The 72,089-nt window shown below is 36.2% G+C and overlaps 4 protein-coding genes across 4 annotated transcripts; 1 reads left to right on the top strand and 3 right to left on the bottom strand.

The window, feature by feature from the left end:
• Nucleotides 1-520: 520 nt before the first annotated feature.
• On the top strand, nt 521-1,483 carry LOC123653141 (olfactory receptor 10C1). Its single transcript, XM_045587771.1, has one exon. It carries the CDS (start codon nt 521-523, stop codon nt 1,481-1,483), a length of 963 nt encoding a protein of 320 aa, XP_045443727.1.
• Nucleotides 1,484-33,826: 32,343 nt separating this feature from the next.
• Nucleotides 33,827-34,774, bottom strand: LOC118728366 (olfactory receptor 12-like). The gene has a single exon (XM_036454817.1). It carries the CDS (start codon nt 34,772-34,774, stop codon nt 33,827-33,829), a length of 948 nt encoding a protein of 315 aa, XP_036310710.1.
• Nucleotides 34,775-44,236: 9,462 nt separating this feature from the next.
• Nucleotides 44,237-45,706, bottom strand: LOC118730886 (olfactory receptor 9K2). Its single transcript, XM_036459313.2, has one exon. It carries the CDS (start codon nt 45,565-45,567, stop codon nt 44,626-44,628), a length of 942 nt encoding a protein of 313 aa, XP_036315206.1. The 5' UTR covers nt 45,568-45,706; the 3' UTR covers nt 44,237-44,625.
• Nucleotides 45,707-65,798: 20,092 nt separating this feature from the next.
• On the bottom strand, nt 65,799-66,740 carry LOC118728365 (olfactory receptor 9K2). The gene has a single exon (XM_036454815.1). It carries the CDS (start codon nt 66,738-66,740, stop codon nt 65,799-65,801), a length of 942 nt encoding a protein of 313 aa, XP_036310708.1.
• Between the last annotated feature and the right edge of the window lie 5,349 nt (nt 66,741-72,089).

The raw sequence follows: 72,089 nt of genomic DNA, 5'->3' as shown, positions 1-72,089 counted from the left end.
GTTGTAGAAAGGAGATTCTGTTAATTTGGGATTTCCTGGATTTTAGCTGCCTGTTGGCTTATTCTTTTCAAATCAAAATGCATAACAATATTATGAAAATGAATACATAAATGGCTGGAGATACACTTCCTTCCAAATGCGTAAGAAATGCTGTGAAATTTGAAAGACCAGAATATAGCACCTTTATATTTTATTATATATAGTTAGGTTTTATGTGACTTCTTTACAGTTAGAATGCTTTCATATGTTACTTATATAGCACAGTCTGTGTATATAAGAATATCAAAAAGATTTAAAAAAAAATTTTTGTAAGATTCAGAATTCAAAATCAGGAAGAAATACTGTACCCATTTTAATTGGGCTGCTATTTAGAATGCTTTAACAAAAGGAATCCAGTGTGTAGGCTCTCATGGCAGATCACGGGTCCTGGAAAAGCTCCTTTTCCTGAGGGGTGATCAAGACCTACAGTAGGTGACTGGATTGCCTTAGGTATTATCTGCCCTCTTTGTTATCTCCACAGATGTCTGGCTCTGAGTCTGTAATGAGTGGAAATGAATCCTTCTGCACCAGATTCACGTTTGTGGCTTTCTCCTCTCTAGCAGAGTTGCAACCTGTGCTCTTCGTTGTGTTCTCACTCATTTACTTGTTTACTGTGGGAGGAAACCTCACTATCATCTGTCTGATCTGGGTCACCCCTTCCCTGCACACTCCCATGTATTTCTTCCTGGTGAACCTCTCCTTCCTGGAGATGTGCTATACCACCAGTGTGGTGCCGCAGATGCTGGTGCACCTGCTTGTGGATACCAAGACCATAACTCTGAGAGGCTGTGCGGCTCAGATGTACATATTTGCCATCTTGGGACTGACAGAGTGTTGCCTGCTAGCAGCCATGGCTTATGACCGCTTTGTAGCTATCTGTTACCCACTGCATTACTCTCTCTGGATGGGCCCTCAAGTGTGTCTGAAATTGGCTGCAGCATCTTGGACCACCGGGGTGGTGGTGGAGTCAGTCCAGATCACCTGGGTCTTCACTCTACCCTTCTGTGGAACAGGAAAGATCCAGCACTTTTTTTGCGACATCATGCCTGTGGTGAAACTGGCCTGTGTTGATACCTCCCATAATGAGATTGTGATGTTCGCTGTCTCCGTGCTCTTCATCATGAGTCCCTGTTTCCTCATTCTGTGTTCCTATGTGAGCATTTTTGTGACCATCTTAAAAATCCCTTCAGCAGCTGGCAGACGCAAAGCGTTCTCCACTTGTTCTTCTCACATCCTGGTGGTTTCTCTCTTCTACGGCACTGCCTTGTTCACTTATCTCCAACCTAAGACTGCACACACCCCGGAAACGGACAAAGCAACTGCACTCATGTACACGGTGGTCACACCGGCTCTGAATCCTCTCATCTATACCTTGAGGAACAAGGAGGTGAAGGAAGCCTTTCAAAGGCTAACACAAAGGAACTCCTTTAGACAAATGGCCTAAACCAGCCATCATAGACAAAATTTATACTACTGTACAGAGAGGTCACCCAAGGTTTTATGATCCCTCTACATACAATATACACTGAGAGGTCAGATAATTATGATCTCTGAATGCATAATAATCTGGCGAGAGAGAGGGAGAGAGAGAGAGAGAGAGGGAGAGAGAGAGGGAGAGAGAGAGAGAGAGAGGCCCAGTGCATGAATTTGTGCACGGGTGGGATCTGGCCAGGGGGAGGGGACATGGGCAGTTGGCTGGCCTGCCTGCTGGTCAAACTCCTGGTCGAGGGGACAATTTGCATATTAGCCTTTTATTATATAGGATATACACTGAGTGGCCAGATTATTATGCGTTCAGAGATCATAATAATCTGGCCACTCAGTGTACATGGTCGTTAAAGTATTTACAGCATAGCAACCAAGAAGCAGTTGGACCTGTTCTATTGTACATTTCTTCACCTTGTTTAAGTGAAAGTGAACTATTCAATAGGACCATTAAATAATTTATCATTTATTCAATCAACAATATTTAATAAGCATAATTACTGAGCATTTCTTGTGTTCTGAATACCATTCAGTTTTTTGCTTCTACAGTGGTAATAGGATTAAGGTTAGTATGTTTCACACCATTTTACTAAGGAAAATGAAATACTCTTCTTATGGAAAAAAATAAAAAGTGGAGAGAAAGAATTAATACATTTGGTGTCAAATATAAACTGTTAGATTTAAATTTTTAAGAAGAGTAAATGTTTTTAATTACTCTGATCTCTATACAGCTTAATAATCATGCATCTGCAATAATAAATGCTAGTAAATACTGATGAGTGATATTCACTGTTACATGACAACACAACTCTATTTAATTTGTAAGTCCAGTGAGGGGCCCTGATTATTTATCTAATATGTAAATTAGGTGTATATATTGCTATGTCAATAATAAAAATATGGCAATTATATAAGATTTTTATCAAATTTTAAAATTTGTGATTATTTCCCCCCATTTTCCTGTCTTCTTCTATATTAAATATATATTAATAGTATATTGCTTTGTTCAGATTACCATTCTTCTTAAATCATTACTCATATCCTGTATTTTTCAGCTTAGCAGTGATCAGAATCTGGAATGTTTATCAATAGAATTACAGCTGAGAAGGACACACCAGGAGATTTTAAGCTCAGAAACTAAGCAGCACTGCAAATGGAAGCTGAACAAATGAATTCATTTCTTGTGACTGAACAATATGAATTTTATGAGGAGTGAGTGTCTATGTTTATACATAAGCTACTGTGGGAGTCTTAGATGAAACTTCACGAGAACAGAATAACTGAAGGTCCATAGGCTCCACCTGTGTAACAGCAGAGCCTCATCCATTCCAACATTACCTCTTAGTTGTCTCTGACACACATAACAAATACCCCACATGACACACACACACACACACACACACACACCAGCCCAACAACTGTCAGTCATCACAGGTTTTCTGATCTTTCCCATTGATTTGCTCCCATTTTAAATAGATTTTATTGATTTTTTTTACAGAGAGGAATAGAGAGGGACAGAGAGCTAGAAACATCGATGAGAGAGAATCATCGATCAGCTGCCTCTTGCACACTCCCTACTGGGGATGTGCCTGCAACCAAGGTACATGCCCTTGACCGGAATCGAACCCGGGACCTTTCAGTTCACAGGCTGATGCTCTATCCACTGAGCCAAACCGGTTTCGGCTGATTTGCTCCCATTTTAAAATATCAACTGCTCTGAAAAACCAGTTAGAGAAGCTTTGGCATTGTGATTTGTTACCAAACTGTTAAGAGATCTGTGCTTGCACTAGAAGTAGTGTTTCTGGATGTTGTCAACCTCCAGTTTTTTTAGGATTCCAGGGTGATGCTGAATTCCCAGAACAAAAAAAAAAAAAAAAAAAGAAAAGAAACAGCTAAAAGAAATCTCTTTACCAAACTTGTACCATTTTATTCCTTGAGCTTCAAAACAGTTATTTCCCAAATTAAAAGTTTAAACAATCTTTTCCACACATATCACAAGAGGCAAGTCAATACTGTTGGTTTAAAAGAATGAGGACAGATTCCAAAAAGCAACCTCAAAAACGCCCTATTGTAAAATTTATGAAAGAAAAAGAATGTATAGAGATCTGAGGTTAAAGAATAAATAATGATGAACAGCAACGAGAGGCTTTCCAGCACATGCCCACATCTCCAAAACTTGCCCAGCATTTAACACTACTTGATATCACTTCCACAACCCAAACTGATGTTAAGTACCAGAAATTTCCAGTAGTCAGTCCTTCAAAATGATAAAATCTGATATTACAATTATCATTCTATATTTTGAAAAATATTAAAGCATATTTAAAAATCATGTAATAATGTTGATCTTGCATGCTATTTCTTCTCTTTAAAATCTCCGTCTCCAACAATTATCCCCTTTCATCTAATTAATCCACATTTTCCCTTCAAATATCCACTCAATAATTGCTTATTTATAAAAGCTTTCTTTTGTTTCTATAACTACATCTTGTCCTCCTATTACATGTTTTGTGACATTGTCTAATTTTCTTTGGGTCCTAAGTCCCCTTTTGATATTCACTGGTATAGTGCTTGGATTGTTGGATTGTGTATTTGATTGATTTTATTAATATATGTATTTGCAATAAATTGTAGGCTCCTGAAGGTAAGACCGTGTCTATTTATTACTGTATCCTAAAACTTAAATTAGAGACTGATAAGGATAGATATTCAATTAATTGCAAAAATAGTTGTAAGTAAGTAAAAGAATAAGTGACAGTATGTTTAGGGTTTTACCTCATTTGAGATATTCAAGTATTTCTTCTCCAAACTGCGTGTTATTACACTAAAGATCTTGTACTTTTCAGATCTCTTTTGATATAATTAGATAATTAACCTTTGCGAGTATATATAGCTAGATCTTCACCTCAAGCTATCTGTCCTTACAGGAAAGTGGACAATATTAATTAAATCAAATATTTATTTAGCACCTACTATATGCTGGATATTATCCTGTGCTTTGAAAAGTTTATCTCCTTTATATTTCCCAACACGACTGCAATGAGAACATTATTATCTCCATTATAAAAATGAGAAAACTGAGGCCCAAAGAAAAAAATAGAAGGGGGTAAAGATACAACACATGTATGGAATAAATTTATTTAATAAATAAATAAATAAATAAATAAATAAATAAATAAATGATTCAGTCACTTGGTATTATTCTACCTAACCATACCCCAAACCCAAAACCAATTAATCAATTTTTATTTTAGTTTCAGAAATTCGATAGAAAATTAGAAATGTATAAAATACTCAAACTGTACACTTCTTGGCACTCTGCCAACCATGTGCTGGAGGAGAAAGATCTATTCTAAATACAGTTTACTATGTTTTTGCTTCTATATTCTATGAATCCTAATGTGTTACAGGTATTTTTGAATTTTTATTTCCTTCACACTATTATCCCTTTGCTTTGTTCCTCATTGGAAAATAAAACCTTCATTAACCTCAAACTATGTGTTAGAACATGGGTGAGCAGGTGACCAAGGCCTCACAGAAGATACTGACAAAGTTTGATCCATGGCTCAATAGGTCCAATCAAGCTAACTCTTGAGTTTTCACTAAGCAAACAAGAAAAAGGTGGTATTGGCAAAGGAAGGCGGGATGGGAGAGATTAACCAATGAACTTGTATGCATAACGCATGAACACAGACAATGGTGAGGGCCTGGGGTAGGGGGGAGGATGGGCGAGGACTGGAAGAGGTTAATGGGTTAAAAAGGAGGGCCGATGTAATACTTTCAACAATAAAGATTAAAAAATAAAAATAAATTAAATTGGTTGTATCAAATATAACCAGATCAATATTTGTTCAGAATGAAAAGAAAATAGGTAATGCTGTATTTTACTAAAGCTTAACATACATTTTAAGGTAACTGTATCTTATTATGTTTATATGAAGTTAACCTTGGTGTCAGTTTTTTAAAATAGTAAAACTCTTTTAGATGAAGGAATAAAAAAGAAAAAGAAATAAATAAATAAAAATAAATTAAAAAAATAAAATAAAAAGGTGATATCTTTTCCATTAGACTTGAACTTGGGAACATGTAGCTCTAGAACTCCTGAGGGCTATATCACAAGGAATGAGTAACTTAACTATAACGTCAGTGGGAGAAAAACACTACTCAGAGCTGCATACATCCAGAGTCATGATGACATATAGGCCTGTGAATCCAGTAATGCACTGCAATTTTCTATTGCATGAGACAATAATGCCTTCCTCCTCTTCTAACATTTTCTTACATCATTCTGAGATGAGGTATTCCTTACCAATAAGTGAAAAATACTCAATAATCAAAAAAATATTTTAACTGAATTTTTAGAGATTTAGACCAGCTATTTTTTTAACTGTATCTTTTTACTCTTCTAGAAAAGAGTAGTTATTCCACACATTTTTCTTCTAGATTGACACATCCTTATATGGTTTAAATGTCCTGTGGTTTTCTCTCTCTATTTCATGAATACAAATAGAGTTTAACAATCCCATATTAATAAAATAAATCTAAGACATATGTATCCTTTAAGAGTAATTCAAGAATAATGCAAATTACTTCAACAAATGTCATTCACACTAGAGGCCCAGAGCATGAAGCCCAGCCTGCACCCACTCCAATCACGGCCCCTTGGGGGGTGTCCAGCTGCCTGTGTAGGCCCGATCCATGAACAGGCAGTTGGACATCTCTCTCACAATCCTAGACCACTGGCTTCTAATCACTTACCTGTCTGCCTGCCTGGTCATCCCTAACTGACCCCTCTGCTGCCTGACCACCCCTAACTTCCCCACCCCACCAACCTGGTCACCCCAAACTGCCCCCCTGCTAGCCTGGTCGCACCATGCAGCCTGCTATTCAGTCATTTGGTCATCCCTCACTAACCCCTCGGCTGGCCTGGTCATAGGCAGCCATTTTGTGAGAGCATGATGGTCAATTTGCAAATTACCTCTTTATTATATAGGATTTTATAAAATAAATAATTCAGAGTCATCCATTTGTTTGACAGGATTCCCAAGGATTTTAATTTTTATGAGGTTTTTCTATTATCCTCAAAAGGAAGAGCTAGACAAATAATCTTTGTAGCCAGGTTACCTGACTCAAGAGAAGTTTCCCAAATACGGAACCCAAAGTATATGGTTAGTCTCTAGACTCCTCTCAAGAAAGACATGAATGTACTATAATTAAGTTTTAATTTTTGAATTAAAAAATAATGCTTAATTAAAACAAAAAATAATGTTTCTATATAAAGTAGATGCTGAATATTTATTAACAATTTTTGATAGATCTAGCAACATTATTAATCTGGCAACAAGGATAATAACCCTGAATAGAATTTTACATGCTTGTAAGTTCTCACCAAATTATACATGCTTTAAATATAAACAATACAACCAATTCAATTTGCTAACAGCTGATTAAAAGCCTTATAATAAAGGAAATAACATATTCTATATTCACATCCTACTAGTTAAAGAAATTTATTCAGAGGCTGTTTGCTTTACTCTGTAGGGTTAGAATTACTAGACTGCCTATTTGAAATTCTTCCTAGCAGTGCCATCTGGTGGAGAGAAGTTATAGTGATTGGTGTGAAGTCTTACCTAGATTTTTAAAAATATATATATACATCATTTAATTTAAAAAACTACTCATGACATTTTTATATTCTTATCTTGATAACAGTTTGATTACAAATTATATTTTCCAGTTTTAATGTAAATATTTTCACAATTTTATTTTTTTTTCTTTATTGATTATGGTATTACATATATGTCCTTATTCCCCCATTGCCCCCACCCCCATTCATGCCCTCAACTCCCTGGTGTCTGTGTCCATTGGTTAGGCTTCTATTCATGCATACAAGTCCTTTGGTTGATTTTTCTGCCTTACCCCCACCCTCCCCTACTTTCCCTCTGAGGTTTGACAGTCCAATCAATGTTTCTCTGTCTCTGGATCTATTTTTGTTCATCAGTTTATGTTGTTCATTATATTCCACAAATGAGTGAGATCACGTGATATTTATCTTTCTCTGACTGTTATTTCACTTAGCATAATGCTCTCCAGGTCTATCCATGCTGTTGCAAATGGTAGGAGTTCCTTCTTTTTTATAGCAGCATAGTACTTCATTGTGTAGCTGTACCACTGTTTTAATCCACTCATCTGCTGATGAGCACTTAAGCTGTTTCCAAATCTTAGCTATTGTAAATTGTGCTGCTAGGAACATAGGGGTGCATATATCCTTTCTGATTGATGTTTCTAGTTTCTTGGGATATATTCCTAGAAGTGGGATCACTGGGTCAGACACTTTAAAAATATATCTGAGTCCATGAGGTTTTTTCTTTGTTTTGTTTGCTTAATCCCTTCACCTTTTTCACACGCCCCGCACAGAGGAGAATGGGGTAGGAGGGGTGTAGAAGAGAGTATAGTTTAAATAAATGTTAATGGAAGAAAACCTGACTTGGGTGGTGAGCACACAATACAATATACAAATGATGCATTATGGAATTGCACATCTGAGGCCTATGTAATTTTATTATCCAACTAGAGGCCTGGTGCATGAAAACTCATACACTGGACGGGGGGGTCCCTCAGCCCGGCCTGCCCCCTCTCACAGTCCAGGAGGCTTAGGAGTGGGTGGCGACCTGGCAATCAGGGGAAGGTGACGCCCCATCACACCGGTAGTGTAAGCCTCAGCTGACCCTGATTACTTACGCCTCAGGTGGCCCTGGGTAGCTGGGCGTCCACCCTCCGAGGCTTGCCTGCACCTTGGGCCAACCCTGGGCGGCTGGGGGACTGACGGGACTGGAGGACTCTGGAGGCAGGCACACCTTGGAGAGGCTAAGCCTGCAGGCGTCCTCAAACTTTTTAAAGTGGGGGCCAGATCACGGTCCCTCAGAGAGCTGGAGGGCCAGACTATATGAACTACTAATTCCTACTGTAACACCTCGGCTGCGCTCACTGCCCAAAAAACCTGGCGGGCCGGATCAGACTCCTCTGCGGGCCGCATGTGGCCCGCAGGCCGTAGTTTGAAGATGCCTGGGCTAAGGGGACTGCCATCTTGTGGCTGTGGGCGCTGCCATTTTTGAGGGCAAGGCAGTCAATTAGCATATTCCCTTCTTATTGGCTGTGGACACCACCATCTTTGAGATCAGGGCAGTCAATTAGCATATTCTCTCCTTATTTGCTGTGGGCACTGCCAACTTTGTGACAGTGTAAGGGTCAATTAACATATTCCTTCTTTATTAGATAGGGTGTCCTCCCAATAAATTCAATAAAAAAGTAAAAAATAAAAAAATATTTGACAGTTTTTAGCTCTGAAGATAATATGATATATGTAATTTCATTAAAATTATTATATTTATTAAAGTTATTTAAAATTTACCCAAAGAAATAGAATCATTTCTTCCTTTACTCTTTCACTGTGTTTTATGAGCATACCAAATGAAGAACCTGTTACACATGACTAATTTTTTGTCATCTAATTCTATATAGCATATCTAACTCCTTGGCATATCTTTTCATAACAATTGATAAGCTTCTTGAGAAGAGATGTGGCTGCTTTCTACTCTACATTGTCATGTCATGTATAATTTTTACATTATTCAAACCAAGAGGTCCACAAACTGTATCTCCATCCTTCAAAGATGACCTATTTTTTAAAACCATTAAAAAATATTTTTAAATAAACAAATGAATGACTATTTTTTTAAATTCTAAGTATTTCTACATTTGAAATACCTAGGTTAAAAAAAATAGAGCAAGTGCATAAGGGTGGAGAGGATGGCTATGTTTGGCCATGACCCTTAGGGTTTGTCATTAGGGAAGGTGGATATTATGCAGGAATACTGAAATTATTATCATTACATATTTAAATGACTTATTCTCAAATATAAAAATTGTAGAATTAAAAATAATGGGAGGAAGCCACAGGAGAGCACTTCCCTGCTCAGTCTGAAGGAAACCTCTAGAAAAACCAGAGATTTTTGAAAACAAAATGGACTGCCTTCAAAAATGTGAAATTCTCAACTGATGAAACTATTCAAATGTATGCTAATTGGTTATTGACTGAGGACACATACAGATAGAATTCACTTTGAATGATCTTACTTTAGATTAGTTAAGGCACTTGTATGACATAAAAATACACAACATATTTTGCTTGTGAAAATATTAAACACTAAAAGGTGTCTAATAATTAAATCTCCGTTGTCTCCCTCCTTCCTATTCCCATCCTCTGTCTTCATATAGAATATGATTTTCAATCTTCCAGGGGACTCCTTCCTATTCCCATCCTCTGTCTTCATATAGAATATGATTTTCAATCTTCCAGGGGATTATTTATATGCATGAATAATATAAAATAAACAACTATAATTAAACATTTCTTTAAGAATAATGTCATATCATCTGATAACTTATAATAAAAAATAAACTAATCTTATTTAACTGCAAATTATTAACACAAAGAGCTCTCTACTTTAGGAAAAAGCTTTAAAATTTAAAACACTACTTCTCTTACTTAAAATAAGGAAACCTCCCACCTCTACATGATATGAGGTTCTGGAAAGTAGAAAAGAAACATTTAAATTATAGCTTAATTATTTTGTGTCTGGAATTAGCCTCAATTAGAAGGTATACAACTATGTTTTAAAAACAAATTATGTTTTTATTGAGAGTTAACATCGACACAGTTAATAGTGTGCTGAAGGCCTGGGAAGGGCAGGTGTAGGATAGAGGGGTTTATGGGAAATAAAGGAGGGCATTTGTAATGCTTTAACAATAAAGATAATTTTTTAAAAAAATAGAGCCTTGTTTTCTTTTCCTGAAGGTATAAGTATAAAGACCGTATTATATTGTTTTAGGTAGATTACAGACAGATTCCTTATTCTCACCATTTCACTCTCTTCTTTCATATTTACCAATTTTACACATCATACTCTGAAATTTATTTCCATAATTATCATCCCAGAACTATACCCAACTTTTGGTGGGTAACCAGAGGAAAACTATTTAAGATTATTGAATGTAATAGATGATTTAGGAAGATTTGGAAAAGGATATGTTTTAGCAGCCATTACTCAAATCCTGTTTACACTTGATATTACAGTTTGCTTGTGATGTGTTTTTTATATTTAATTGATATCAGTCCTAGGAGCATTAATGGTGAAGTTAAGTCATTGGTATTTTGTGTGGTTGCTGTTGTTAAAGGACTGGCTGAGAATAGTGCATCATACTATAATATAATTTCTAATATAGTTTAAAACAATACTCAGTCTAAACAAATAAACAATAGTCTTGAGGTTATATGTGTGTGAGTGTGTGTATGTGTGTGCATAAATTGAGAGAGAAACCTTCAATGAAGAATAGAAATGATAAGATATTAATTGAGTGAAGTAAAGATTGTAACATTATTTATCTGATTGACTAATGTAAATATCTTCTTTCAAAAATTTCAATAAAATTTTTGGAGCATCTCAAAATAAGTTGTTTAATTTTATTTTCTCATTCATTGGGTAAAATTTCATTTTACATGTATGTACTGGAAGTAAGAGAAACTGTGGTTCAAATTTGTCTGTGCATAAAGAAAACAGTTTTAGAAAAGAGCTCTTTATTTTTTCATCATTATCTTAGGTTGTTTATTAAACCTGATTAATAATATAAGATCACTATTTCTACTAAAGAAAATAAAAAATATAAATAAAATATAAACTAACTTCCAGAGATTAAGGAATGTAAAATGAGTTTTAAATGAAAACTATAAGTTACTCTTTCAAATAGTTTCTTTTTATTTTTAAGACATGGTCAAAGATAGATATAACTCATCATTAATGGAATCAGAAAATTATGTTTGAATCTATATTAAAGTTACTTTTAATTTGTGGGCTTTAGAAACTACTATAATAATGTTGACATTCACCCTAGAGATTCTTGTGAGTGCATATGGGAGTGTATCTGTTTGTATATGAAAGAATAAAAACTTAAGGAAACACGTCTCTGAATGATTCTTTTTTGACATTTAATTTAATGTACCATTTAAAACTACTTCAAGCTTGAGTTGCCTTATAATCTCCTATTCAGGGATTTCTTATGGTTCTTTCTAATTTTGTTCTTTGACTGAATTCACTTTTTAATAAGGCCCAATGAAACTGATTAAAGTCACAAGTTATTTTACATCGGCTTTATTTAAGATAATTCATAGCAGGATACAAAAGTTTCATTCCGCCAGTGGGAATTCCCTGGTTGCGCTGATGTAACCTATAGCTAATTATGGAAAAACCAGATCAATTAGTTTTAGGAAGTATAAGAAATTAGCTCTTCTACACTTCAATTGTATCTTGAGACCAACGGGATCGCATCTTCTCATTAACCTCATCAAATGCATGATTCTATCTCTCTTAGGATGTATCTCTCTAACTGGCACACTTAACTCTGAAAACGGAGTATTACTTAGCCATCCAGTGGGAATCACACTATTTGTAAATCATTAGTATAGAACTGGCTCTACACATGCTACCAAGCAGATGACTTCATTTTTAATTTAAAATATTTGTATAAATATTCTCCAAGAACAAAGGTGATTAGAGAGGTGCTATGGGAACTTCTGATTGGTCTCCAGGGTTTGCTGCATTAAAGTTGTAAAGTTCTTTTGACTATAAACTCCAGAAGTCATATTGACACATCAGGAGAAAATGATACCTTAAAGGGATTTTTGTCCTCTTACATATTTAAGATTTTATGCTTCTCAAAAAAAAAAAAAAAAAAAAAAAAAAAAAAAAAAAAAAAAGGTAATCAGAAAAATTTCCTCATCAATTATATAAATTCTCAGGATTAGATTAGAGCAGGAAAACTCTAGTTATCAAGAAATATTTTTTCTTTTGCCTAACCTCTGAAGTATTATAAAAATAATTAATAATTTGAAGTATTATAAAAAATATAAAATTTGGAATAAGGAGAGTTGGGTTCTAGGGTTACCAATTGGTACCAATAAGAAGTATAATCATGGGCTAATCATTTTATGTTTGGGTATTTCTCATGTAAAAATCTTAGAATATCAGTTTTATATTGCAGATTATTTTAAAGACCAAATTTTAAAACACATACAAATTAATATATATTCCATTTCCTGTTCTATTCCCTACGCTGAACTATATTCAACTCAAAAGACCAGGTACTATCATGTTTTAGAGCAAATAAAAAAAAACTACTAAAACAAGATATTTGTCAATAGCTTTAAGATACTCATTCTAATTTTACAACCCTGCCTGTCAAACACGAGTTATCATTAAGTGTACCTTCAAAAATTATCATGTTTTTCTTCTTCAACTATCTCTTCTTCAATCCACAATAGGTAAATAATTAATTAGAAATTAAAAATAATAATAAGGCATCTAAAAAATTCACCCAAGGATATTTTTCCATTTGTTTTTAGAGAGAGTGGAAGGGACGGGAAGAGGCAGAAAAGAGAGAAACATCAATTTGAGAAAGACACATTAATTAGTTGTGCTCCTACCAGGGTTGGGGATGGAACATGCACCCCAGGTACATGCCCTTGACTGAGAATTGAACCAGAGACATTTTAGTCTGTAGGCCAATTCTCTATCCACTTAGCCAAACTGGCTAGCATTTGAATTAAATAATATATATATATTTTTAAAGTCAAAGCAAGAGTGGAAAAAGAAAAAAAAAATTCAACTGAGTAATTTTATCCTAAATGATTATGAAAAAATAAAATCAAAATTACTGTGATGAAGCTAAAGTGGGGCCTAAATGAATATATATATAGTGATGGATGGATGGGTAAGATAACAAAAACATGTTTAATATTCTACCTTAAGAAAATAAGAAAAACCAATATGCAAAATAAACACTAGGAATGAAATAATAAAGATAATAGGAGAAAGCAGTGGGATTAAAAGAAAAAGAAATAGAAAAACAGGAAAAAAGCATAAGCAAAATAATATCTACACAAAAGTTTCTATAAAAAAATTTATAAAAGTCTATCCACCTTAAAATGAGAAAATATAGACACAAATTAATCAATATAAAAAATAAGAGGGCGCCAATACAAATTCAGTTATTAAAGAATATTATGAACAAATTAGTGTCAAAAATTCAATGATATAAATAAAACTTGTAATTTCCTTAAAATAAAAAACCTCCCAAATTTACCAAAAAACAAGGGATCTCTCATTAGATTATCAGATGATTTCTCAAAAGAAACACATCAGACCAGAATGGAATAGAAAGAAGTATACAAAGTGATGCAAAGCAAGTAACTGAATCTATAAATGCTCTGTCCAGCAAGGCTATCATTCAAAATTGAAGAAGAAATCAACAGCTTCATAGATTTAAAAAAAAAAAAAAAAAAGTATATGGGTAGTTCATAACAACCAAGCCAGCAATGCAAGAAATGCAAAAGAGAATGCTGTAAAAGAAAAAAAAAAAAGGAGGGGGGTGGGAGGAACACTGACACAAAGAATAAAAATGGCTATAAAAAAGTACCTATCAATAATAACATTAAATGTAAATGGCATAATCAAAAGACATCGAGTGGCTGAATGGATAAAAAATGGATAAGAAAACATGATCCATAAATATGCTGTCTACAAGAGACCCACCTCAGAACAAGAGACTCACACAAACTGAAAGTGAAGGGTTAGAAAATATATTTCAGGAAAATGGAAATGAAAAAAAAAAAGAGGTGGGGTAGCAATACTTATGTTTGACAAAATAGACCTCAAAGTGAAGGCCATAACACGATATAAGGAAGGCCACTTCATAATACTAAAGGTATCAGTACATCAAAAATATATAACTCTAGTAAAACATGTATGCACTCAATGAAGGAGCACACAAATACCTAAAACACTTCTGGAAGATATCAAGAAAGGGATCAATAGCAATACAATCATAGTAGGGGACTTTAATACCCAATTGACATCACTGGATAAATCTTCTGGACAAAAATATATATATATATATATCAGCAAAGAAACAGTAATTATAAATGACTAAGTAGATGAGATGGACTTAATTGACATCTTCAGAATATTTCACCCCAAAGCTACAGAATATACATTCTTCTCAAGTGTTTTACATGGGATATTTTCAAAGATAGAACACATATTGCTTTACAGATAAAGTCTCTCCAAATACAAGAAGATTAAAATCATATCAAGCATCTTCTCAGACCACAGTGGCATAATATTAGATATCAGCTACAATAAAAACAATAAAAAAAATTCAAACTCTTGGAGGCTGAATAGCATGCTATTAAACAATGATTGGATTACAAAAGAGATCAAAGAAGAAATGTAAAATATCCTTTAAATGAATGACAATAAAAACATAACAATCCAAAATCTATGGGATACAGTAAAAGCAGTCCTGAGAGGGAAATTCATAACCTTACAGGCCTACCGCATAAAAACAAGAAAAACTGCAATAAATTATCTAACTCTACTACTTAAAAAATTAGAAAGAGAGCAACAAGAAAAACCCAATGTGAGCAGGAGAAAGGAGATAATAAAGATCAGAGAAGAAATAAATGGCATAGACCAAAAAACAAACAAACAAACAAACAAAACAATACAAAAGATCAATGAGACCAAGAGCTAGTGATTTGAAAGGATAAACAAATATATATGTATTTAAAGGTAAATGCTCCTCACCAAGAATCAAAGAGTGAGGAGCCAAATAAACAAAATCAGAAATGGAAGAGGTAAAATAATAAATGACCCTACAGAAATACAAAATATTGTTAAAAAAAAAAATACTTACTACTGACAACTCTATTTCCACAAACTAAACAACCTAGAGGAAATAAAAAAAATTCTAAGAAAAATATGACCTTCCAAAATTCAATCAAGAAGAATAAAAGAATCTCAACAGGCCAATAACTAAGAAGGAAATTTAAGAAGTCATTAAAACGCTTCCAAAAAACAAAAGCCCAGGGCCAGATGGCTTCACAGGAGAGTTTTACCAAACATTCAAAGAAGAACTAAAAATTATCCTTCTCAGACTATTCCAAAAAATTCAAGAGGAAAGCACACTTCAAAGCTGTTTCTATGAAGCTGGCATTACCCTAAAAACAAAAGCAGATAAGGACACTGCAAAGAAAATTATAGTCCAATATCCCTGATGTGCAATCCTCAACACAATTCTAGCAAATTGAATCCAGCATTACACTAGAAAGATAATAAACCATGTGGTAATGGGATTTATTCCAGGGATGCAAGGTTGGTACAATATCTCCTAGTCAATAAATATGATACATCACATAAACAAATTGACAGAAAAAAATTACATAATCATATCAATTGAAACAGAAAAGGTATTTGACAAAATCCAACACCCTTTCCTAATAAAAAGCCTCAGCAAAAGTGGAAATAGAAGGATCATACCTCAACATTAAAAAAAATGCCTTATATGACAAATCTACAGCCCACATCATACTCAATGGGCAAAACCTAAACCATTTCCCTTAAGAGAAGGAACAAGATAGGGATGCTCACTTTCACCACTCCTGTTCAACATAGTACTGGAAGTGCTAGCCATAGTGATCAGACAAGAAGAATTAATAAAAGGCACCCAAATTGGAAAAGAAGAAGTAAAATTGTCATTATTCACAGATGACATGATATTTACGTAGAAAACCCTGAAGACTCCATCAAAAAACTACTAGAATGCCCTAACCAGTTTGGCTCAGTGGATAGAGTATTGGTCTTCAGACTTAAAGGTCCCAGGTTTGATTCTGATCAAGGGCATGTACCTTGATTACAAGCACATTCCTAGTGGGGTGTGTGCAGGAAGCAGCTGACCAAACATCTCTCATCAATGTTTCTAACTCTCTATTCCACTCCCTTCCTCTCTGTAAAAAAAAAAAAAAAAAAAAAAAAAAAAAAAAAAAAAAAAAAAAAAAAAAAAAAAAAAAAAAAAAATCAATAAAATACATTTTTTAAAAAACTGCTAGAACTAATAAATGAATTTTGCAATGTAGCAGGAGACAAAATGAACACCCAGAAATCTATGGCTTTTTTATTCACCAATAAGGAACTCACAGAAAGAGAAACTGGTGTTTTTTTTGTTTTGTTTTTTGTTTTTAAATCCCATTTACCATTGCAACAAAAAATTAAGACACCTAGGAATAAATATAACCAAATAGGTAAAGGGCCTGTACTCAGAAAATTACAGAACGCTGAATAAAGAGATAGAGGAAGACATAAACAAATGGAAGGATACACCACGTTCATGGATTGGTAGAATCAATATCATTAAAATGTCCATACTACCCAAAGAAATCTATAGATGTAATACCCATTAAAATACCAAGATCATACTTCAAAGACCTAGAACAAACTCTTCAAAAATTCCTCTGGAATAAAAGAAAAGGGCCCAAATAGCTGCAGCAATCTTGAGAAACAACAAATTTGGAGGGAACACAATACCAGATATTAAGCTATACTACAAAGCCACTCTTCTCAAAACAGTCTGGTACTGGCACAAGAACAGACATATAGACCAATGGAAAAGAACAGAGAATCCAGATATCGACCCAAGACATTATGCTCAATTACTATTTGAAAAAGGAGGCAAGAACGTACAATGGAGTCATGACAGTCTCTTCAATAAATGGTGTTGGGAAAATTGGACAGATACATGCAAAAAAATGAAACTAGACCACCAACTTACACCAGACACAAAAATAAACTCAAAATTGATAACTAAAATATAAGATGGGAAACCATAAAAGTCTTAGAAGAAGCCATAGGCAGCAAAATAGCAGACATTTGTGGTAGAAATGTCTTTACCAATACAGCTCCTAGGACAATGGAAACTAAAGAGAAAATAAACATTTTATTTATGGGATTACATCAAAATAAAAAGCTTCTGCATAGTGAAAGAAACCATCAACAAAATAACCAGAAAGCCCACTGTGTGGAAGAACGTATTTGCAAATGTTACCTCCAAATTTTATAGGAAACTCATACAACTTAACAAAAGGAAGATAAACAATCCAATCAAAAAATGGGCAAAGGACCTAAATAGACTCTTTTCCAAAGAGGACATGAGAGACATATGAAAACATGCTCAAAGTCACTAATTATCCGAGAGATGCAAATCAAAACAACCTTGAGGTACCATCTGACACCTGTCAGAATAGCTATCATCAACAAATCAACAAACAACGAGTGCTAGAGAGGATGCAGGAAAAGGGAACCCTCTTGCACTGCTGGTGGGAATGCAGTCTGGTACAGCCACTCTGGAAAACAGTATGGTGTTTCCTCAAAAGGTTAACAAAGGAACTCCCATTTGACCCAGTGATCCCACTTCTAGGAATATATCCCAAAAATATCAGAGAGGATATGTGCACCCTGTGTATATAGCAGCACAATTTACAATAGCTAAGATTTGGAAAGAGCCTAAGTGCCCATTAGCAGATGAGTGGATTAGAAAACAGTGATACATGTACACAATGGAATACTATTCTGCCATTAAAAAGAAGAAATTCTTACCATTCGCAACAGCATGGATGGAACGGAGAGCATTATGCTAAGTAAAATAAGCCAGTCAGAGGAAGATAAATATCCCATGATCTCACTCATTTGTGGAATATTATGAACAGCATAAACTGATGAACAAAAATAGAACCAGAGTCATAGCAGCATAGAACAACCTATGAGGGAAGGTGGTTGTTGAGGGTATAAGAGGTCAACCAAAGGACTTGTATGCATGCATATGAGCATAACCAATGGACACAGATGGGGGGCTGGGAGGGACAGGCATGTGCTGGGGGGTAGGAGTGGCTAGGGAGTTGTCAATGCCGGGGGTGGGGGGAGGAGGGAAGAAGACTTACGTAATACTTTGAACAATAAGGAATTTACATTTTAAAAAATGGAAATATATTATATGTTCATGGATTTGAAGTGTTAATAATGTGAAGGTGAAAATACTACTCAAAGCGATCTACAGATTTAATGCATTTACTGTAAAAATCCTAGTGACTTTTGAATTAGTGTTATGTGTTTCTTCAGATATATACCCCAAAGTGGAATTTATGGTTCATAAGGCAGTTCCATTTTTAATTTTTTGAGAGACCTCCATGCTTTCCATAGTGGCTGCACCAATCTGCATTCCCACAAATAGTGCATAAGGGTTCCTTTTTCTCCACATCATTATCAACACTTGTTTGTGGATTTATTGATGATAGTCATTCTGACAGGTGTGATATAACACTGAACATAAACTGTAGTTAAAAAATAATCAAATATATTTTAAAGAAAAGAGAAAACAAGAGGCAAATGGTGAATATCTTGTTTATCATCAAATATTGTTTGCACCATATTTATAAATGAAATGGAACCATTGAATTAAAAAAAAATCCTAGAGACTTTTTGCAAAATTTGAAAAAATCCATGCTAAAATTTATATAAAGGAAAAATTTCTCAAGGAAAAAATATGAAAAAAAAAGAACAAAGTTGGTAGAAGGACTCACACTATCTCAAAACTTATTGCAAAGCTACAGTACTCAAAACAGTGTGGAATTTTCATAAAGACAGACATACATATTAATGTAATAGAGTAGAGAGTGTTAGGACTATAGGACAATGCAATTCTTAATGGCCATTTGTAAGCTTCCTACCACAGGAGAACAATAGACCAGGAAAACTTGCTGAGCACCAGTAATCAGAACATACAAGGAACTAAAACTGTCCTAAAGACACCTGATAACACAACCTCATTCCATCCACATTCCAAGCCCACCACATCAGCCCCCAGACCCACCGACAAGAAGTACTTCCCACCAGTGACTTCATATAAGGATGAAACTCTAGCTCCTGGGTGTTGCCATCATCGACCCAAAGTCTCCTTGGCTTGATGCTGTGTAGCTCTTCCCTTTGGATATCCCATCTTCCATCCCTTTTCCTTAAATAAATTTAATTTTTCTTTATCCATCATCCAACATGGCTAATAAGTGAGATCATGTGATACTTGTCTTTCTCTAACTGGCTTATTTTGTTTAGCATAATTCTCTCCTGGTCTCTCCATGCTATTTCAAAGGATAGGAGTGCCAGGAACCAATTCCAGCAAGGAATAATTACCAAGAGTTTCATCAAAAAGTTGGTGAAACTTGGGCGGCTCAACAGGGTGAACCACATATGTAGATTACCTGTTGGAATGGCTAAATGGCACTTCCCCCAAACCTGAATAAGATTATCATCTGCTGCCAGACAGCTCAGGGCATTTTATTGCTTCCTGCTGGCCAAAAACCTGAACAGCTATAGGCTATTCCCCAAATTGACAATGCTTCTCCACCTTGCCTTAGGACAAATTGTGTTAATAAAAGCAGGGTCCTGAGTCAAGGAGGGTAGTTTTCAGTTCCTTTAGCTAAAGATCCTCTGACCCCCAATGCCTTTCAAAACTATCTTTCGTCATAGGACTCCTTCTTGAATCTACGCAGAATGCTGAACCCTTTGTAAGGTTGGGACAAGAACCCTGGCATAAGATATTCTTTTTTACTACCGCATAGTATTCCATGATGTAAATGTACCATAGCTTTTTCATCCATTCATCTACTGATGGGCCCTTGGGCTGTTCCAGATCTTTGCTATTATAAATTGTGCGGCTATGAACATAGGGGTGCATATAATCTTTCTGGTTGGTGTTTTGGGATTCTTATGATATACTAGAGGCCTGGTTCACAAAATTTGTGCACGGGGGTGTGTGTCCCTGCACCCTCTCCCAGCTAGGACCCCTCTCACAATCCAGGACTGCTGGCTCTCAACCACTTGCCTACCTGCCTGCCTGATTGCATCTAACGACTTCTGCCTGAGATCCTGATCACCTCCTAACCACTCTCCTGCCAGCCCAATGCCCCTAACTGCCCTCTCTGCAGGCCTGGTCCTCCCCTAACTGCCTTCTCCTGCAGGCCATCTTGTGGCAGCCATCTTGTGAGTTGGCGTGATGGTCAATTTGCATATTACCAATTTGCATATTATATAGGATTATTAGAAGTGGAGTCACTGGGTCAAATGGCAGTTCCATTTTAAATTTTTTAAAGAAATTCCATTCTGCCGGGACCAGTTTGGCTCAATGGATAGAGCGTCGGCTTGGGGACTGAAGGGACCCGGGTTCGATTCCGGTCAAGGGCATGTACCTTGGTTGTGGGCGCATCCCCGGTAGGGGTGTGCAAGAGGCAGCTGATTGATGACTCTCTCTCATCGATGTTTCTAACTCTCTAACTCTCTCCCTTCCTCTCTGTACAAAATCAATAAAATATATTTAAAAAAAAAAAAAGAAATTCCATTCTGTTTTTCCATAGTGGCTGCACCAGTCTGCATTCTCATATTTTTAAAATATGTTCTTATTAATTTCAGAAACACAAAGAGAGAGGGAAAAAGAGATAGAAACATCAATGATGAGAATCATCCATCAGCTACTTTTTGCACATCCCCCATTGGGGATTGAGCCCCAAACCTGTGTATCTATATTTTATTTATTGTGCTACCTACCCTATCCTATTATATTGATCTTCATTAATGTTATACTACTGCATTTTTTATTGTTGGTTCCCTCAAATCATTTTTGGAATAAGTTTAAGAATAATTATATACCCAAAGAAATGTTATTAATCCACCACTTATAATGTTCTGAAATCAATAATAATCAAAATTTAATATGACCCTGACACTGATTGATTGACAGTTTCCTGGTGACTTCTAACTTTAAGCATTTCATTCTTGCCCAAACACACCTAACTTAGTTATACTTTACATCAAAAGCCATTATAATTCATTTGACTATTTTTTTAAAACTATTCATTAGCAATCCAACCAGTTTGTGTATTCAAATAGATATTATTTTCCAAATTAGTCTCCTTTAATGTAGGAAATGGTTTTTGTGAAGCTTTCATAGCTAGAAAAGATTTATGGAACTTTCCATTGCAAAAGCCTTCAAAACTAGATTAGAAGTTATAGTAGAAAAATTAACCTTTTGATTGCCTCTTCCTTTTAAATAATAAAACACTTTTTTAAAAGACCATTATTCATAGCACATTTTTTAAAAAAATTTACAGCTCAACAATTAAAAGTCTAAAAATAGGCAAAAAAAATTTAATAGAAACATTATCAGATAAGATATATGAATGTTAAATAATCAGATGATAGATTTTTAAGATAACTAATCATCAGCAAACATTGAATCAAGTGAGATAAAACATCCACTAGAATGACTAAAATTAAAAGCACTAAGGATACCAAATATCAATAAGGATTTGGATGGAACTGAACTTTCACACAATGCTGGTGGCTATACAAAATATTCAGTTTCTTTAGAAACCAATTTCACAATATTGGTAAAGCTTGCTTAAATCAGCAGTCCCATTCCAATTAATTTCCCTTAGAAAGTATTTACCATAAAAAATATGGTAAATTTTACTTTATCAAAATTTTAAATAAGCCAAATTTAATTTTTGATATGAGAAGAAAAAATATGGCTTAAAAAATTTCCACAATTCAGGTTTTTTGACAAAATACTTTTATCCTGAATATATAAGAATTCCTATAATTCAATAATTAAGATAAGAACATCACCATAAAAATTACCAATAAATTTATGTAAATGTTCTACTTGACATTATTAGTATGAAAACTGAAATCACTCTGTAATATCACTTTGCACAGATTATATTGGGTAATGTTAATAAGACAGATAAGTATTGGCAAGGATGAAAAGCCACCTGAATTCTCCTACCTCTAGTATATAAAAAATCAACAACTAGAAAAGTAAATAAAATCAACAACTGAAAGTTAAATAAAAAATCAACACTTAGAAAAGTTCATAAACAGTTCCCTCATGTTTGCAAAACTTATAATTTATTGCCAAGGAAATCATTAGTCAAGCATTTTGTTAACTTCTCATTTAGTTAAAATATATATATAAAGGCACCAACTTAATAAAAATGTTTACAATATAAATATTGTTATATTTTTAAGTTTTTTTCTTTATTTTAATTTTTTTTCCAATCACCATTTATTCCCCCTAAACCCTCTTCTACCTCCACCCACCACTACTTGCAATTGCCACACTATTGTCCGTGCCCATAAGTTCTTTCTCCTTTTTTTTTCTTTTTTGTTCAATCCCTCCAATCCCCCAACCTTGCTCCCCCACCACCACCAGAGCTGTCTGACTGCTCTCTGTCTATGAGTCTGTCTCTATTTTGCTAGTTAATTCGGTTTGTTCATTAAATTCCACACCTGAGTAAAATCACATGGTCCTTATATTTCTCTAACTGGCTTATTTCACTGAAGCTGAGTAGTTTGATGAAAATTAAATTAAAGGGAAAATAAAATCGTTCTCAAATTATATTTAACTAATAAAATAGCTTCAATATAGGAAGCATATTATAGAACAAAGTGTCACATCCACATGTCAGAGAACTGTGTGGGTTGCTTTTCTTCTTTGCTAGTGAGAGTGGGGTCCTTGGGGTACCACTAGAATAAGCATTTCTGGAGGCTCTCAGGGGAGGACAAGATGTGGTACAATAAACGGGTTTATTTTCATGGAATTTCATGAGTTTCATAAGTTCCATGTCCCTTAACCCAATCCTGGAAGATGTGCAGCTGTGGATTCAGTAGAGCTAGAAGCACAACCAGTGTCCAGAGTTTTCTTCCCATGTTGGGATTGAGTCTAGTACAGCATAAGACTGGTTGCAGTCCATTAGTCCATTGTGTGTGGTGTCCACAGAGCTGTGAGTCATGTGGGTGAATGCAGAGGAGCCAAGAGTCCCCAAAACACAGAAGACCAACCTCTTTTATTCAGGGGATTAAACATCTCAAATCTTCCCATGCCTGGAGTAGGCATGCCTACTTTGGTCAATGACCTGTTCCCAGGTGTGACTGACAGAAAGATTCCTTCCCTATTTTTTCTAGACTTTTCTGGGTATGCATCTATTCTCCACCCTATCCAGTCCCTTCCCCAGCAATCTGTGAAGACTAGATCAGTGGCTTCCTGGGGAATGTTGAATTGCAGATTCCTGGCAAAGCTGCACAAGTGGCATTCCCATAATGTTTGGTCTTCCCTTTGTTCCTTTCCAGTTATTTCTAAGTAGATTTATTACAGTGGTATCACATCATCATAGTAAATCATCACATATTGCACCTAAATATTGAAAAATAAAGCACACAAGAAATCAGAAAAATGTAAAGAAGTTCAATTAACAAGCTTGATATAATAGACACAGGCAAGAATATCCTATATAATAAAAAGGTATTATGCAAATTGACCACCACTCCAACACACAAGATGGCCACTCCCATGTGGTCAAAGATGGCCACCCCCATGTAGACACAAGATGGCTACCACAAGCTGGTCAGCAGGGGAAGCAGTTGGGAGAGACCAGGCCTGCAAAGGAGGGCAGTTGTGGGCAATCAGGCCTGCAGGGGAGGGCAGTTAGAGCCAACGAAACTGGCAGTGGAGGACAGTTGTGGGGGACCAGACCTACAAGGGAAAGTAGTTGGGGAACCAGGCCTACAGGGGAGAGCAGTTGGGGAGACCAGACCTACAGGGGAGGGTAGTTGGGGTGAGACCAGGCCTAAAGGGGAGGAAAGTTGGGGGGCTAGACTTACAGGAGAGTACAGTTAGAGGCTCACAGGCCTGGCAGAAGAGGGAAGTTAGGGGCAATCCGGCTGGCAGGGGAGCAGTTAGGCATCGCTCAGCCTGGCAGGGGAGTGGTTAGCGGGTGATCAGGCTCTAAGGCAGAAGTGGTTAGGGGAAATCAGGCAGGCAGGCAGGTGAGTGGTTGGAAGCCAGCAGTCCTGAATTGTGAGAGGCATATCTGACTGCCTATTTAGGCCCGATCCCAATGTGGCTAAACAGGCAGTCAGACATCCCTTGAGGTGTCCCAGATTGGAGAGGGTGCAGGCTGGGCAAAGGGACACACAGCCCCCCGAGCCCCGGTGCATTAATGTTGTTCACCAGGCCTCTAAAATATAATTAACATGTGTGCATGTCCATATCCCCAAACTGAAATGTAGATTTTTTTTCTTTAGTACGTGAGGAATAATTACCAAAAATGATAATAAATTAGACAATTGATCCAGATAATAATTAGAAATACGTAGCATACAGATAACTTTCTCTTAAAGTAAATGAAGTTAACAACTAGAAAGAAAAGTTGAGGAATAATCCCCTCATCTTTATAAAATTTATAATTTGTTAGCAAATAAATCAATGATCAAAGGCTATGAAGCATGTTTAGATCTTCACAATGATAAAGAATATGAATCAAATATCTTAAATTAAAAATACAATTGTGAAAAATCACTTTTTCCTACTTAGATAACATCAATTAGTCTAATCCTTTTGTCTCTAGCCATAAAGTATAGTGAAGATACTGTTTAAAATTTTGTTCTTGATAATTTTTCCATGGTCATGTAAAACATTAGCATTATGAGGACTAGTGACTTTTAAGAGAACTATGTTTTTACTATTTTCAACCTACTAATTTGACTACTCTGGGTACCTTAGGTAAGTGGAATCATATAGTAGCTTTTTAAAAATATATTTTATTGATTTCAGAGAGGAAGGGAGAGAGAGAGAGAAACATCAATGATGAGAGAGAATCATTCATCTGCTGCCTCCTGCATACCCCCATTAGAGATCAAGCTTGCAACCTGGGCATGTGTGGCAAAGAATTTAAATACCTACAATTAATATGTCAATGGCTGTAATGGGAATAACAGACTTATAATACTCTATTATAATTAACTAGAGGCTCAGTGCACAACATGTGTGCACTCAGGGGTTGGGTCCTTCAGCCCAGATTGCAAGACGGTGCAGGCCAGGACAAGGGACCTACCAGTGCATGATTGGGGCCAGAGAGGGACATGAGAGGTTGGCCAGCCAGGGAAGGATTGCTGGAGAGCTCCAGGGCATATTCAGCCTCTCTCACTCAGTCCCAATCAGCCTACAGGTCAGAGCATCTGCCCCTTAGTGGTCAGTGCATGTCGTAGCGACTGATGGATTGGTCAATTGCCCCTGGTGATCAGTGCACGTCATAGTGAGCAGTTGAGCAGTCTTAGCATATCATTAGCATATTATACTTTGATTGGTTGAATGGACAACTTGATACTTAGCATATTAGGCTCTTATTATATAGGATTATAATAGACTAAATAATAAAATTAATTTCAGCATAAAGATAAGAATTATAAAAAATGGAAATGCAAGACATCAACCACACAATAACCTTATGAAGAATGCCTTTGATATTTTCATAAGTATATTCTATATAGTTCCCCAAAATAATGAGAATTAACAAGCATGAAGATAAATTAATATTAATTATCCTAAAATAAATGCAAACAAATGAAACATTTTTAAAATTTTTATTTAATGATTTTAGAGAGAGAGAGAGCTAGAGAAAGAAACATCAATTTGTTGTTCCACTTATGTCATGTCATCTGCAAATAATGACAGTTTTACTATTTTCTTTCCAATTTAGATGCCTTTTATTTCTTCTTGTCTGATTGCTGTGTCTAGGACTTCTAGTACTATGTTGAGTAAGAGGGGTGAAAACAGACATCTCTGTCTTATTCCTGAACTTAAGGGAAATGCTTGTAGTTTTTGCTCATTGGGTATGATGTTGGCTGTGAGTGTGGTGAAAAGGGAACCTTCATGCACTGTTGGTGGGAATGTAGATTGGTGCAGCCACTATGGAAACCATATGGAATTGCCTGAAAAAATGGAATTGCCTTCTGATCCAGCAATTCCACTTCTAAAAATATATTCAAATAAACCTGAAGCACTAATTTGAGGGAAGCATTCATTTACGTTTTAAGATTCCCAACTGACTCTAATAAAATCAGTCCCTATGTAGAAGTTTGAAGACCACTGAATTTCATCTTCTTGCTTCCTGACAAAATAACAATATTTTTCCTCAAAGTTGATGAAAGTCTTTATTAATCATAAAGACTCATCTGGAAGCTTATTTTTTAACCCTTCATTGTATTGTTTCGCAAATATGACTTCCAGGAATTTTTATCTTTAATCAACACAAATACGCAATAAATTTAACTCATTTCTTATTTTTCTGATGTCAATGGATACAAAAACTAGATTACTTAAATGCTGGCTATACAAATTAGGCTCTTTACATTTCCACTTTTTTATATAAGTTTTACCCTGGGTTCTAATAGCCTTTTAAAGAATGGCATACAAATAGAAAGTATAATTTATATACAGTATGAAGTCTATGTCTAAAATATTTATAGAAGTATCTAAGATTTTATGAAACCCCAATAATTACAAATAACATTTTGTGCATTTATATGAGGGGTAGGTTTTATAATTTATATCAAACTCCAAATACAATTCCTAACAAAATTGAAATAAGTAGGAAAAAAATGACAAGTAATACACCTTGTAAGTCAAGGATAATTAGACAAAGAAAACAAAGAGCACATCAAATTAGTATCTTTTAATATGCACCACTAGTCAACTAATATCACAAATACTTTGTACGTAATTAATATTGCATTTATTTTATTATTTTATATATGTGAATAGCATAAAGCATCTATAATAATAAAAGAATAATATGCTAGTTAGACGGAATGTCCTTCTGGACGTCCTTCCGGATGACCATCCGGACGAAGTGGAGACTTTGAGAGAAGCATGGGTCCTGGGTGCCAAAGGGAGGCCGATGCTGACAGTCAGGGGAAGGAAGGCTTACACTTGCATGAATTTTGTGCACTGGGCCTCTAGTGTTTTATGATATTCAGGGGTCTTCAAACTACGGCCCGCGGGCCACATGCTGCCCGCAGAGGAGTCTGATCCAGCCCGCCAGGTTTTTTGGGCAGTGAGTGCAGCCGAGGTGTTACAGTAGGAATTAGTAGTTCATATAGTCCGGCCCTCCAGCTCTCTGAGGGACCGTGATCTGGCCCCCACTTTAAAAAGTTTGAGGACGCCTGATACTTTATAATAGCTACCAAGTACTCTGTCTCAGATTGTTCTTATTTTGAGTTTTTACTTAAATCTATCAATCTTTAAATATGTATATACCTAACTCTACCAGCACTTACAATCTCTCCCCAATACAACTGTTAAGCATATTTAAGTTTCTTATTTTCACATATACTTTCCACAATATCCTCTCATTTTTTTCATTTTCTAATTACATGGGTTCCTCATCTGCAAATGAGAGATAACAATAGTAACTTCTCACAGAGTTGCTATGTGGATTAAATAGATTAATATATGTAAAACACAGTACTATATATGTAAACTAACATTATTTTATCTCACATATACTATGGAAAACTAAACTACAATTCAAATAGCAGTAGTAGAAGTAAAATTGGGACTAAAAGAAGCATGCCCACAAAATAGGAAAGCTGTAATCTCTTGTAGCAAAACAAAATGTAAAACCTCAATTGGTTTGCAGAGAGTAGATTGCTAATAAGGTACGAAGCCAGCTGTCTCTCCAATAGCGTACGAGTGGCAGTGTGGAGTCTACTAAACATCATTAGTGTGGCTTTCCTGTCCAGAGAAGAGAATTAATAACACTTACTGGGTAAAAAGACCTAAGAATACTGCACTCAAATGAGGAGATGATTAGACTTTAGATTTTCAAAAATAGGAAATATACATAATACTACTGCTGTGGTGATTCCTGGAAAGGAAATAAGGAATTGTTCTTGGTCCATGAATGATAGTCACACAAATCATTATGACATGGATTCAAAGAAAATTCTTAAGGATGGACTAGGAAATGCTGAGAATTAAGAGAAGTGATCCTAAGAATTAAAGTGTCATCTCTAAGGGAATCTGACTTTCAAGGAGTGAAACTATTCTTCAAAAGGAGGAACAGAAATACCTAACTTTCTTCCTTGAACATTACAGAGCCTTTGCAGGCAACTTCAAATCGACGGTAAAGTATTTTTATCCATAGGAAATATAGATTTAATTGTCATCAATAATTCTTCAGTGTTCCATGAGAAGCATGGGGCATATGGGCACATTACCATCATACATATGGAAGTCTCTACTTAAAAGTATAATTCACAAAAATACTAACTAAAATAACTGCCTTCCTGCAATTCAGGCAGATTGAGAAAGATGTTTAATTTAGCTTGGAAAATAAAAAGATAGGACATCTGATTCTGGCCAAGATGAAGTAATAGGTCCTCTCACTCACTCTTTCTCCACCCACCCTACCCCCACACTATTCTTCTCCTCTCTGATGTGTGTATATATTTTTTGTGAATATATTGGATAGAAAATAGTAGGCAATGAAGTGCAGTGATTTCTAAAAGATGGAAAGAAACATGGTGATGTTAACCTAAAAATAAAAAGCCAAAACGAAAGGCATTGAATGTTTATTTGAAATTTAAAGAGAGAGAGAGAGAGAGAGAGAGAGAGAGAGAGAGAGAGAGAGAGAGAGAGAGAGAGAGAGAGATTGGCAATTCAGAGACCCCAGATTCAGACAGAAACTCAAATAGTGTTCCAATTACAGGGTGAGAGCAAGAGGTTTTTATGAGAAAAGAAAGGAAATAATCCCATGAATAAAAGAAAGAAATGTCTATGAATGCTAATAACCTGAGTTACTCTTTAGCTATACAAGGCTGGTTACTGATTCTGTCATCAGAAAAAGATTTCATAATCACTAGTCCTTGTGGTGAGGATATCTGCTTTCCTGTTAGCTTTGTAAACAGTTATTTGTAGGACTGTGTTGGTTTGGTCCAACCCAAAGGTTATTTTTCCTAGTTCCAATATTCCAAAGTTTCAAGGAATAAGATGTACAAGGCAATTTATCTAGAATAGTTACTCTGGCTCCAGTTTAAAATGTCTCATCTGAGGTCAACTTTTCACAGTAGCAAGCCCAATGATTGCCCCAGTTTATTAAATTGAGAGCAATTTTAAAAATTGAAACTGTAGCCCTCCTTCGTTTGGCTGCGTGGGTCAGCCAGCAGGTAGAGGGTCCCTGGATTCCAGTCCAGGGCATTTGCCTGAGTTGCAAGCTCGATCCCCACTATGAGGCCTGCAGGAGGCAGTCCACCAATGACGCTCTCTCATCATTGATGTTTCTATCTCTCTCTCCCCCTCCCAACCTCTCTGAAATCCATAAAAATACTTTTTTTTAATTGAAGTTGTAGTTAAAAACTATCCTCCAAATAAAAATTCTAGTTTGATTCACTAGTGAGTCACTACCAAACATTTAAGTGAAAACTTAATAGCAATTCTACATGAACTTTTTCAAGAGATTTTAAAGGAGGAAATATATCCTAATTTAATCAATGAAGCCAGTATAAAGTTGGTATTAAACCAGACAAAAACATGCCCTAACTGGTTTGTAGCTTGGTTGCGGGCACATCTCCAGTAAGGAGTGTGCAGGAAGCAGCTGATTGATGTTTCTCTCTCATCAATGTTTCTAACTCTCTCTCCCTCTCCCTTCCTCTCTGTAAAAAAAAAAAATCAATAAAATATATATTTAAAAAAAACAGACAGAAACAGAACAACAACAAAAAAAGACTACAGGACAATATCTATTGTGAACACAGATACAAAATTTTTAAGTAAAATTTTAGTAAATTCAATTTAACAAATAATCAAAAAGAAAAAGACCACATTATCCCAGAATGAAAAGCTGATAAACATTAAAAAATAAATCAATGTAATTTATTATATTAACAAACCAAAAAGAAGAATATAAATATTTATATATGTTTATATTTATATATGTGCATATATATTTATATGTGTGTGTGGGTGTGTGTGTATATATATATACATATATATAAAGTCACATATCAATAGCTACAGAAAAAAACATTTGACAAAACCAACCATTTATTCCTGATAACAACACCTCATCAATTTTTCTCAGCCAGATTAAGGACATCTAAGAAAACCTATAGGTTATATTATCCTTAATAACTAAAGGCTGAATGACTTCCTCTGAAGATCAGGAACTAAACAAGGAGTTAGATTTTTTTAAATATAATTGATATTGATTTAGCAGAAGCCTGAAAAGGGTTAAGAATTAAGAATAAGTTTATAGAAAGTTTCACTTTTTCAAATACGACATCATTTAATAACTTTACATTTAATGGGAAAACTATAGTAATGGTTTGGTCTCTCCTAGACCCTTCACATCAAACATAACAAACCAAAGACTTCCCAAAAAAATTTATAAAAATAATCAATAAATGATTTGGAAACTTTTAGAATGTTTTGTGTTTGAAAAAAAAACTTCATTAGCTAAGCAGGTTAGCATGGAGGTACTAAAAGGTGCTATTTTGTACTATTGATTTATTTACTGATATATAAGCATTTTCATATAATTATAATTGAGCAAGCTGTTGAATATTTTGATTATCACCTTTTTTAATAACCATTACAGCAATTGAACTACAAACTAAAACTCTTCCCATAACGAAAACTCCTTGTCTAGATGGCAACTCCCCTCAGTTCTTGCAAAACTTCAAGGAGGTAATAATTTCAATATTATAGAATAACAATACCTTCTTCAAAATAAAATGGGAGGAAAAAAAAACTTTTACATCTTTCAATGATATTAAGACAAGCAAACCTGAGTTTAAAATGCCATGATTAGTATGAGGAAACTACATAATGCTTTGTCAGATGTTTAACAAGCACACACTTTTAAATAACATTTAGGAAAACCCTGTGACAATGCATCTCAAAATAAGACAAATTCTGATATATTGGTAAATACTTCCCATTTTCTGTTCATCCCTTTTCTGAAACAGGGAATGAGATTGTACAAGACATTCTTGATGAGGGAAAAGAACAAAAGATGAGGAAGGTAAACAGTGCTGACAACAACAGACAATCACATCTCAGAAGATGTGGGGTTATTTCTAACCAATCTCCCCTGCTCAGGACTATAGAAATGGGGTGAGAACTAAGTAATTAGGAAATACTTTTAATTCCCAACTATTGTTCTGAAGTCCCATTCCAGTAGATTTAGTTAGAGCGGGCAGCAGCCACCAGGTGGCAGCGAACTGTAGCTGCCCCCAGGGTTTGCTTCTAGAACTGCTGAGCAGTTCTTTACATCCTTGTCTGGGTCATAACATTCTATTTATTTTCCTAATCTGTTTCCTCATATTTTTTTTAACTCATTTGGATACTGATTTTAAGGTGTTTAAAGGAAAGGAAGTTTTTTACATAAGTCAAAAAGAGTCACTGCCACATAATCTTTGCCTCTGCAGTTTTGAATATCAGAAAATTCTGTGTTCCAAAACTTGCTCTAGTTGTTACCGGCAATCTAACATGAAGCACATTACTTAAAGCTTCTAAGATACAATTTCTATACTCATAAAATATATTAATTGAAATTATACATTCAATCAATACCCATAATAGCCTAGGTGGTCATCACACCCTCACATGACACATCATAATGTCATCACAAGATGGCTGTCACAAGATGGCCACACTTAGTGGAGGCAAGGGCCTGGTGGAGGAGGCAGATCGTGGCAGGGGAGGGCAGTGGTGGGCGATCAGGCCAGCATGGAGGGCAGTGGGGGTGATCAGGCCAGCAGGGGAGGGAAGTTGGGGGTGATCAGGCCAGAAAGGAGCAGTTAGACGGCAATTAGGCTGGCAGGCAGAAGTGGTTAGGGGCAGTCAGGCAGGCAGACAGGTGAGCAGTTAGGAGCCAATGGTCCTGGATTGTGAGAGGGATGTTGGACTGCTGGTTTTAGGCGCAATTCCTACAGACCTAAACCGGCAGTTGGACATTCCCTGAGGGGTCCCAGATTGGGAGGGTGCAAGCCGGGCTGAGAGACAACCCACCCATGCATGAATTTCATGTGCTGGGCCTCCAGTCCATATATAATAATCCCTTCATGAAAGGTCTTATTTGAAAAATAAAGAAATACATGAAGCCCTGGCCAGTGTGTTTCAGTGGCTGAATGTCCTATGCATGGAGAGGTCTATTGGTTTGATACCTTGTCAGGGTACACACCCGAATTTCTGACTCAATCCCCAGTAGGAACTGTGCAGAAGACAGCTCATACATGTTTTTCTATCTCACTCTCTCTTCTTCTCTCTCTCTAAAATCAATAAAAACATAGTTTTTAAAAATTAAAAAAAAGAAATGCATGAATACTTTATAATTGAGTTAATATTTACTTGGTGTGTCAATTTCCTCATTTGAAAATAGTCATAAAAATTACAAATGGCATATAGTACCTATCTTTTATATGTCATCTTATAAAATGTACTTGTGGCTCAATGCATGAGATTTGTGCATGGGTAAGGTCCCCAGCAGCTGCTGGCTGATGACCAGGGCCTCCCTTCATTCCGTGCCGACCCTTGTGGTCAGTGCACATTATAATGAGCAATCAAACTCCTGGTTGGTCAAACTACCAAGGGGACACTTTACATATTAGGCTTTTATATATATAGATCATTTTATATTCAAAAGAAAATGAGAAAATAAAAATTAGTAGAATGTTATTGATACACTTTCCATGTGAAAAAATTGCCTCCCTCATAATATATTATGGGTTCCTTTTTATAGGAGTTTTAATTCTAAAGATGATAATCCTCAGAATATAAACTTGGATATTTAAAAAAGATTAGGCCTTTTATTGGAAAGTGTTCTATGTAATCATTACCATTCTGTTTTGTCAACCACACAATGGGCTGTTATCCTTTCCAAACAAATATCAGCTTAGTTGCTTTGTAGAATGAAAAAAATAAAAAAAATAATTTGCACAGACCAATATTATTTTAATTATTATGAAATAACAGCTCTTAATATTTACTTCTTTTTTAAATATATTTTATTGATTTTTTACAGAAAGGAAGAGAGAGGGATAGAGAGTTAGAAACATGGATGAGAAAGAATCATCCATCAGTTGCCTCTTGCACACCCCCTACTGTGGATGTGCCCTCAACCATGGTACATGCCCTTGACCGGAATCGAACCCAGGGCCTTTCAGTCCGCAAGCCAACTCTCTATCCACTGAGCCAAACCGGTTTGGGCAATATTTACTTCTTAATCAAAGTAAAATTGAAATGATAATATTAGCACATCATAAATTATGAACACATGACTTTGTATATTCTAAACAAATAAAGTAATGATATATAGGCCTATATTGTTATAAACATTATTTTATAAAATATTAAAATATGTGTTGCCATATTAAAAAATATCTTTAATATAATAATTTTACAAGAACAAATGTAACTTGAACCCTTAGAAACAAAATTTTTGTGCTATATAATGATTTCACAAATGTCAGTGAGAGAATCTTTTTCTGCATAATATACTTCTCACGGCATCTTTCACATCTCTGTTTCTCAAGCTGTATATCAGAGGGTTTAGCATTGGTATTATAAGTGTGTAGAGCACAGCTACAATCTTGCTTTGCTGCGGTGAGGAGATGGCTCTCGGTTGGGCATACATAAAGAACACCGTCCCATAGAATAAACTCACCACTCCTATGTGGGAGCCACAGGTAGAGAAGGTCTTACTCCTGCCGTGGGTCGAGGGGATCTTCAGGACAGTGGAAAGGATATAAGCATAGGAAACCAGAATGACTGCTGTGGTGGTGAGGATGATGAGAGCAGAGAGAATGAACAGTACAATCTCATTCACAAAGGTGTCAACACAGGAGATCTTGATCAGGGCTGGGACATCACAGAAAAAGTGGTCCAATCTGTTTTCTCCACAGAAATGCAAACTGAAGGTGAAACTCGTTTGGACTATGGAGTTGATGCTTCCACAGACATAGGATCCAGTTACCAAGTGAACACAGACTTTCTGGGACATGTGCACAGGGTAAAGGAGAGGGGAGCAAATGGCGGAGAATCGATCAAATGCCATGACAGCCAGAAGAAAGCCTTCAGTTGTCACAAATAGGGCAAAGAAGAAAAACTGGGCCACACAGCCACTGTAAGAAATTTTCTTTTCATTGGATAAGAAGTTGGCTAAAGTTTTGGGAGCGATGACTGTTGAGTAGCAGAGATCTAAATAGGACAAGTTGCTAAGGAAGAAATACATAGGTATTTGAAGTCTGGAGTCACTCTTTATGACAATTATCATGCTGATATTTCCCACCACAGTGACCATGTAGATGAGCAAGAATACTAGGAATAAAAGGATCTGTAGTTCTGAAGGGATTCTGAACCCTAGTAGAATAAACTCAGTCACCTCTGAGTAATTCCTATTTAGCTCATTCTTCATAGCTGAGATATAGATGGAACTGAGGAGATGGTAAAAATGAAAAAATTAAGTGACCAGAATACTGTTCTAATACAAATAACTAGGAATCAGCATGAAAAAAGTTTCACATCATATTGTTCCCAATACTTTACAAAACACCAATGAACATAAAGAATGAATCACTGCCACATAGGAACAGACTCATAGATACAGAGAACAAACTAGTAGTTGCCAGAGGGGCAAGGAATTGGGGGGCTGGGAGAAAAGATAAAGGTATTAAGAAGTACAAGTTGGCATAATAAAATAGTCATGGGGGTGTAAAGCACAGCATAGGGAATATAGTCAATAACATTGCAATAACTGTGTATAGAGCCGGTTGAGTAGTTGAAATATCAGGGGGAATCACTTTGTAAAGTACATGATGTCTAACCACAATACTGTGTACCTGAAACTAATAAAAATAAAATTGAATATAAACTGTAATTGGAAAATAAATAAATAATAATTACTATTATTCTTTTTAAAGAATAATTACTATTTAAAGAATAATTACTATTTTTTAAAAATCTTCCTAGTGAAAAATTCAATTGGGTTAGCCCTTTTAGATATCCCTATTTGCAAATAATGCAGATTTTCCCTCTAATTGTGCTTTGAAGAAATGAAAATTCCAGGTAAACATCTGGGGGGAAAAAAGAATTTCTTTTCTTTTTCTTTCTTGATGAGTTTACTGCCATTGAAAGCTGCTTCCTTTAGTGAAAGACATATCTCATGGATATTGTAATCCACTTGAGAATATATTTAAAGTAAAAATTGGTTCAATTGATGGTCTCTCGTTTTATTTTTAAATAATTATTTAATCTACTACAAAAAATAACACGGTAACACTGTATCTATCTTTCTTACATAAGGAAAAAGATTTCAAATCCTGCCAAAAGCATCATCCTTTTACACATTAACCTCGTGTTCTTATTTCTTCCATTATCTTTATCTCTATAGAGATACACCCTCTTAGTGACACAGTTGATCTGCTAAAAACAGAAGTGATTCTTATATTTCCTAACTCAATGAAACCAGACTTTTATTGTTTGTTTCCTTCCTTCCTTCCTTCCTTCCTTCCTTCCTTCCTTCCTTCCTTCCTTCCTTCCTTCCTTCCTTCCTTTCTCTTTTGTTTTCTTTGAATTTTGCAGATAGGAATGCAAGTGGAGAATTCCAAGATCTTGGGAAGAGATTTTCCTGTCTTTTCAGAAATGCAGACATCTGTGCCTATGAAGGACAGAAGGCTCACAGAACAATATAAAGATAGTTACAAGTGAAGAAAAGGAAAGACATATATATTTAAGCAAACTTGCATTATATTTATTTAGACTTATGTTATTATGATTTTAAAATGTCCTTAAATAACATATATTAGAAAGGTAGAGAAAAAATTTGTTCTAATTTTATAAGTAGGAAAATTGAGACAAGATTTAAGAACTTTATTTATAGTCATAAGATTGACTAGCATAGTGGTTTATTATTGAATAATCTGTCATACAATGTAAAAAACTGACAAGCGGTAAATTTGTGAAAATATGTTATACAATAGTTGTATAATTATAAAATTGAGAATTCAGTATATGTAAATGTATCCATACATTATATAAGTATAATAAAATTATAAACTATAAAATGTCTCTTGCAATTTGTGTTGTTGTTGTTGCTATAATTTTACTAATTTTGACTTTATTTTAAAATAAAATGGAACTATGGAAGTACATTAGAATCAATTTGGTTGTATATTAGAATCAATTCAATATCTTCTTTTCTGAAAAAATTAGAAGTTAATAGTATTGTTGACCGATTAATTTTAAAAAGCTGATGAATGCTCAAAAATAAACTCTGGTAGGGCCTATCAGCTACAAAAATACATGTTTTCCTTCAATTCATATTTTACATAAGCCAAGTTTCTAGTTTAAAGAGAAAAACTGGAGGGAAATATGTAACTGATGCTATCTGAAAGAGAAGACTGTTGAAAATAAACAAATTAAATGTAAGAGACATTTTCAAGCATGGAAGCTACTTCTTACCTTAGTTAACATTCATGAAGAAACAAAAGTATGAAAAGAAGCAAACCTTTGTTTAACAGAAAGTTGTTCTGCAACATGTATTACATTTCTTCACTCCTCAGACCATGGCTCAGAATTCCTAAGCTGAAGAAGCACCAGCAAAAAATTTAGCTTCTCTCTCTCTGTCTTTCTGAAATATACTGTACTTTTTTATTGATTAAACCAACAAATAGACCTGGGATGGGTTCTGAGAGAAATGTTCCCATGGGGATGGAAACCAGAGCAGTGGGCATTCCCTTTACAAGATAGAGACTAAGGTCTCTCCCAACAGTAATGTCTTTTGTATCATAATGCAAAAGGGGGGTGGGGGTGGGAGCGGTGCAAGGAAGGGAAGGAGGGAGGAAGAAAGGGAGAAAGAAAGGTATTATAAATTAGTAAGTTCGCCAAACTTTTAGAAAGTTAATAGGGCTCTCTAAATGTGATAACTAACCTTCTACTTACAAAACAAAATAATTAAAAACAAAATACATTTGAATGAGAATCACCTGATTCTTTATTTTCATGATTTATACAGATAAACATTCATGAGATTTTATTTAAATGGATTAATACTCTTACTTTTAGAAACTTGTTTCTTATCTGTACTATAAATACACCAGCAGAGATAAGAAATGAAGGGTTGAGTAAAAATTTTTTAAAGAGAAAATTCATGGACATGGACAGCAGAGTGGTGATTGTTAGGGGAAACGGGGTGTGGAGGTGGAAGAGGGCATAGAGGAGATAAATGGTGATGAAAAATAATAATTTAATTTATTAAATAACTTTAAAAATAAAAATAGAAAATATTTTTCCCCAAAGGTGTTTTTGTGGTTTGTTTGTTTTGGCCTTGGAAGGCAAATATTACAGTAACTTTCATGAGTAAGTGTTAAAGCATCTTGATTATTTTTATAAATATTAAATGGCCTTTACATTTGTAGTATAAACATCACTTCAGGAAGATTTAACTGTTCTTCTTATATTGAAGTATTTTGTTTGTTAATATACCATTTTGAATTTTTATGTTAAATATATAGAAGAGATGTATCTACAATTTTTTATTTTAACATCTATAAGAGACTTATAATAGATAGAAGTATTTCCTTTATGACTATTCCTAAAAGAGTTTATGTAAAAATGGTCACATCTCTTCCTTAAACATTTTAAAGTAAACACTGGTGAAGCCAGTGGGAATATTATTAATAAAATTTTAATTTCTTTAATAGATATTTTAAAATTTATATCTCTCTTTTGCATACCAACTTATTTTATTTAAAATATTTTAATTTAAGAAGCAAATTTTTGGTAAAAATAATTTACTATATTCTTTTTTTAATATCAGGAGGACCTACAGTGACATTAGTTTTCATTCCTGATATTTATGAGTTATGTTGTTTTTCCTTTGTTAAATTAGCTAGGGTTATATATATCTTACTAATCTTTCTTGATCATGGTGTATGAGATATTAAAAATATCATACACCATGATCAAGTGGGATTTATTCCAGAGATGCAAGGCTGGTAGAATATTCATAAATCAATAAATGTGACTCATCACATAAACAAATTGAAAGACAAAAATCACATGATCATATCAATAGATGCAGAGAAAACATTCTACAAAATTCAACGCCCATTTTTTATAAAACTCTCAGCAAAATGGGAATAGAGAGAGCATATATCAACATGATAAAGGCCATATATGACAAATCCATAGCCAGCATCATACTAATGGACAAAAACTAAAATAATTTCCCCTAAGAACAGGAACAAGACAGGAATGCCCACTCTCATCACTCCTGTTTGAAATAGTACCAGAAGTACTAGCCATTGTAATCAAACAAGAAGAAGAAATAAAAGAGATCCAAATTGGAAAAGAAGAAGTAGAATTGTCATTATTTGCAGATGACATGATATTGTACATAGAAAAACCTAAAGACTCTATCAAAAACCTACTAGACTTAATAAATTAATTCAGCAATGTAGCAGGATACAAAATTAACACCCAGAAATATATGGCTTCTTTATACACCAATAATGAGAAAGAGAATTTTTTTAAAAATTCCATTTACCATTGTAACAAAAAAATTAGGATACCTAGAAATAAACTTAACTAAGGATGTGAAAGACCTGTTCTCAGAAAACTACAGGACATTGAAAAAAGAGATAAAGACATAAACAAATGGAAGAAGATACTGTGTTCATAGATTAGTAGAATCAATATTAAAATGCCCATACTACCCAATACAATCTACAGATTCAATGCAATCTCCACTAAAATACCAATGGCATATTTCAAAGACCTAGAACAAACCCACCAAAAATTCATCTGGAATAAAAAAGGACGCTGAATAGCTGCAACAATCCTAAGAAAGAAGAACGAAGTTGGAGGGTTCACAATACTAGATATCAAGCTATATTACAAAGCCATTGTTCTCAAAACTACCTGGTACTGGCACAAGAAAAGACATATAGACCAATGAAACAGAACATAGAACCCAGAAATCAACCCAAGCCAGTATACTCAATTAATATTTGACAAAAGCATACAATGGAACCAAGACAGTCTCTTCAATAAATGGTGTTGGGGGGAAATTGGAGAGATACATACAAAAAAATTTAAACTAGACCACCAACTTACACTGTAAACAAAAATAAACTTAAAACGGATAAGGACTTAAATGTAAGATGGGAAACCATAAAAATTTTAGAGAAAACCACAGGCAGCAAAATCTCAGACATATGTTTTAGCAATATATTTACTGATACAGCTCCTAGAACAATGGAAATTAAGGAGAAAATAAACAAATGGAACTACCTTAAAAAAAAAAAAAAAAAAAAAACTTGTACAGAGCAAAAGAAACCATCAGAAAAACAATAAGAAAACTCACTGCATGAGAGCACATATTTATCAACTAGAGGCCCAGTGCATGAATTTCATGCACTGGGGGAGGTGGAGAGGGCCTGAGCCCAGCCTGCTCCTCTTGCAGCCCAGGACCCCTTGGGGGTTGTCCACCTACTGGCTTAGGCCTGCTCCTGGGGATTGGGCCTGAGCTGGCAGTTGGACATTTCTCTCGCAGTCTGGGAGCCCACACTCCTTACCGCCTGCCTACTCTCTGCTCCCTACCACTCAGTTTGCAGCTCCTTAGTACTGCTCCCGAGGCAGGAGAGGCTCCTGCCACCACCACTGCACTTGCCAACCATCAGCCCAGCTTCTGGCTGAGCAGTGCTCCCCCGATGGAAGCATACAGACTACTAGGGGGCAGCTGCTGCATTGTGTATCCCCCCCTGGTGGTCAGTGCACACCATAGCAACCAGTTATTTTGGTCGTTCCACCATAACAATCATTTGGGCTTTATTATATAGACTAGAGATCCAGTGCATGAAATTTGTGCCTGGAGGGGGGTGTCCCTCAGCCCAGCATGCATCCTCTCCAATATGGGACCCCTTGAGAGATGTCCTACTTCCCTAACAAGATCAGGCCAAAATGGACAGTCGGACATCCCTCTCATAATCCAGGACTTCTGGCTTCCAACTGCTCAACTGCCTGCCTTCCTGATTGCCCCACTTCTGCCTGCCACCCTGATCATCCCCTAACCATTCCCCTGCCAGCCTGTTTGCCCCTAACTGCCCTCCTCTGCAGGCCTGGTCCCCCCCTACCCCCACCCAACTACTCTCCCCTACAGGCCTGGGTCCCCTGCAACTGCCCTTCCTTGCAGGACCAGTAACCCCCAACTTCCCTCCTCTGCCAGCCTGATCACTCCCAACTGCCCTCCCTTGCAGGCCTAATCCCTCCCAACTGCCCTCCTCTGCTGGCCATCTTGGAGTGGCCATCTTGTATCCACATGGGGGCAGGATCTTTGACCACATGGGGGCAGCCATCTTGTGTGTTGGAGTGATGGTCAATCTGCATATTACTCTTTTATTAGATAGGCTAGAGACCTGCTGCATGGGTGGGTGCCAGCTGGTTTGCCCTGAAGTGTGTCCTGGATCAGGATGGGGGTTCACCTGGGGTTTGGGACAGCCTGGATGAGGGTCCTGTGGTGTTTGCAGCACAGCCACACACCCCAGCCACCCAAGGTGAAGCCCTGGTATCTGGGATTTATTTATCTTCTATAATTGTAACTTTGTAGCCTGGAGTGGAGCCAAGCCTCCTGCTTGCTCTGTGGCAGCAGCCATTTCTATTGGGATTTATGCATCTTCTATAATTGAAACTTTGTATCCTGGAGTGGAGGCCAAGACAAGCCCGGGCTTCAGAATCTTGGCTTCCTCCATTTCTGGGGGCAACCCTAGCTTATTTCTCTTTTCAGTTCCTTGGCTGCCACCATTTTTGTTTGGATTTATTTATCTTCTATCATTGAAACTTTGTAGCTGTGAGTGGAGGCCTGAGCTTGCAAGGGCAGGCGGAAAGCTTGGCTTCCTCCATCACTAGGGAAACCCAAGCCTCCCTCCTGCTCTCTGTGGCCACAGCCATCTTGATTGGGTTTATTTGCATATTCACTCCTGATTAGCTGGCAGGCATGGCTCGTGGGCATGGTTTATGGGTGTAGTGGAGGTACAGTCAATTTGCACATTACTCTTTTATTAGATAGGATGTTATCTCCAATAAGGGTTTAAACTCTAAAATTTATAGGGAACTCATACAACTTAACAAAGGAAAGATAAACAATCCAATTAAAAAAAAAATGGGCAAAGGACCTAAATAGACACACTTTTCAAAAGATGACATACAAAAGGCCAAGAGACATATGAGAATATGCTCAAAGTCACTAATCATCCAAGAGATTTAAATCAAAATGACAATGAGGTACCATCTCACACCTATAAGAATGGCTATCATCAACACATCAACAAACAACAAGTACTGGCGAGGATGTGGAGGAAAGGGAACCCTCGTGCACTGCTGGTGGGAATGTAGACGGTGCAGCCACTATGGGGAACAGTATGGAGTTTCCTCAAAAAACAAAAAATGGAACTCTCATTTGACCCAGTAATCCCACTTCTAGGAATATATCCCAAGAAATAAGAAATACCAATAGGAAAGAATATATATGCCCCTATGTTCATAGCAGCACAATTTACAATAGCTAAGATTTGGAAACAGCCTAAGTGCCCATCAGCAGATAAATGGATTGAAAAACAGTGATATATCTACACAATGGAATACTATGCTGCTGTAAAAATGAAGGAACTCTTGCTATTTGCAACAGCATGGATAGACCTGGAGAACATTATGCTAAATGAATAAGCTAGTTGTGGATAAATATCATAGATCTCACTCATTTGTGGAATATAATGAACTACATAAACTGATGAACAGAAATAGAGCCAGAGGAAAAAATATTTTCGAAAATAAGAGAAGTTATACTCTTATTTGCAGGTTTTTAATAGTTCCTATGACTGTTGTAATATTATACTGTTAGTACAGTTTTGGTAATATTATTATATTTAAAATCATTTTTCTTGAAAAAAATTATGTGCAATGTGTTAAAACTATTTGATACAATATTATTATTTTCTTATGTGTCATATTTTTGCATAATTTATTCTGAAACTAGCATTTGAGTATTCATGACTATAATGTTAATTTTGGATTGTATATTTAATTAATAAAATAAATTTGCTTTCTTTAAAAAAAAAAGATTAGTGGAGGCTATCTCCTGAGTAAGAAACCTTCAGAGGCACATCACTCAACAAAATGATTAGGGGAAGACAGCAGTATAACGGCATAAGTGTTGTGCCCCGGTTTTGTGATCCCCAAAGACTACCAGGGAGTCAAGTCCTATACAATTGCAGAAAGCCTGTATTTCCGACTAGTTTGAGCTCGGTCCCACTTACACCAACAACGGCGTGGCAGGAGAGAGCAAACTCCCACAAGTCAAGGGGTTTTATATGGTGGTGATGTCACTGCTTTGGCTGACACTGATTGGTTGGGTGAGGACTAGGGTCCAGTTACACAAAATGGAGGATAGCTCCTCCCTGCCCCACAGTGGCCTCAGGAATTAGCCTCCCCCCACCCTGCACTCTCAATAAGAGAAGAGACATCAGAGGCTTCTCAGAGCAAACAGAATTCAAAAAAATAGTTCAGAAAAGTCATTTAAAAAATTTTTTTTAAAGAAAACAAGAACAAAAGTGTAGAAATAGTAGTAATTGAAAGAATGTGATATAGTTTAAATTCTATAGTATGTAGCCTTGTCAGGTTGGCTTCTTTCACTTAATAACATGTGTTTATGAAACCTCCATGTTGTTTCAAAGCTGATAGCTCATTTCATTGTAGTGCCGAATATTATTCCATTGTCCAGATGTACCACAGTTTATTTTTTACCTACTGAAAAATATTTTGGTTATTTCCAAAATATAAGTGCTGGCAATTATGAATAAAGCTGCTATAAACTATATACTGCTTTTTGTGAAGACATACATTTTCAACTCCTTCGATTAAATACCAAAAAGATATTTGATGAATCAAATTGTAAGAATATGCCTAATTTTGTAAGAAGCTGCAATCTGTCTTCAAAGTAGTTATACCAATTTGAATTCACCTAGCATTGATGAAGATACCTGTTTGTTGCTCCACATTCTTGTCAGCATTTGGTATGGTCAGATTTAGGTCATTCTAATAGGAATGAAGTAGTGTCTTTATTTTTTTATTTTTAAATTAAGACTTTACTTTTTGATAAAAGTTTAGGGCTCACAGCAAAAGAGACTAGATACAGAGCTTTATTGTATATCCCCTGAACACACATGTTATAGCTTCTCCCATTATAAACATCCTCCACCAGATTGATATACTTGGTAATATTGAAGACCCTGATTGATACAGTATTGTTACCCAAAATCTATAGTTTGCTTCAGGGTTCACTCTTGGAATTGTATTTTCTATGTGTTTGGACAATTGCATAATGACATGAATCCATAATTATGGTATTATATGGAGCATTTCCTTTTTTAAAAAAATTATCTTCATTGGTGAAAGTATTATAGATGCTCCTTTTTTTACATTCTATTTTGATGACTAATTTGCTTCATTTCATTAACAATATGAAATAATTTCTTACAATAATTAACACAAAAAATTATGAAGATATAAAACTAAGGAATTATTGCTCAAAAATGCTTGCAAATTTTTATCTCCCACTTTAGTTATTTATATTAGAATTCAGCAACTAGTAGTACCTCAGACCACTCCACAATACCTGCCACACTCAATATACAGTTTTATACATTAATGTATATAGTGAAGATTGCCTATTACTCGTTTCTTCTTATTACTCTTTTCTCTCAATATAACACATACAAAATACTTGGTTCAAAGTGAAATTTCAATAACCACTTAAAACAGTAAATAAACTAGTTATAAAATTGAGAAATATTTTATTTTAAAAAATAAATTAGGTATTATTATCAATTACCAGTGATTGTATAAGTAGAGGAGCAATTCCAAAGACAAACAACAGACAAAATATTGTTTAAACATCATAATAAAATATAAAGACTGTAAAACAGCATGCCATAAAAATAAATAGAAATCAATTCTCTGAAGTAAAATGTTATTTGAAATCAGTGGGAGAGTTCATCTTGAAGAGTGGTTCTCTAACATCCAAGACATCTCCTGTAATCAGGGTGTGCAGAATTAACAATGTCTCAGAAGCAAAAGAAAAAGTAATAATGGGAAGGGTAGTCTCTGTTGAAAATGCTATTGATAACACTTTTGGGATGTTCAGGAGAATAAATTTCCTTAAGGACCATGCAAGAAAAAGCCACAGCACCTTTAGTGGAAGAGAAATAATAATCAAAGAACAATATTTTTCTTCTCTAGAACTTTTTTTAGAGCTTCTTTGACATCTTTGTTTCTCAGAGAGTAAATCAAAGGATTCAACATGGGAGTGACTAGAGTGTAACATAAGGAGGCCACTTTACTCAACTCAGGGAAACTGTCAGGAGTGAGATACATAAAACAGACAGCACCATACAGTACACTCACAACTCCCAGGTGAGAGCTGCAAGTAGAAAAGGCTTTCTTACGTCCCTCGGTGGAGTGTATCTTTAGAACTGTGGACACAATATACATGTAAGAAACAACAATAACTATGACAGTGGGCAAGATAATGATGCCTGATAGCAAAAAAGAAGTCACTTTATAAATAAAGAGGTCAGAACAAGATATTCTCTGAATTGGACGAGTATCACAGTAAAAGTGGTCAATGGCCCGAGAAGAGCAAAAGGATAAAGTAAATGTCATGCTGGTCTGAAGAACTGAGGTGATGCAGCCACAAAAATAGGAGCCAGCCACCAACTGAGTGCAGAGACGTGTTGACATCTGGACAGAGTACAGGAGTGGGTTGCAGATGGCAATGAAGCGGTCATAAGCCATGGCTGCCAGCAGAAATCCTTCAGTCACAATGAAGAGGGCAAAGAGAAAGAGCTGGGTCATACAACCTGCAAAGGAAATGGACTTGCTCTCAGACCAGAAGTTGATCATGGCTTTGGGTGCAATAACAGTTGAGTAGAAGAGATCAATGAAGGAGAGGTTGCCTAAGAAGAAATACATTGGTGTGTTCAACCGGGGATCAGTCATAATAATGGCCATCATCCCAACATTTCCTATAAGGATCATGGCATATACAAAGAGAAATAGCAGGAAGAGGAGAACATGGAGCTCTGGGCGGACTTTGAAGCCTATAAGAATGAAGTCAGTCACGTCTGTGTGGTTGCTTGTTCCCTTGTCACCCATGGAAGAAACCTGCTGAGAGGCACAGGGCAAAATATATAAATGAACCCTTGGCTTTGATCCTAGATACAAATAATATGTTTAATATTAGGATTCACAAAACTATTTTATAGTCATTATATATTTTAGCCTTATAAAATTACTGTGACTTACCTTTAAGACAATTCTAACTGATAATCAATCAAACAGTTAATTTTGTGTCCTAATTCCTATAAGAAGTGGGATTAGGTTTTTTTCCTGAGAGGCTGATGTAATGTCATTCCACCCAAATGCCTTTCACATTTGAAACTATCACTTCACTGTATATTTCTGACTCGTGATTTATATATAAATTTGATGTCATGAAGCACTGACTGGAAGAGAGAACAAATCCTATATATTAAAAGCCTAATATGCTAAGTGTCTGGCAGTCCAGCCATCCATTCAACCAATCAAAGTGTAATATGCTAATAATACGCTAAGGTTGCTTAACCAAATGCTATGATGTTCACTGACCACCAGGGGGAAGAAGCTCTGGGGTCCAGCCAATTGGGACTTAGTGAGTGGGCCAAACACACCCTGGAGCCCTTCCATTGTCCCTCTCCAGCTGGTCAACATCCCTTGTCCCTTCCTAGCCCCAACTGCGCACCAGTGAGTTCCCGTGGTCTGGCCTTGCCTTCTTGCAATCCTGGACTGCTTGAGGGATGTCAGAGAGCCAGTTTTGGCCCAATACAATGCAAGGCAGATGGACCTCACTGGACTACCAATTTTATACAGAAATCATGAGTTAGAAATATACAAAGAAGTGATAGTTGCAAATGTGAAAGGTATTTGTTACATGAATTCATGCACTGAGCCTCTAGTAATTTAATAAATTACATTTGGCATGCAGTTTTCTTGTTTGGATTAAGAGATACTGGGGGTTGCAATAGTCTAGTTTAGCAAAATTTAACTTTAAAGGCTTAATTTAGAGTACTAGCTGAGTTAAAGTAAGCCACTGAATTTAAAAATTACTTACAAGGTGCAATGACTTCTTGTGAGTAATAGAAAGTTTGGATTCTGATGTAATTTATATTCTACTAAGATAAAAGTTGTGTACAACCAAACATAAAAATTATTAGCACTTGCATGCTAAGATTTCTCTCACAGATGAGACTTCAAAGCCTATTCATAGACACAATTTCCCTCATTTCCTCAGCCTATGGCTCATAGTTTTTAAGAGGCCTATAGGTAGTCTAAAACAATGAATTCTTTAGAAATGAATACTGAACAAAATATACATATAAAAGAATTGTTGGTTGCATGTTTACTTACCTGGACATATTGATAATTTCCATAGCCATCAGCAATTCATTTACTAGACAGATCAACTAAGAATTTGAACTCCTTGTATTAACAATATGGACACACTCTCTCTTCCCTAATGCCTTTATATGCATGATTCTGCCCAGACAATAATAATGATAGAAAACATATGTGTTTTCCAGACACTTTTATATTCCGGACACTTCTTCTAAATGTTTTTTATAATCCATACAACAAAAATATGTGGTAAGTACCACTATATGCCCCAGTTTACAGATAAGGAAACATTGAAATGAAATCTGTTGGAAGCCACCTACTAGGGTTGAATTCAGAATTAAGCCTAGAAGCCTGGCTCTGGAATCCATGCTCTTATTCACTGCAAGATACCACCTTTGATAACAAGCACTTCCTGTTCCTTTACTGATTTACTGCCACTTCAACTTTAGAGTTCAGTAAAAATTTATTATCTCCAAAATATATTCCTCCATTCTTTAATCTGGGTTAAAATATCTCTGTATACATCATGCTCCATACTAAGCTATTATCACCACATTTTAATGTTAAATATTAATAATTCTTTACTTGACAATAACTTCTGTATGATCAGAACTTCAACTTGCCTTCATATATTGTCAGCATTTATGTTCCATGCCCCTGAAAAAATGGCAATTAATCATTGCATATTTATCATGTAGATAAAAATTGAATGATATTTGAGCATGCAGAATTAGAGGAAAACTTGAAGGTTGTAATACTGCAGTGGTGAGCACAGGTTTAGATTTAAATAGAGGTTAAGTTCCAGTGCTGCTGCTCTCATTTTCAAACTGGGACCTTAGACAAGTTCTTCATAACTTGCTTATATTGCTTATATAACTTAATATATTACTTAATTAAGTAATTGATGTGATTTTACCAAGTTACTATACCACTGTATCCTCATATAAAAGAGGAATAGAACTAATATAGCCCTTAAAGTATATAATGAAATACTGCAAGTAAATCACTTAGCACCATTGGTGACAAAGCACTCAGTATATAATAAAATAATTATGTGTAAATATTAGCCATTTTATTATATCTTGTCATACTCAGTCCCATAATGCACACCAAAATAATCAGTGCTAATTAGGTTGAAAATTACTAGCATGTATATGAGCTTTTTTGGGTAAACCATTCTAAGTTGAGAGAAGGAATCAGGGCAACTATTAAAAAGTTTTAAAGAATAAAGAAATCTGAGAGAAGTGTAATATTTTGCCTGGAAAAAAAGAGGACTAACAGGAAAATGATATGGTGACTTATTGTTATACTTTCATTGTTCACAAATTCCATCAAAAATTAAACATGCAAATAACTGCATTATAAAGGAACAAGATTGTAAATGTACTTAGAGTCTGAAAAGGCATATAATATCTAAGCAGTGAAAAAAGCCTGAAGTAGTTGTGAAATATTTTTTGAAAAAAATAATGTATTTTATCTATATTCTTTTAATTTTGTCTAGGGACAAGGATTAGATCATTTTAATCTTCAAGATTTATTCCTATCAAACTCATTCTAATGTTAATTATGACTGAGGACATTTATACCTGGAAAAGAGACATTTATACCCAGAGTCATCAATAAACAAGTAGTCAGTTTGTGATTTATTATTTGTCAAAAACTCACATGATTTAAAATTTACTTTTACTTTATGTTGTTTGGTAACTTGTCAGATTCTGTAAGATGAGGCAACAGAACTCCAATGTTCACCTCTTGTTATTATTTTAATTCTAGAAAGAAAAAACATAAAGTAATTAATAACTATGTTCTGACTATAAGTACTAAAAAATCATTAGGTTAAGATAAAATGAACTACTCCACCTACAAACTGACAAAGGCTTGTTCATTATCTCAGTGTTATATTCTTCCCATAGAAAAATTGACTTCTCTTCCTCATGGTTCTACTTAACTGTTCTTTCCTTTAGTGGTTATTCCTTGGAAAATGTTGTAGTCTTTTGCAGAAGAGAGACAAAGTAAATTTTCCAAATGATGCTCTGAAAAAAAATTGAAATAAACCCAGAAATTATATTTTATAGTTATGTAAAGTGAGCCAGAGGACTCAATCTGCAGGATTGCCTCTCTCTTGCATTCTTGGATGTTTGAATGCTTTTAAAGAAGAAAAATAGATTGTAGTGAATATGTCAGTAGAGGCCATATGCCATCTGGAATCTCTAATAATATGCCAAAATACCTGCAGCAGCTATCTATAATGGCTTTGATATTAGCAAAACAGTGTAACTTTTTCAAATAATTGCAGCATTGGGGTTTCCCTCATCTTCTGGGAGGATATCCTCCTGGGAGACAGGAAGCAGAAGTAAGTTATTAAGATATGGAGGTCCCAGAGCCAAGTTCCATGAGCACTGCAGAGGCTCTTCTAGATTAAAAAAGAAAGAAAGAAATAAAGGAAGAAAGGAAAAAGAAAGAAAGAAAGAAAAAAAATTAAGAGGAGTGGGGGAAGAGCCAAAAAAATCAAAAGTAAAAATTCATATAAGAGTTTCTTTCCTTGTGTTAATCCTTTGAGGTGGGGGGAGTCCAAAAGGATCTTTGATCAAAACTTCTTTGTTGAGAAAGAAGCATTTGAATTTACCATGACAAAAGGATTGGTAGGAACTAAAAATACTTAAGAAAGAAAATATTATTCTTCATAATATAATTTATAGGGAAAGTTTTGTTCCTACTTATAAAGTTCACTTCATTGTCACTTAGAACCTCTCTATAGTTATTCTTTATTAATATTTTTATATTGATTTTAGAGAGAGAGAGAAAGAATCATTGACTGGATGCTTCCTGCACACCACCTACTGGGGACTGAGCCCGCAACTCAAGCATGTGCCTTGACCAGAATTGAACCTAGGACCAATCACTCTTCAGGCCAATGATCTATCCACTGAGCCAAGCCAGCTAGGGCTCTCCATAGTTATTCTTTACCCATATTTTGTAATGAGGTAATATTCAAATTGACCATCACTTCAACACACAAGATGGCCTCCCCCATGTGTTCAAAGATGGCCACCCCCATGTGGACACAAGATGGCCAGCAGGGGAGGCTAATTGTGGGCAATCAGGCCAGCAGGGGAGGGCAGTTAGGGGTGACCAGGCCTCCAGAGAAGAGCATTAGAGGGTGGGTGGGACCAGGCCAGCCGGGAAGGGCAGTCAGTGGGTACCAGGCCAGCAGGGGAAGACAGTTGGGGGTGAACAGGTCTGAAGGAGAGGGCAATTAGGGGTGACTGCCTGGCAAGAAAGGGCAGGTAGAGGTGACCAGGCCTGCAGGGGAGGAAAGTTGGGAGGGACAAGGCCTGCATGGGATGGCAGTGGGATGGGACAAGGCCTGCAGGGGAGGGTAGTTGAGGGGGACCAGGCCTACAGGGGTGGACAGTTATGAGTAGCAGGTCGACAGAAGAGGGCAGTTAGGAGCAATTGGGCTAGCAGAGGAGGACAGTTGGGGGCTCCCAGGCTGACAAAGGAGGGAAGTTAGAAGTGACTCAGCCATCAGGATAGGGCATTTGTGCGTGACCAGGCCTCCAGGGAAGGATAGTTAGGGCTGAACAGGCCAGGAGAGGAAGGGAGTTTGGGGTGACCAGGCTGGCAAGGGAGTGGTTAGGGGTAATCAGGCAGGCAGGCAGGCAATCAGTTGGGTACCAGCAGTCCTGAATTGTGACAGGGACATCCCTCGAGGGGTCCAGATTGGAGAGGGTTCAGGCTGGGCTAAGGGACATACACACGCACCTGTGCACAAATTTCATTCACCAGGCTGTAGGTAATAATAAGTAGACTAGCATGACCATGACAGGGGGGAAAGTCCAACAAATGCCCTCTAATTCATTAAGTTGACAAAATAATTTTTTTTCAGATGTCTTAAATTAATTACAGTAGGCCAGAGGATGAGAGGAAGAGACTTGAATTTCATCAGTGAGCAACCACAGGCAGAAACCAAGAAAATACTGCTCATACTCCTGAATGTATGTTGAAGCTTTGAATAAACTTTCAGGCAGCTATTTCAGCAATTATCTTTAATAGACTAGCCCACCAGCCACAGGACACTGCATTCTGCTTACTCATGAACCTTTATTTTCAGACTATTTCCACAATCAATCCAGATGTAAAAAGTACTTCTTTCTTCGGTACTATTCACATATCCCAGAACACAAATTCAAGAAGAGTGAATTTCATATCAAGCATCTTCTCAGATCACAATGGCATAAAATTTGAAATCAACTACAATAAAGACAATAAAAAGCTTTAATCATTGGAGGCTAAATCACATGTTATTAAACAATGATTGGGTTACCAAGCAGATCAATGGACAAATAAAAAACATCCTGGAAATAATGGACAATGAAAACACAACAATCAAAACTCTATGGGACACAGTGAAACCAGTCCTGAGAGGGAAGTTAATAGCATTAAAGGCCTACCTCAGAAGACAAGAAAAACTTGTAACAAATTACCTAACTCTTCAACTTCAAGGATTAGTAAAAGAGCAACTACAAAAGCACAGAGTGAGCAGAAGAATGGAGATAATAAAGATCAGAGCAGAAATAAATGACATAGAGACCAAAAAACAATAGAAAACAACAAAAACAAAAGCAAAGGCTGATTTTTTGAAAGGATAAACAAGGTTGATGAACCTCTAGCCAGGCTCAACAAGAAGCAAAGAGAGGGGACCCAAATAAACAAAATCAGAAATGAAAGAAGTGAAACAGATCCCATAGCAATACTGAGGATTGTAAAACAAAACAAAACAAAACAAAAAAAAACCAACAACAACAACAAAAAACTATGTACAACTCTATTCCAACAAATTTGTCAACCTAGAAGATAGAAATGGACATATTCCTAGAAGAATACAACCATCTTAAACTCAAACAGGAAGAAGTTTGAATAGGCTGATAACTATGGAGAAAATTAAAACAATAATAAAAAAACTATCAGCAAACAAAAGCCCTGGACAAACATCTTCACAGGGGAGTTTTAACAAACATTCAAAAACTAAAATCTATCCTCCTCAAACTATTCAAAAAATTCAAGAGGAAGGAACACTTCCAAGATCTTTCTATGAAGCCAGAATTACACTAAAGCCAAAAATAGATAAAGATACTATCAAGAAAGAGAATTACAGGCCAATATCTCTGATGAACATGGATGCTAAAATTCTCAACAAAATCCTAGCAAATTGGACCTAGCATTACATTAGAAATATCATACACCAGGACCATGTTGGATTTATTCCTGGATGCAAGAATGTACAATATCCAAAAATCAATAAATGTTATACACACATAAACAAACTGAGAGATAAAAATCACAGTCGTATCAATTGATGCAGAAAAAGCATTTAACAAAATCCAACATCATTTTTTATAAAAACTCTCAGTAAGGTGGAAATAGAAGGATCATACCTCAACATAATAAAAGCCATTTATGGCAAACCTATAGCCAACATAGCCAACATCATACTCAATGGGGAAAAACTAAAGCCATTTAATCTAAGAGGAGGAGCAAGACAAGGTTGCCCACTCTCACCACTTCTGTTTGACAAAGTACTGGAAGTGCTAGCCATAGCAATTAGATAAGAGGAAGAAATAAAGGGCATCCAATTTGGAAAATAAGAAGTAAAACTGTCATTATTTGCAGATGACATGATATTATACATAGAAAACCCTAAAGACTCCATCAAAAAAAACTATTAAACTTAAGTGAATTTGGTAATGTAGCAGGATACAAAATTAACACCCAGAAATCCAGAAATCTATGGCCTTTTTATACACCAATAATGAACTCACAAAAAGAGAAACTAATATATATATACTTTACTAAGAAAGTAAAAGACCTGTATGTATTCTAAAAACTACAGGACATTGAAAAGAGATAGAGGAAGACATAAACAGATGGAAGAAGATACTGGGTTCATGGATTGGTAGAATTAACATCATTAAAATGTCCATACTACCCAAAGCAATGTACAGATTCAATGAAATCTCCATTAAGATATCAATAGCATATTTCACAGTCCTAGAACAAACTCTCCAAAAATTTAAATGTAATAAAAGAAAAAGTGAATATCCATAGCAATCCTGAGAAAAAAGAACAAAATTGGAGGGATTTCAATACCAGATATCAAACTATATTTCAAAGCCACTGTTCTCAAAACTGCCTGGTGCTGGCATAAGAATAGATATGTCAACTAATGGAACAGAACAGAGAACCCAGAAATTGACCCAACCCAGTATGCTCTATTAATATTTGACAAAGGAGGAAAGAGCATACAATGGAGTCAAGATAGTCTCTTCAATAAATGGTATTGGGAAAACTGGACAGATACATGCAAAAAAATGAAATTGACCACCAACTTACAACATACACAAAAATAAAGTCAAAATGGATAAAGGACTTAAATGTAAGATGGGAAACCATAAAAAGCTTATACAAAACCCCAGACATATGTCATAGCAATATCTTTACTGATACATCTACTAGGACAAGGAAATTACAGAGAAAATAAACAAATGGGTCTACATCAAAATAAAAAGTTTCTGCACAACAACAAAAAAATCTACAAAACAACAAGAAAATCCATGGAATGGGAGAACATATTTGCCAAATTTATCTCTGATAAGGGTTAAATCTCCAAAATTTGCAGGGAACTCGTACAACTTAACAAAAGGAAGATAAACAATCCAATCAAAAAATGGACAAAGGACTTTATTAGACACTTTTTTAAAAAATAGACGCCTTTTGAAAGAGGACATACAGAAGGCCAAGAGATATGTGAAAACATGCTCAAAGTCACTAATCATCAGAGAAGAGCAAATCAAAATGACAATGAGGTACCATCTCACACCTGTCAAAATGGCTATCATCCAGAAATCAACAATCAAAAGTTCTGGTGAGGATATGGAGGAAAAGAAAACTTCTTGCACTGCTGGTGGGAGTGCAGAGTGGTGCAGCCACTGTGGAAAACAATATGAAGTTTTCTCAAAAAGTTCAAAATGGAGCTCCTATTTGACCCAGTAATCCCACTTCCAGCAATACACCCCAAGAAATCAGAAACCCCAATCAGAAAGGATATATGCACCCCTGTGTTGATATCAGTACAATTTATAAAGCTAACATTTGGAAACAGCCTAAGTGCCCATCAGCAGATGAGTGGATTAAAAAAACAGTGGTACATCTACACAATGGAATACTATGCCACTAAAAAAAGAAGGAACTATTACCATTTACAACATCATGAATGGAACTGGAGAACATTATGCTAAGCAAAATAAGATAGTTGGAGAAAGATAAATTCCACATGGTCTCACTCATTTGTGGAATATAGTGAACAACATAAACTGATGAACAAAAATATACCCAGAGATATAGAAGCATCGAACTGACTATCAAACATCAGAGGGAAGGCAGGTAAGGGGGGGTAAGAGATAAACCAAAGGACTTGTATGCATGCATATAAGCACATCCTATGGAAACTGATATTAGGGGGTTAGGACATGTCCTGGAGGATAGGAGTGACCAGGTAGAGGTCAATGGGGGGAAAATAATGTTGTAATAGCTATAGATGGGCCAGGGGTGGAGGGTACTTAAAATATCAGGGGGACCACTCTGTAAAGTATATGATTGTCTAACCACTATGTTGTACACCTGAAATGAATGCCAAATAATATTGAATGTGAACTCTGATTTTAAAATAGAAAAGACAAACCCAATGTGGGCGGGAAAATGACATGTGTAGACTAGTTTGGGGTGAATTGCTTTCCTCCAAGTACCAATCATTATAGCAAGAATGGCACTGCAAAGTGTAAAAAATAATAAATAAATAAATAAATAAATAAATAAATAAATAAATAAATTTCTATTGTTTAAGCCACCAAGTTTGTGGAACTATTAGAGCAACCCTAAGAAATTAATACCGATTACATGAACAAAATGTGTTCTCGTCATTTTTTTCCTGAGTGTTTATCAACTTGTAACAAAGTTGGGTTCATTTCTATTTGTTTTCAATGTTTGGAATTGATTTTTTATTTCACTTTTTGGCTATACTAGTATTAGTGATTTATATTTACAACGTCAACCTGTACAATAAAGTATAACTTCCCCCCCCCAAAAAAAATGGTTAATTATATTGATAAATTCAAATGTACAATAAAATTACATGAAATTCAAAAATGAGATAGGAATAAAATTAATGAAAAAAACAACAAGAAAAAGACGAAGGCATTAAAGACTCCCAAGGTCCTTGTATTGTTTAGGAAAATGTTAAATATTTAGTAACTGGACCTTGATATGTTAAATAAGCACTTTGAAGTTTCAAGGGGGAAATACTGAAAATAATCTTTCAGAATATATCTAATGAATAAAACAAGCTAATGACCAAAATAGATACAGAGACATAAAAACATGGAACACACTCTCGAATCCCAGAGAAAAGGCAGTGGGTGAGTGGGAAAGGATTCAACAGAGAACTTGTATGCATATCTGCATAACCCATGAACACAGACAATAGGGCTGGAAGGGATCAATGAGGGGGAGGGAAAAAAGACATAAGTAATACTTTCAACAATAAAGATTTAAATAAAAAAATAAATATAACATATTCAAAAAAGGACCTATATATGTATAAAAGCCTAAGTGACTGTTACAGTTGACCAAACGATTGGTCGACCAGTTGTTATGACACGCAGTGATCACCAGGGGACAGATGTTTAATGCAGGGGGAGTGCCACTGAGCCAGAAGTCACCTGGGCTTATGTCTGGCGAGCACAGCAATGGGATGGAAGTCTCTCCCGCCTCTGTTGCAGGCGAGCAGTAAGGAGTGAGGGGTCCTGGACTGCGAGAGCCCCAGACTATGAGAGGAATGTCTGCCTGTCAGGTTAGGCCTGATCTCCCGGAGGATCAGGCCTAAGTCAGCAGGTGGACATCCCCAAGAGACCCTGAACTGCTAGAGGGTGCAGGTGGGCTGAGGAACCACCCCCCAAGTGCACAAACCTTGTCCACCAGGCCTCTAGTTGGAAAATAAAAGAAAAAATAAGACACACAGAAACAAAAATCACAAAATCTGATGCAAACACAATCTGAAAAATAAGTGTTACAATAAATAAAATGTAAATTGGCTATTCCAGTTAGTATTCCAAATTTCCTACAGTTAAATGGCAAATATCTTCAGACTGATTTATCAATATATCTAGGTGCTATTTTCAAGTTATATCCTGTATAATAAAAGCCTAATATGGTAAGTGTCCTGTCAACTGGTTGGCCATTTGACCAATCCTATTCAATAAAAGAATAATATGAAAATTGACAGTCACTCCAACATACAAGATGGCTGCCCCCAAATGGTTAAAGATGGCTGTCCCCCTGTGGACACAAGATAGTTGTCACAAGATGGCTAGCAGGGGAGGGCAGTTGTGGGCAAACAGGCCTGCAGGGGAGGGCAGTTGGGGAGGACCAGGTCTGCTGGGGAGGACACTTTGGAGGGAACAGGCCTGCAGGGGAGGGCAGCTGGAGCTGGACTCCAAGGGAGGACTATTGGGGGAGGGAAGGTTAGGGGTTACTGGGCCAGAAGTGGTGGGCTGTTGTGGGCAATCAGGCCTGCAGAAGAGGATAGTTAGGGATGACCAGACTGGTAGAGGGGCCAGTTAGGGGCAATCAGACTGGAAGGTGAGTAGTTAGACAACTATCAGGCTGGCAGGAGAGTGGTTAAGGGATGATCAGTCTTGTAGGTAGAAGCGGTTAGGGCCAATCAGTCAAACAGGCAGGCGAGTGGTTGGGTGACAGGAGTCCTGGATTGTGAGAAGGATGTCCAACTGCCTGTTTAGTCAGACATCCCTCTAGGGTCCCAGGTTGGAGAGGGTGCAAGCTGGGCTGCTGAGCTGAAGGACCTTCCCACCCAGTGCACAAATTTGGTGCACTGGCCTCTAATCAATATGCTAATGATATGCTAAAGCCATTCAACTGCTCTCTATGACATGCACTGACCACCAAGGGCCAGACACTTTGACCAGTAAGTTAGCTTGCTGCTGGGATCTGGCAAATTGTGACTGAGTGAGATGGGGTGGATATGCCCTGGAGCCCTCCCATGGTCCCTCCCTGGCTGGCCAACCTCCTATATCTCTCCCAGGCCCTGATCATGCACCAATGGGGTCCCTCGGCCTGGCCTGAACCCTCTCACAAATCTGGGAGCCCTCAGATGTCAGAGAGCCATTTTCAGTCCAATCCCACAGGCGAGGCCAAGGGATCCCATGAATTTGTGCACCAGGCCTCTAATATTCAAATATCAGAACAAATGTTAAAAGTACCGTAGTGCAATAGCACTTAAGGAAATGTATTCATCACTCATTCATTATACAGTTAAAATTAAGATTTATGACATTCACTGTTCATGGAGATGTAAGCCCAGGAAATTCATGCATTGCTTATGGCAATATGATGCCTAACAATTTTTATTGAACACAATTAAGAAACACCTAAAAATGAAATACACAAAATCTTGGCTCTAACAATTTGGCTTTTAGAAACATATTTTACACAGCAAAGAAATATGTCTGGCAGTACATTTGACATATGCCAAAAAATTATAGAGTTAACAATTTAGTGTGTTTTAAATTTTTTAAAACTTGATTCCATGTTAAATATTTTTATCATTAAAGCAAAGAAGCAAACAACAAAATAATAATAAAAAACAATGGGGCAAAGGAAAACTTTTGGAGACAACAGCTATGTTTACTACCTTGATTGTGGAGATGGTTCCACCAGGGAATACATATCTCCAAATTTATTAAATTGTATAGATTAAATAGGTCCAGTTTTTAATATAGCAATTGTACCTCAATAAAGTTGTCTTTAAAGTGAAGGGAGAATCCACAAAATGTATAGAAAGTTGGAAAATTTGATTCAGAAATTAGTAGAAAATAAGTCTGGTCATCCAAAATGTTACTATCTCTGTGGCTCAGTTGTGTCACCATCATCAATATTTCAGGACAGTGAAATGTCACTACAAGCAACAGTGTCAAAGTTCTCATTTATTAGATTCCATTATTGCTAGCAATAGTGTTCATTTTAACTGCTATGGTTTCTTATCACTATTCCTCTAAATTCAAAGTCCTAGACAAAAGCATCAGATTATCAGACTTCTCATCATATACCCAATGTCCTAGCTTCCAGAAATAGGAAGATAAGCTTCTCAACCTTCAGATTTCTATAAAAAGTGGAAGGAGTATGGTTCCCATCAATGACCATACATTGGCAAATTCCCTACAGGAAAGTGTTTAGATGCTAGGCAGTCAAACAATGATAGAGTTTCACTACAAAACTAGAGGTCTGATGCCCAAAATTCGTGCATGGGGGATGCAACTCTCAGCCCAGCCTGCACCCTCTAAAATCTGGGACCCCTCAAGGGATGTCCGATTACCCATTTAGGTAGGATCAGGCCTAAACAGGGAGTCTGACATCCCTCACACAATCCAGGACTGCTGGCTTCCAACTACTCTCCTGCCTGACTTGCTGATTGCCCCTAACCACTTCTTCCTGCCAGCTTGATCACCCCCTAAACACTCCCCAGCCAGCCTGATTGATGCCTAACTGCTCCTCTGCCAGCCTTTTTGCTCCTAACTGCCCCACCCCTGCAGGCCTGTTCACCCCTAACTGCCCTCCCCTGTAGGCCTGGTCCCCCCAACTTCCCTCTTCTACTGGCCTGGTCACCCCTAACTGCCCTCCACTGCAGGCTTGATTGCCTTCAACTGTCCTCCCTTGCAGGCCTGGTCCCTCCCAACTGTCCTCCCCTACTGGCCATACTGTGTTGACCATTTTGTGTTCACAAGGGGGCAGCCATCTTTAACCACATGGGGGCAGCCATCTTGTGTGTTGGAGTGGTGGTCAATTTGCATATTACTCTTTTATTAGATAGGATTAGTTTTATTACAGCATCACCAAGATAGAATGTCCTCTAAGAATTGAGAGTGTAAACATTTTAAGTATGTTTTTAATTATTAATAAATATTTCTTAAGGAAACGTAAGGTACAAATAAAAACTGTTTTGAGATTATGGATTGCTTTTTTGACATCTAGTTTCCATTTTCTCTTCCTTAATAATACTTGATCTATTTTTGAGACATTAACCATTTTCAAATTGAATCTATTGGGCTCAGTTTAGGTGTCCCATCTTCCCTTGGCAAATAGACCCATAAGAAAGAATGCCAATAGAATGCTTCCTCACTGGAATTGAAAATTTTAGCAAAGTATCTCCTGCCAGCCTGATTGATTTACTGCTTAGAAGTTTATATTTCCAACTTGTGATAGTCTTTTCAGATAGGTCCCTGCTAGACTATTTCTATATGTCATACTTCTTCGTTCTCTGCAGTGTGTTTGCTTTTATCCTATTTTAAATCTGATTCTTCTGCCTCACTACTAATTCTGTATGTTATCACTATGCTTACCAGTCTAATAAATAACTTCTTGCTTAGGTTGCTTAACTCAGTTTCTATTACTTGCACCCAAAAGTCTAAATAAATATCCATAATTAGTACAAGGGAATGCATGGATGTAACTGCTTCAGGATAACTAGGGTTTGGAAATTGCTTATCCAGTAAAAAATATTTTTTTAAAAAATCCATTTTATATGGTCTGTTAGACCAAATAATCACCATTCTGACATATAATTATGGAATGATTCATTCAAAGACTGAAATAATCTGAGTACTTCTGATAAGTTAAAGCAACACACAAGATGGCCACCCCATGTGGACATAAGATGGCTGCCACAAGATGGCTGGCAGGGGAGGGCAGTTGGGAGTAACCCTGACTGCAAGGGAGGGCAGTTGTGGTTGATCAGGCCAACAGGGGAGGGCAGTTGGGAGGGACAAGACCTGCAGGGGAGGGCAGTTAGGGGCAACCAGGCTGGTAGGGGAGGGCTGTTAGGGTAAACCAGCCTGGCAAGGAAGGGAAGTTAGAGATGACCAGATCAGCTGGGGAGAGTAGTTTAGGGGCACCAGAACTGCAGGGGAGGACAGTTAGGTGCAACCAGGCCTGCAGGGAAGGGCAGTTGAGAGTGTCCTTTACTTTGAGGTATAATTTGTCAGATATAAGTATTGCTACCCCAGCTTCTTTTTCATTTCCATTAACCTGTAAAACCTTCTTCCATCCTTTCACCATCAGTCTGTGTGAGTCCTTTGTTCTGAGGTAGGTCTCCCATAGACAGCAGATATATGGTTCATGTTTTCTTATCCATTCAACTACCCTATGTCTTTTGATTTGGGGCACTTAATCCATTTAAAGTTATTATTAATAGGTACTTGTTTATTGCCATTTTTATTCTTTATGCCTGTGTTCTTTTTTCCCTTCCTATCTCTATTACAGCAGTACCCTTAGCATTTCTTTCATTGCTGGTTTGGTGACAATGAACTCCCTTAGTCTTCTTTTGTGTATGAAGCTCCTGATTTCACCCTCAACTTTGATTGACAGCCTTGCTGCGTACAGTATTCTTGGATTCATACTTTTGTTTTACATGACTTTGTATATTTCATTCCATTCCTTTCTGGCCTAATGTGTTTCTGTTTAGAAATCAGTCAATAGTCTGATGGGAGATCCCTTGCAGGTAACATTCTGTCTCTCTCTGGAAGACTTTAATATTCTTACTTTGTAATTGGTGTTTGCCAATTTAATTATAATGTGTCTTGGTGTCAGTCTTTTTTGGTTCATCCTGTCTGGAATTCTGCACTTCTTGGACTTGTGTGAGGCTTTTCTTCTTCCCAATATCAGAGAAGTTTTCTGTCATTATTTCCTCAAACATGTTTTCTATTCTTGCTCAGTTTCCTCTCCTTCTGGGACCCCTATTATGCAGATGTTGTTTCATTTCATATTGTCCCAAAGTTCCCTTAGGCTCTCCTCCTGTGTCTTTTTTTTTTTTTTTAATATATTTTATTGATTTTTTTACACAGAGGAAGAGAGAGGGACAGAGAGTCAGAAACATCGATGAGAGAGAAACACAGATCAGCTGCCTCCTACACACCCCCTACTGGGGATGTGTCCACAACCCAAGGTACATGCCATTGACCAGAATCGAACCTGGAACCTTTCAGTCTACAGGCTGATGCTCTATCCACTGAGCCAAACCGGTTTCAGCTCCTCCTGTATTTTTAAGTTGTTGCTTTTTTCCTAGGTGTTGCTCTGTTTGGGTATTTTTTACCTTGTCTTCTAACTCACTGATGCAGTCCTCTGATTCTCCTAGTCTATTGTTGATGCTTTCTATTGTGTTCTTTATTACAGTGATATCATTTTTCATTTCGTCTTGGTTGTTCTTCATTTTCTCTTGGTTCTTACAAATATTGTTGAATTTGTCTTCCATCCTTTTCAGCATTCTTATGACCATTGCTCTGAATTCTTTCTCTCAAAAATTGTTTTTCTTTATTTTATCTACTTCCTTTTCCAGTGATTCCTTCTTTTCCTCCCTTTCTTTCGTATGGGAGCTATTTCTTTATGTCCCCATGTTTGCTCCTCTCAGGTTGTCTGGTTATCTCTCTCTCTCTCTCTCTCTCTCTCTCTCTCTCTCTCTCTCTCTCGCCTGAGGTTATTTCCAAAAGATAAGGTCAAGAAATTGAATGAATGGAGAAATGGCCACAATTCAGTATAGAGGAGGTAGAAAAAGGATGAGTGTATAAGAAAAAAAGGAAAAAAGGAAATGCAAAAAAATAAAAAAGAAATATATATATATTAAAATATATATATAAGAAAATTATATATGTATATATTCAAAAAATTTTCCCCATTCTTTAATCTTTCTATCTATGTTTTCATCTATTATTGAAGAAGGATAATAGAGAGTAGATAGGCCTGAGTTGGTTATTGGAATTAATTAAGCTTTCAGTAGAAGAAGAGAACAAGCAAGGAGAGAAAAAACAGAAGTGGAAAAAATGAAGAAAAAAAACTAACAATCAACAATAATAAGACAGAAAAACAGAAAAAGGAAGAGGAAGAAGAAAAAAGGGGGGAAATTGGCTAGTGGAGAAAGAAAAGAGAGTAGAGAAGTGTACATGGACTTGGAGCAGCAGAGAGAAAATTAGATATATGAGTATGATCAATTTTTAACAGGCAGTAAGAAGGAAGAATAGAGGAAAACTAAAGCAGGAACAGGGTAAGAGAAACAGGACAGAAAAGGGGAAAAGAGAGAAAAAGAGCATTGGCATAAAGGAAAATTTGAGATAGAGTAAAATAATGCTAAAAGAAAAAGAAAATATAATGTAAAACACAAATCCCAAAATAAAATAAAAGAAAACTTTAAAAGGGTAAAATAGTAGTAATAATAATAATAATTAAAAATTATAATAAAAGTAAAATCAAGTGAGAAAAAAATTTTAGTTTCTTAAGTAAAAGATAAAAAAAATACAAAAGTGAAGTAGTGAAAGTCATTCACTTTCTCTTCTGTTCTGCCTGGCACATCTGTTTCCTGTCAGGTAGTCAGCACAGTATTGATGTTTCCTGCAATCCACCATTCCTGTGTGTCGTAAGCCAAACCTTGTTTTAAGGTAGGCAGGATCTCTCTGTTCACTTTGTTTCTCTGCCTGCCTTACACAAGAGTTCATTTCTGACACAACACTTGAGTGGCTGTGTTTAAACTCTTTTTTCCATACCGCACTTAATACTGGATTGGAAGGATGGACTGACCCAGAGCTGGTTTCCTGTTTGTCTCTCCTTATTCTGATCCCCAGTTTCCAAAAAAAAAAAACAAAAAACTTTCCCCTGCAGTCTTAGTGAGTGTTTTTAATTGGAAGATCCTATGCGCTGGACTTAGCAAACAAAAGCAAGGAGGTTAAAGAAAAAAAGAAAAGAAAGATAAAGGAGCCCCACCGACTCACATCTTTCTTCCCTGGCACTGCGCAGCCAGTATAGAACTTCAGACTGCCTTTCTGGTCACAGTTTCCCATGATTATGGGGTAATATCTGGAGCCCCTTCTGCCAGCAGCCCTGTGGACCGCCTTCTACATTCAAGGGCTACACTGACTCCAAGAGCCGCGGATTTGGTAGGGCATAGTCTTCCTCTGAGGCTCTGGTCCCCACTGCATGTGTTTCTCCCTCCAGCTGGGTTCCAAGATTTCACTTCTCTCCAGGAGATCTCTGACCTTTCCACCCAAGGATTGCCTCACCAGTTGTGTTTAATTCACCAATTTCAGGTGGGTGTTATTTGAATCAGATGTTCCTTCTATACTCTGTGAGAAGGTTCAGTGCCTTATCAGTATTTGGCACCACTTTGTCTCCACCTGGACAGACTTTTTAGGCTCCCATAGTTGGGGAGGCTGGAGTCTCGGTATTCGTGGGTTTGGAGCTAAGGCTTCTGGTCCCTGGGCATTGTGGTAGTAGGGTCCCAGGAGGTATCTGAGGTCTCCCCAGTTGAAGGTAAGGCTGGGCTTCCCATCATATCCACTTTCCCCTTTAAGATGGCGAGGTCTCTGTGACAGAGCTGGCCACTCTGGAAGAGATTTCAGCAGTAGGAGAGGCTGCCTGGCCAGGGGAGTCTGGTCCGCCAATCCCCAATAGTCCTATGGGATATAGCTGTCCCTCACTCACAAATATAGACACTCCCCACATATACACACACTCTCCTGTCACTCTCTCACTCACACACTATCTTGCAGCCTGCCACCCCATTGGCTGCCGTCTTGGCTTTCAGTCCTCAAACTTTCTTAGAGGTGGCAGTGTTTCATAAACAATCTATAGATCATTGAAAAAGAAAATGGTTTGTCAATGAAAGCAACAAAAGGTTGTTAAGACATTGAGTTGTTCTGATGGAATCTTGTGGCACAAATAACAAGAAAGATATAAAGATATATTTTTTTTTATAATTCCTGTGAACCCAGAAAAAAATTACCAAGGAAAATGTTTATGGCAATTAAAGTTAAATAAAAGCAAGTTTAATTTAATACCTTTGAAAGAATTCTGCCTTGGTTTTCAACTTTCCTGGATTCCTTCCGACATTTGGAGTGTTTTAAGCAATGCCACTTAGAGGTTATACACTGGAATACTGTAATCTGTTATAGCTATAAAACAGAAAGTATAATCCACTAAACTAAAAACTAAAGCAAATGAATCTAGACTGTATTTGCATTCAATAGCTTATTGCCTTTTTCCAATAGTCCTTACTAACGCACACTTGTTAGACATATGAAAGAGTGGCATCTGAATAAATAGATAAATAAATAAATAAATAAATAAATAAAACCTAAACCTAAAAAGGGTATTTTCTAGACTTATAATAATCAAAGTTTCATTTACAAGCTGATTTGTATTCCTAATTTGTTCCCAAATTACTTTTTTTTTTTTTTGAATGTCAAGAAAAATGGTAATATCTGAGCACCAAGAAAAATAGTAAATTCACACATGGTTAGGGAGCAAGGGAGAAATAGTAAGTCACTTAGCTTCTCTCTTTTAGGGATAGTTATTTCTCAGATATCTTACCCTAATAAACATTAACTCACGAGTATGCACATCATTGTGCACTCATCAAAGGAGGCTTTGGTATCTAAACAAAACAGAAAAAGAAGTCCTAATCCAGGATCCATAATTTAGGTTTTCTCAATGCCATGTATATAAACAAAACTGGTAGTTTTATTTTATTTATTAGGTTTAGTTTTTGTTTAATGTCTAATATTGTCTAGACTTGGATATTGTAATTGTTTAGCTGAAGAATTACTTCTGTCAATTGTAAAAATTGTAACTGACATGACTTTGTCTAGAACTTGGCTTCCTTTGATACATGTCAAATCTGTGGGATGTTTCCTTAACCACCCTTCCCCTCTCAACTGATGTCTGATATTTAGAACTAATCACATTTTTAAAATACCCCATTCCAAACTAATCCTGATATCCTACACATAGACACACATATGCCTGCACACAAAAATATACATTTACATATAATCCAACCAGCTACAAAGGTTATTGTACTGCCTTGTGATATTGTTAACTGAGGTTTTCAAGCTGACTTCATTTCAATATAGTCCTTTCAAATTGCAGTCACTATCAAAATTTTGTATTCCTCAAAAAATAGAAAACTCAAACTGTAAGACATCATAAAATCATAAGATGTTTTCATTGTATGAGAGCAAAGAAGAGATGACCATTGCATTAAAAGAAAACCAAACAAAATGTCATAAATTAAGTCAAATCAATGCTATTTCCCCATTTCTTCTTCTTTTGTTCCTTGAAATGCTAGGTGGCTCAGTTGATTAGAGCATCATCCTGTACACCAAAACTGGGTTTGATCCCTGGTCACAGAACATACCTAGGTTGTGGGTTCAATACCTGTCAAAGCATCTACAAGAGACAGTCAATCGATGTTTCTCTCACATCAATGTTTCTCTCTCACTCTCTCTCAAATTGGTAAACATATCCTCAGGTGAGAATTTAAAAATAAAGATCATTGGTCATTTTACCTTTTCATTTTCTCTTCATGATATACACAAGCTTTCACATCTTTGGCATGACATCAAAAACAAAACACAACATTAGCATTTATATTGAGTGTCATTTGCATATGAACCAGTTGGGTCACACAGTTTCCAAGCTGATAATCATACATAGTATTTTCTCAATCTAAATTTTACTTAGGCATACAGAAAAGAGAAACACCAAAATTCCATACTTCTCCATTTACATATTATATTATTAATGAGAAATATATAACTCTTTGTAAAATGCAGCAGATTTTTATGGGTATCCGGAACTTACAAATCTAACATTGCCTTGAGGAAAACTCAATAAGGCATTTGGAGCATTTTTATAGGATCTTACTAATGCCATTTAATAAAACATTTAAGATTTTTTAAAAAAAACAAATAAATAAACCTGAGCTTTAAATGCCTAAATCTTAAAAATCTGAAAGAAAACATCAAATGATGCAAGAAACAATCAAGTGAACAGAAAGAGATTTAGAGTAAAACGTTTTTCTTCCATAGAATTTTTTTCACAGCATTTTTAACATCCTTATTTCTTAGAGAGTAGATTAAAGGGTTCAGCATAGGTGTGAACAAAATATAACATACTGAAGCAACTTTACGAAGTTCGGGATTGTTTGGAGGTGTGAGATAGACAAAGGAGACAGTCCCATAGAGCAAACTTACAACCCCCAGGTGAGAGCTGCAAGTTGAGAAGGCTTTCTTCCTCCCTTCGCTGGAGCGGATCTTCAAGACAGCGCTTACGATATACATGTAAGAGACTACAATAACAACTATTGTGGGCAAAATAACGATGACAGCTAAACTAAGGGACACCATCTTATTCATAAAGATATTAGAACAGGAGATCTTCTCAATTGGGTTTGAGTCACAGTAGAAGTGATCAATGACTCGGGAGGCACAGAAAGACATTGAGAAGGTCACAGTATTTTGAAGGATGGCACTGACCCAGCCACAGAGATAGGAACCAGCCAGCAACTGTATACAGAGGCTTCTTGACATGCGGACCGTATAGAGAAGTGGATTGCAGATGGCAATGAAACGGTCATAGGCCATGGCTGCCAGGACAAAGGCCTCTGTTACCATGAAAAGTGCATAAAGAAACATCTGAGCTATGCAACCTGCAAAAGATATGGTCTTTTTCTGAGACAGGATGTTGATCATGGCTTTGGGTACAATAGCAGTGCAGTAGGAGACATCAATGACAGAGAGATTGCCTAGGAAGAAATACATTGGTGTGTTCAGCCGGGGGTCACTCACAATGATGCCAATCATGCTAAGGTTTCCCAGAAGGACCATCCCATAAATAACCAGGAATAGTAGGAAGAGAAGACTGCGGAACTCTGGTTGGACCCTGATGCCTACAAGAATGAAGTCAGTCACTTCTGAGCAGTTGCCTCCTCTCTTGTCACCCATGGCGAATTTCTGCTCAAAGGCATAAGAGAAAGTCAACAAATAAAGTTTCCACTCTTGCTCAATGATCACAAAACTTCATGTTAAAAACTACTTTATGGCTTACATAATGCTTTCATACCCATTATCTCCATTAAGTTTCTACACGCGAACAAGGTAAATGAGACACGCTTTGACTTGCTTGAGGCAGGACAACTAGTTAAGAAGGAATTTGGACTCAAGGTGAAACATTTTGTATTTAAGTCTAGTGTTGATTTCAACACAACATGGTCTGATACTGCTTTATATCTCTCTATCTTGTCATATGAGATGGTTTGTGAGATGGCATTTGTGATTTCAAAATATTAGTTTGATAAACTTATACTAAGAAAAAGACCCTGCCTTAAACTTAATTTATCATTCATTATTTTTCTGTCATAATAAAATAAATGAAGGAAAGGGAAGCTAAAAATACATTTTAAGATAATATGAAGTTTCCACTAAAAAGAGCTCTTACAATTGCAAGTAATTTACTAAAGAGAAATTGTCTTATTTAGATACTTCAATTTCTGGAACTAGACTACAGTATTTTTATTTAAGTGCAAAAGTAAAATATGAGTGGTATCTTTATATATAAAACATGTATCTATATAAAACCCTAATGTTTTAATCAACCGAACAATGAGCACTGACTCACCAGGGGGCAAACACTCAACACAGGAGCTGCCCCAGCCCACAGGTCCCAACCAGCAGTGGCAGCAGAAGGGCGGGGCCAGCTAGCAGGAGGCACCAGACCAAGGTGGTTGCGAGCGGAGCCCCAATTACCCTGCCAGTCGCTCCACAGATCAGCTCTGATTGCCAGGCAGGCCTAGGGATCCTACCCATGCATGAATTTTGTGCATCAGGCTTCTAGTATATATACATCTTTTTTATCTTAAAGAGAGAACGGGAAGGAGAGAGAAAAAGAGAGAGAACATCTATCAACTGCCTCCCACCCATACCCCAACCTGATCGAATCTGAAAGCTCTGAAATCTGGATATGTGCCCTGAATAAGAATCTAATCATCCACTTTTTGGTGTACAGGATAACTCTCTAACCAACTGAACTTCACCATTCATGGCTATATTTATATTTTTTATCTTCGAGGTTTTTGATCTTGTCAAAAAATTCATGTTATTTTAAACTTTTCTAAACATGAGAAAAAAAATTAGAAGCTTCAAAGTAAGAAACTGATAAAAAAAAATGTTGACTGTGTAAAAGAATATATTAGATTTACTAAACTCTTAACCTGATAGTATTGACTTCATAGAAGCATTCAAATTAAGCTATTTGGATCTGGGTGACCTGTTGAGCTACCAAAACACCTTTAGTTAATCTGCAAGATTTTCAGATTTTTTGTGAAACAACAAACTTATTGTCAACTAATTTGTTTAGAAATTAAGGATAATCTTACACATCTTTTGTTACATTTAAACTTAGTGGCATTTATCCTTCCAAGGATGATTTGGACAATAAAAAACAGCAAGTGATCCTTACTAAAATTAAAATGAATAATATAGTAATAATCAAAATTAGAAAGTATACAGAGTTTCTCTTTGGCTCTTCAACCTCCCTCAATTTTAAGGGGTTTACTTTAATTTTTTTGTTTGTTTGTTTTTCAATGATCTACAAATATCTTTCAGATTCCAAAGTCTTTAGGGCCTTATTTGCATCTTTCATTTGTTGCTTCTCCCAATAACTTCCTCAAAAAAGAATTAATTTAATTCCTTAAATTAATTCATGTAAATTTGAGTCAAGGAGGTAAATGATTAAACAAAATAATATTATTTTGTCTTCATCCTCTGCTCTACCATATATTGTAAATCCACTTAAATAATTGTATATTAATTTTATTAAGACTGGGGAAATTAATTAAGTATATAGGTTAACATACATGAAGATGATTTTATTGTATTCTGGAACTAACAGAATGAAGTTCTTAGAGCAGTTTCAAGCATCATGTGTTGGTTGTATTTATAAAGAGAATTGTTTAAAAGATTATGAAGCACTCTTAAGACATACTAAAATCATTTCACACATAACTCTTCTTTCTGCAAAAAGTCACAGGATTAATAGACCTTATCCTTTATTCTTATGTGAAAAGGAGGAGGAAGAGAAGAGAAAGAAGAAGAAAACAGAGACAGAAAAAGGGAAGAGATTTAAGTTCTTAAACTAAATCAAATATTACTTTTTGATGTTGCTTTCAATGAAAGTTGCATTAATATTTCAAGGATAACCTAATCTAGAGTAATAGAATATAGTAGAGTAATACTGTTTATATTGCTTTCATACAAAAATTATAAAATATGAACTATAAAAAGGTTAACCTTCCTTCACAAAAGAATTATAAAGAGTCAATATTAGGTATAAAATAATCAAAATAGAGAGAGGAAGATTTTTATGATTCTGAGATCTTCTAAGCAGTAGAACAAGGAAGATAAAACTAGGTAATAGAATTCACATTATTAAGACTATATTTTAAACATTATTATGTGACAAGCCTGTAATTTAGCCTTGTTCTTTCTTTAAACAATGGACTGTAGATTATTAAGGTTTATTCTCATTTTGATCATCTTTAGTTTAAGATAGCACAGTTTGAAATTCAAGAAAAAATATATTTTAAACATATAGAAAATGTTCTTGGCTGTCTTATGTCTCTATTTTATAATTATTCTTACCTGGATTTATATTTTCTGTAAATGTGAAACTGCAGAGATCCAAATTCTTTTCATCTCACTCTGGGAAAGAAGATGTAATTGAAAAATAAAAATGATCAATGACAATGTCAAAATTAAACAGCTCAATCTCCGAAAAATAACAACTCTTTTAAGCAGAGCATGACCATGCTCTTCTTATGGGCATTGCATTACCTATGATTAAAGTTCGTTCTTTCTTTAATACAATTTTGTTTGAAACCTGATGTATCTGTCTCCCTGATCACAGAGTGAAGACGATAGACTAGAATCTCTTTATTTATCTTAGAAAGTTATGGGTATTTCCCTTCCAAAATTGGAATAAATGCCAATGATCCTATGAAATCAAACTGCATGTGAGTCTCTTGCCTTCGTGCTGGCATATTTCACAGAAAATGAATGGGAGCAAAGTGGAAACATACTAGCAAGACAAACAACACAGCTCCCTGGTCCCTGGTGGCAGACAAAAATAGTAACCGCCAGATTGCAGGGTAGCAGCAGTAACTATTTCAGAGGATTGTGGCATAAAGTTTTCCAGTATTTTGCAGGAAGAAGTCCCTCTGAGAAAGGACTGAAAAATAAGCCAATCAGAATTTCATAACAAGGACCAAACTTTAGGGCCATGACTTCTTCACTTGTGGAATACTCTTGAGAAAATCACCAAGTTATTTTGTACAGAACTCCCTATTAGAAAGTTTCCTACGTTAAGCTAAAGTGTGCTTCTTTGTAACTTCCATCTACTTTCAAGTCCTACTTTTTCTTCTCCTTCAATTTACACTCAGACTCAGCATACTATTCCCATTGCCTGAATAGACTTTGGAGTTTTATGGCTCCCTACCATTACTCATGCCTTCTTTATTGACCTATCTTTCCTACCCCTTTATTTTCACTCGTGTGCTGAAATTACTTATTAGCTAGAGGCCCAGTGCTCAAAATTTGTGCACAGGTATGGTCCCTAGGCCTATCCATGGGGTGACCGGCGGGATGATTAGGGGGTAGGGGGGGGGGGTGGGGAGCAGGGCGCACTGGCACCTATCTTAGCTGGCCTGGGCCTGTGGGCTGGGGAAAGCTCCTACACTGAGCATCTACCCCATTGTGGTCAGTGCGTGTCATAGCAACTGGTCATTCTGCTGTTTGGTCAATTTGCATATTAAGTTTTTATTATATAGGATACTCTCATAAATACCTCTAAACTTTTCCCTCCATATGCTCATTTACCAACATAAGTTAAAATGTAAATTTTTGCACACAGAATTTAAAACCCAGTTGCCCGTTTGGATGACCTATTAGCTTATTAAACAAACTCATGCCAATCTGTCTTTCAATTGTGACATAACGGCATATAAATGAATATAAAAGAGAAGATGAAGCATGAAAAAATAATTGTTTCCTTCAAAGTAATGGATTTTCATCAATATCAGGCATTGTATTAATAGTGACAGGGTGAGCATCGAGGAAATCATGAAAAAAATTTAAATTGCATAAAGTAAAACCAATAAATCATCTTGATTGAAATCCTAGTGATGAGACAAATAAACGTGTACAAAAGATGATCCTATGTTACTCTTATGTGCTTACTCTCCCAACTATTAAGCACATAGGTCTAGCCCCCCTGTTCTCTGCTTCCCTCTCGTCCAACACACATACACACACAGTCTGCATTGGCTTATGGTGACAACTTTTAATGAGCTCCTATTCTGATAATCAAATTTCTATAAGTAATGACACTGCATTTTTATTACCTAAGAAAATATTTTTAATCTGGTAGTTCAAATAATTCTCAGGTTTATTCCTTTTTTCTTTATTTCACTGCTACTGTGGTAATCCAAATTTGGAACCTCCTCACCTCAACATAAATGTGATTTTGAAAAGTCATATATAGCCCTAACCAGTTTGGCTCAGTGGGTAGAGCATAGTGTGAGAACTGAAGGGTCCCAGGTTCAATTCCGGTCAAGGGTATATACCTTGGTTGCAGACATGATCCAGTAGGGGGCATGCAGGAAGCAACTGATCAGTGTTTCTCTCTCATCGATGTTTCTGCTAGTAACTCTCTATACCTCTTCCCTTCTTCTCTGTAAATAAATCAATAAAAATGTATTTTTAAAAAGTCCTAGATGATTATCTTGTTCCCCTCAGCATTCATATATTTTTAAGCTTCCATATTTGTCTTTATAAAACACTATTTGAATCATATCCCTCCTTTTGTAAGAGATTTTGTTCGTTCCAATATCCTCTTTAGCAAAATGAGCTTTCTGTTACTCTCCAAATTGTAATTTTATGAAATCAGATGGGATAACTCACTTTGCATCCATTTATCTTGCTCAATCTGGATTTAGCACCCTGTTCAAATGATCCCAAATCTCTCTCCTTAAGTCTAGTTCTAAATACTACCAATATCTAAGATTCCCTTAGTATCTCCCAAAAATATATCATTGTCTTGCTATAGTAATAAACTTTGGTACCACTTCTTCATATTCTTTTTAATAATTATCCCCATATATTATAGTATGTAGTTATATCTTGGTTATTTTGTGTATATTATTTTACATTCTCAGCTGCATTTTCAGTTACGTTAAGGAGGAATGTATTGTTCAGCAAGATTCAATATAGCACTTACCACAATTTGCAGTGCATCACAGA

The sequence above is a fragment of the Pipistrellus kuhlii genome, unplaced genomic scaffold, assembly GCF_014108245.1.
Source record: "Pipistrellus kuhlii isolate mPipKuh1 unplaced genomic scaffold, mPipKuh1.p scaffold_m20_p_3, whole genome shotgun sequence".
Classification (NCBI taxonomy): Eukaryota; Metazoa; Chordata; class Mammalia; order Chiroptera; family Vespertilionidae; genus Pipistrellus; species Pipistrellus kuhlii.
Note: the sequence above shows the minus strand (reverse complement) of the source record. Positions and strands in the feature narration are given on the sequence as shown.

Coding starts and splice junctions, on each gene's coding strand:
- LOC118728365 (XM_036454815.1), bottom strand. CDS start 66,740: ATGGGTGACAAGAGAGGAGGCAACTGCTCAGAAGTGACTGACTTCATT.
- LOC118728366 (XM_036454817.1), bottom strand. CDS start 34,774: ATGAAGAATGAGCTAAATAGGAATTACTCAGAGGTGACTGAGTTTATT.
- LOC123653141 (XM_045587771.1), top strand. CDS start 521: ATGTCTGGCTCTGAGTCTGTAATGAGTGGAAATGAATCCTTCTGCACC.
- LOC118730886 (XM_036459313.2), bottom strand. CDS start 45,567: ATGGGTGACAAGGGAACAAGCAACCACACAGACGTGACTGACTTCATT.